The sequence below is a fragment of the Mya arenaria genome, chromosome 6 (assembly GCF_026914265.1).
Source record: "Mya arenaria isolate MELC-2E11 chromosome 6, ASM2691426v1".
NCBI classification, from domain to species: domain Eukaryota; kingdom Metazoa; phylum Mollusca; class Bivalvia; order Myida; family Myidae; genus Mya; species Mya arenaria.
Genome location: NC_069127.1, coordinates 20,567,706 through 20,639,794, shown reverse-complemented (window position 1 = coordinate 20,639,794; position 72,089 = coordinate 20,567,706). Strand labels below are relative to the sequence as shown.

The following is a 72,089-nucleotide window of genomic DNA, read 5'->3' as shown; positions in this document are numbered from 1 at the left end:
CCTTACACACTGTTTCACATTTTGTGAGCGTGGCCGTCATTATTCCATTGGTTATTCTTTGAGTTATGATGATGTAATAAAATTGAAACTCAAGACTGTGTCGATAAAACCTCAATTTAATCGATAATGAAAATGTCTACTTTCCACATACTCTTCTGTGCATATATGCATGTCAATGTTAAGAAAGTATTTATAGGTTGTCATTTGATAATCCATCGAAAATTGACAAAGTTAATATTAAATAATTGTAGTTTTGAAATGAAATGCGTTGGATATCCATTCAAAGACTTATTCTTATACGATTAAAAAACATGATACTTATGCGATTATAATTTCTTTAAGATTAGAAATACATTCTAATGGTTATTTAACTTATGTATTGGTTAAACCCAAATGGTCCTAATGAAGTTTTATTAAACGGTTCTTGTTTGAAATGTTTTAGAACTACTATTTAAAATGTACCTATTAAAATGCATGTATCTGTGTTCATATCTTGATAATAGCCATCTTGACAGTCGCAGACTCCCCCGGAACAAATCGAATTATTAGCGTTGCATTCTGAAGTATTAACACAACCCTCTCCAAGCCGCTGATCTGAAACAAATTATTAAGCTAAGATGATATTTTAACTGTTCAAGGAGGTTTATCCTAAATTGATTGTACTTCACCTTTGAAACTTCTTCTCTTAGACATTTGTCAGTACAATTATAATTTTAAGGACTTGCATTGTACAGGTGATTTGTGTTCAATATCACAAAATTGAGTCAGTTGCATTAACGCTGTAGTTCGGACATAACAGAAGCGTTGTAACATAATTTGGACTATATTAAATAGGACTGGTGACTTCTACACGGCAATATATCTTTGTTTTCGAAAACAATATCTAGCACTAAATATGCACGCTTACTTTGGCAAATGAACTCCTGACGTTGGTCGCAGCTTATGTCATACATTAAGTATCCATCATGAATATATCTGAACATCCCAATGCACCCTTCTCCTGTATATAATGGGTAAATGTAAAGTAAGTCATAAATTCCACCTTGTGCAACGGATCCATCCTCCCATCTGTAAACGCCATCAGTAAGATTGGCACCGATCCAAATACCCGTTGTGCATGTTCCTCCTACTTTTATATAATGTACATTGTGTATATATTTCAATAAAAATGTGGTTGCGATTATATCCTTAAAAGATTATTAAAATTAAAATAAAACGTGTTTCGCAAGACAAAACTTCCAATTACCTTTGTCCGTGTAAATATTTTCTGATATAGTTTGTGCTAAGTTCAAGTCATCTGCATTTGCGATTTTAAAAAGTCTTCCGTTGTTCGACTTGCAAGTTTGTCTTGCATCTTCCCACGTCTTACAAGTTGTGAACGCTCGATAACATCTACCAGCGGTTCCAACTTGGTATCCATTTGAACATTTCACTACGAATAAATTGTACTTAGTATAAAGTTAGTTATGTTGATACTTCAATGAATGTTATGTAATACCTACTTAATATCTAAATTTCGTCAACAGTTCTTAAATCCTTACGCATGGATATGGTTTATTTATAAACATACAAACATGCGTACTGGTTGAGAAGCAGTTTCCGACAGTTTTTATACGTTTTTTATTGAATTAATTATACGTGTTTAAGTACCTACTAAAATTGCTCACATTTAAGAAAACTACAGCTCAAGCTGCTATTGTCGATATATTTTTCACATGTGTGACGTCACATATATTGTATCTAATAGGGGCGCAAAGAGGGTACTTACTGTGTTCTGATTAGCTTGTGATGAGAAGCAGTTTCCGACAAATCGAATGTGGGGCAGATTTAAGGTGCCTATTGTTAGTTTTTATTATCTGTTTATTTAATATACTAAATATAAGACTGTAATAAGATAAATATTTTTATTATTTTTTCAGCATTTACGAAAAATTTAAACCCTAAAATTTACGACAGTCAATTTATACTCGAAATCAGGCAGACACTGAATATCAATGATATTTTGATTCATTTCTGATAGAAACTTGTGTTTGTATACATTTAAATGAATGTGGGTGCGAAATAAGCATGACACCAGTGTTCACAAATATGTATACAATGAGCATCATTTGTATAAGTCAATTTAGGAAAACCTTGTAGCTATTCAAAGATATGCAAATTAGGTTCACACGCATGCGCAATACGCTGCGCGTGCCGATCCCCCACGTGCAAGTTTGTGTACAAAATGAAAAATAAACATTAAACAATAAATAATAATAAAAGTTACTTACGTGTCTCGAAAATAATTTCAACTTTTGATTGCCTAGTTAGGATATAGTTGAATTGCAGTACATTTTTTATGAAGATCTAAAGAAAGTAGGCGAAAAAGCGATTTATCTGAAACTGCTTTCCGTCGGAAACTGCTTCTCAACCAGTATGGTAAAACAACATATGTAAAGGCATGAGTTTAAGCATAATCAAACAGCTTTTACAGAAGAGCAATATATAGTTATTATGGATACAATGAATAATAATAAATAGATTCGTATTTGTGCGTATTATATAAACTTTGACTGGCTTTTCAGATATAATTTGACATTAAATTAAAAACATATTTAAATGATCATACAACGTCAATCGTTGTATTATTTTATTTAGAGGTCGTATGTCTAATGCAGTCGGTCATTTTGACGATTGAATAATCCTTATTTTTGTTTTGTCTGCATTCAGACGCAGTCCGTTAACTTCGATTGTAAAGTTTTAAGACCACTCGCAAAAACTATTGCGTCATCAGCGAATGATAGTTAATATATGTTCGAGTCATCAACTTCTACTATATCATTAACATTGTTATTTATATTTTCAAAAAAAAAATGTTTAAGAAGTAAAGACATACAGTGCCCATAGCCGACTACTAAATGCAACTCTAAACTCAACTTTTTATTTGTATTTTGTTATATTAAAATATTATAATTTAATTGATTTTTATTATTTTTCATTATAAAATAATTACATTAATTATAATAATTAGAAGTAGTAGTTATAGTAGTAGAAGAAGTAATAGTAGCAGAAGCAGTGGTAGCAGCAGCAGCAGCAGCAGCAGAAGCAGCAGCAGAAGCAGCAGCAGCAGTAGTAGTAGCAGCAGCAGTAGTAGCAGTAGTAGTAGTAGTAGTAGTAGTAGTAGTAGTAGTAGCAGTAGTAGTAGAAGAAGTAGAAGTAGTAAAAATAACAGAAGCTGCTGCTGCTTGAAGTAACAGTTATAGTAGTAGTAGTAGTAGTAGTAGTATTAATACACTTTATTTTCCAGGAACACGATCCATTATTGGCATTTTTTAACGGTTTAACCTTGCTGCATCTTATATATCTTTTCGTTTTATAGTCCGAATCCATGGCTTGATGCTTCGCACAAAAACGACATAATCACTTATGTTTATGTTTGAATGTCGTTTTTTGATTCCGTATAATGCTAGGACAGTGCGTAGGTTAGGAACTACTTTTGCGGCGCTAAAAATAGCGGGACAAAAATAACTCGTAAAACCTGTCTTATTTATGATACTCAACATTACTTTATTCCATCCATGAGTAGCATGTAAATATTCAGGAACATGGTGTTCAAAGATTCATGAGAATTGGCATGAAGCTGAGAACACTTCCAGCGTCTTGGCAACTAGTTGTCTGCCAATTCGAAGATCATGAATTTAAACATTCCTGATAGTGATCTGAATTGACCTACGAACTTCGCACATTTCTGCATATATAAATTAAAATACAAAAGAACATTCCCGTTTAATAAAATGGCCGCGTTACGTCAACATGGAATGATAATTTATGAACGCTCATAAAACATATTTCCATTTATGCTTGTGTTTGTTTGTGATGTGACATTAAGTAATTGTTTACGTATAAGCAATTTGTTTATTTTGCTTACATCTAAATCATTTTTGATGGTTTGCTCAATAAAGTGAATTCTATAACTTCTGACTCGTTTCGCTGTAAAAACCCTCACTAGACTTTAATACACAAATGTACGTAACATATTGATACGCGCCAGCCATTTAATAAATGCAAATTTAACAGAGTAATCAATTTTAAAGCTACAGTTGTTTGGCAGAAATTGATGTTCTGCCATTGGGTATAAGACGTCGCACCTTTAGAAAAAAGAGTTCGGTGTCACAAAAGTAAGTTAGTCTATCACAAAAACAACAACAAAGGATAACTACGTGAATACAAAACATTATCAAACCTGTAGAACAGATATTCAGGTCATAATTCGCTGTAAAGTCAGGTAGACATGAACAGATGTAGTCAACACATTCACTGTTCTCAACCCCACAGCTCTCCGTTGCGTTGAATTGGGCGCCTAATACACTCCGCTCTAATACAAGTTTATAAACTTTCAATCAATAATGACATTGTTTAGTAAGAAGTTAATTGTATAGGTAAGTATTAAGTACTTTTATGATAATTGATATAAGATTCATGTTAAACTAATAGCATTATCGATCTTACAGTACTTTAAAAGCAACTTAAGCTCATTAATACGAAATAGAAATACATGGACATTGTACACAAATTACAGGGACAAGTTCAGTAAAGATATAATAATTACAGTTGATATTTAAACGAATTAAAATGTGATATGAATATGGTTTTGTTAATAAGCTACAAGCAAATACCATCAACACAAAGTGGATCACTTCCAGTCCATCCTCGGTCAACTGTACAAAACCGTAACTTGTTTCCCCGGAGAATGTAACCGTTATCACAACGATAAATTGCATGATCTCGTTCAATCGGAAGCCAATAACCAATAACAGCACCATTTAAAGGCGGTATCAGATATGGGCAGACTGAAAAATATCAAATGTACAAAGTTTCAAATCATCTGATAAGTTTGCATCGTAATTTCTATTCGAAATTGCAGCACGCAGCAAATGTATAAAGGTGACACGAAATGCAACTCGTGCACAATACCTTATAATAATCAGACTGTATTGCTCCAGACCGATCTATTTTCGTGTCAATCATTTAAAACTTTGATTTTGTTAATATTATAATAACTGAAATTGAGACAAATTATCATTACCACATACGACACTTGAAATGTCCCATTCCGATAGCAGAGCGTTACACTGAATGGTGTCATCTCCCTGTAACACCAAGCCTGTGTTGCATGCATATACGACATGGCTGATATTCTGTGAAATGATCTCTCCTCCAATAAAACTTGGAGGTGTTCCGCAATCTGAAAAAAAATGATGACAATTAACATTCAATTTAAATTTTGATTATTCTTATCATTACAAATCTACCAACAAATGATTGTTACATTAGTGCAGCATTTGACATTTGGAAAATATATTTTGATAACAACATCAAATGAGGGTCAAATTACTCCAATCTACAGTGATGGCCATCGATTTATTGCATATATCGTTTCGGCGATATAGAATTAAAAGCCTAGTTGAAGGAATGTTTGGCATGCCAATCCCCTGCTGTGCACTCCTGCAAAATGCACTGATGTCACAGTAAGAGTCGAAAACCTCCAAAGCTGCACAGCAGGATACTAAGATCGGAGATCTGATAAGAAAATAAAGGCAATTAGATTAAGATCAAAACACAGAGGTTGTTTACTATACAAGGTTTTGAAGGGGGGGGGGGGAGTACTTATAGATTTATTAAACTAGGTCTTTAACCTATATCCATGAATAAAATAAACGGTATTCTTATTGCATTAAATCAAAGTCCTGTGCTCATATACACACAGGCCAAGAAAATGAATTCTTTAATTATTTAAAACATTTAAAATGTAACTAAATAAATTTCGACAAAACATAAAACAAAAGCCTGACTGTGTAACAGAAACAGCAATTTTATCGTCTCTGTATGCAGTTGTAGGATCTTGCTACGATATAAGAAGGGCGATTAGACATTTACATTCTATGAATATCGATGATGAAAAATACGATGAAAATAGTCTTATAACTAAACGTAAAATACAACAACTGAAATATGCTCAAAATATCCTTACCCGGAGATGCGACTTGTGCATAAACCACCAACCTCCCGACAATGGCTAACACACACAAAATGACCATAACACTTTTCCCATGCACAAACATGTTAACTTCGACTATCAGCCCGTGCGCAAATGGCGCTGTGGAAAAACCGCGATGAAGTTCAGTCCAGAAAGTGCACTGACTTTGCGATTTTGTTTTTAAATTACATTTTAATTCCCAAAACGGTTGTTGTATAATACGGTCTCATAAAAAGTTTTTTTTAATCTGTGTGACAATATGTAGACGGTGATTTAAAAAAAACAACAATTCACAGTATACCTTTTTTCTTTAAAACAACACTGATTCACTATACAATTCCGTTCACTACTAAGAAATATTTAATTAATAAGATCGCATTTCTGTTTAAAGGTCCGCAATCATACATTTCCGCGCTAAATATTTGATCATTTTTAAAAAAGCGCAATATTCGTAATCTTTAGCGCTATTTATTAAACTTTGCTTTCAAGATAACGCTAAGCAATCGATCACTTCCTCATTGCCAACAAGTTGATAGTTCAAATTAGGCTAAAACATATTTGAAATATTGCAGTTCAGATCGATTTAGATAACTGAAAACATATTGCGAACTGAACTGAATGATTTGATCAATAAGGATGTATGACATGAGTTTAATGATCATACTTGAGACTTAAAATGGGTTGTCAATCGCTGTGTACTTAAGCTTATAGATAATTAAGTATTGCATGCAGGTAATACATATCTTTAGAAGTACCTTTTTTACTTTATATACCAATTTATATTTCGAGGTCGAATTGGTATCAAATGTAAAGAAACAGTGGTAGTGATGACTCCGAATCTCGATAATCCCAAGATCGTTGGATAGCCATCTTACCCGGTGAGGAATATTACCTGTGTGGCAGTCCCAACTATAGAATCATCCGCTATCAAATGTCGCCCTTAACCTCTCATCGATTCTTGTCTTCTGCAATACAGACATGGTATACTAACCGACTAACGAACCGACCGACTATCGGACCTACCGACATTTGTAAACCTAAACTGGGCATGAATACCAGGTTATGGACAAAATTAGTTTGCCTTATTCGATAACATTTGTAATATAAACAATCTTAAAAATTGAACAATCATTACACGAAAACATTTGCAATGTATAATAATCAGATGTGCATTGGATATTGAAATTGCTTCTATTATCGCCCGTCAGTCGTTGCCATCAATTGTATAAATGTATATTTAGCAAGAATCAGGTGGTGGGCGATTCGAAACGCACTCTCAACATAGATTAAAATCATTTGTTAGAAAGTGAATCGGAATTCATTATGCAAATGCGTTGTGGTTGGTAGGAGTTTCTTAGACCATTAGCAAAATGATTGCATCCTTCTTATTCAATAATATTATTTGAAAACAATTCGAAATATAATTACAATAGCGTAAACCTCTTGGAATAAGCTTTTCGATGTAAAGTAGTTCAGCTCTAAACTGACATGTGAATCGAACGTTAAATAGCAATTTTATTTTGTAAATATTGTTCAGTGATAAACTCTTTTAAATCTTCATCGACCGCTTAATGTTTGTATTCCTATCTATGCACATTAAAACCGCTTTCGAATGATACCAACTACATATAGGTCAACTGGTATCTATTGATGGATATAAGATAGCATTTTCAACTTTTGGGCCAGTTTCGAAACGTTTACACGGTTCGATTCTGCAGGCGATTGTTTAAACATGACTTGCATTATTCAACGTCCAGTTTAAACATTGGCCCGTCAGTAGAAACTATAGAAATGATGGATACGTATACCGTTCAGACTGTGATTTGATCATCAGTTCGTGTCGATTTGTTTTTGTCGAGTTTACGATTTGTCAAGATTGTGTCGTCTTACTAAAGTAGTCACTAATTATCCGAATTTGTCTACTAAACTTTTGTCGACACATTAGGTTGAACTCGTTTGTCAATCGAACTCATGTCGATAAAATGTGTATATTGTAGGGTTGTCCCAAACTACAATATACGTTCAAAAGAAATTGAAATAAAAAAAAACTATAAATAATATGAAAATGCATTATAGCATATATATTTTCTTTAAAACATACATTTTAATAATTTTACTTCATTTTCATTAAAAACTAGCTGTGCCATATAAAACTTTCCGATCACATATCAATCATAATTGTTTTATGTATGTCCATATAAGTATAACGCCCAAATGTTTTAAATATTTCGATTTGACGGAAATCGTTATAAATTCATGTCGACTTGTTTACATATTAACGATACATGTCTATTTCTTTTGTTTGGCGAAATTGATTAAACGTAATTTACCGATTTCATTCTTTTCGACAAAACCATAGAGTCAATTTTCAGCGTGTGCGCTTGTTTCTTTTTAGTTTATGTTGGACTTCACTCAAGAATATTTGAGTTATTGCTCTTTGCTGATACTTTTTAATAATGCTGATCAATTTAGTGCTATGCGGTTAGATGCAACACTGGAATGCAGGAGCTAATACCGTACAGCATTATGTGTATATAAGTCCAGACTATCGTAAGACAATTGACCTTAGGTCATGTAATTTTTTTATTATATTCTGATCGTTGGCCATTTCGTAATATTGATGCTTTAACCTAAAAAATACTTTTAACGACACTTCAGAAAGAAGGCAAAAATTAAGCAATTTAGTGTGGAACGGCATCCCTACACATATGCCGAAAACTCTTAATTTTATGTTCATTGTACAAAGTAATGCCAAGATCGAGTTAATTCCGTTTTGGGTAAAAAAGAGATTCCAAAACTTAAAATTCCTAAGGTTATTGTTTTTTTTCAAAATTAAGACATACATAGAACCGAATGTAGTTTATATATATGTATGTGACAGTACTTCTCCCGCGATGCCACTAGCCTTAGCCTAGTGTGAGATATAACAACACAGTATAACTAACATTAGCCTACTGTCTAATATTAACACACACAATGGAACTAGCTCAAGCCTCATTAGTTCTAACATCACACACAATGGCACTCACCCTGATCTCGTTAATTTTAAAATCGCACACAATAGCATTTACCCAGGCCTCGTTGGTTTTAACATCGCACACAATGGCACTTAACCAGACCTGATAAGTACTAACACCACACACAATAGCATTTACCTAGGCCTCGTTAGTTTTAACATCACACACACTGGCACTTACCCAGCCCTGGTGAGTACTAACACCATACACAATAGCATTTACCCAGGCCTCGTTAGTTTTAACATCGCACACAAAGGCACTTACCCAGAACTGGTGAGTACTAACACCATACACAATAGCACTTTTCCAGGCCTCGTTAGTTTTAACTTCGCACACAATGGCACTAACTCAGATCTGGTGAGTACTAACACCATACACAATGGCCCATACCCAGGCCTGGTGAGTTCTAACACCACACACAATGGAACTAACCCAGACCTGGTGAGTACTAACACCATATAAAATGGCACTTACCCAGACCTGGTGAGTACTAACACCATACACAATGGCACTTACCCAGACCTGGTGAGTACTAACACCATACACAATTGCACTTACCCAGACCTGGTGAGTACTAACACCATACACAATGGCACTTACCCAGACCTGGTAAGTACTAACAGTACACACAATGGCACTAACCCAGACCTGATAGGTTCTACCACCAGACACAATGGCACCTACCTAGGCCAGGGAACTTTTAACACCACATACAATTGCACCTACCTAGGCCAGGGAACTTTTAACACCACATACAATGGCACTTAACCAAGCCGGGTGAGTTCTTACACCACAAACGTCACTTATTCAGGCTTGGTGAGTTTAAACAACACACAATGGCACTAAACTAGACATGGTGAGTTCCAACACAATACACAATATCACTGACCCAGGCCCGGTGATTTCTAATACCACACACATTGGTAGATACCAAGGACTGGTGTCTTCTAACACCACATACGATGGCACTTACCACGGGCTTGTGAGTTCTTATACCACACAATGCCACTAACCTAGGCCTGTAGAGTTCCAACACCATACACAATGGCACCTATCGAGGTCTGGTTAATAAAAAAACCCACACACAATGGCAATAACCCAGGCCTGATGAGTTCTAACACCACACGTAATGTCTCTTACCCAGGCCTTGTCAGTTCTAACACCACACACAATGTCACTAACCCAGGCCTGGTGAGTTCTAACTACTCACATTTGGCACTTAACAAGGCCTGATGAGTTTTAACACCACACACAATGGCACTTACCAAAACCTGGTGTTATATAACACAACACACAATGGCACTTACCCAGGCCTCGTTAGTTCTATCATCAAACACAATGACACTTACCCAGTACTTGTGAGTTCTTACACGACACACAATATCACTTATCCAGGCCTGATGAGTTATAACATCACACACAATGACACTAAACCAGGCTTGGTGAGTTCAAACACCATACACAATGGAACTTACCCAGATATGGAGAGTTCATACACCACAAACAGATGGCACTTATCCAGGCCTGGTGAGTTCTAACATCATACACAATGGCTTTTATCCAGGTCTTGTGGGTTCAAACACCATACACAATGGAACTTACCCAGATATGGTGAGTTCATTCACCTGACACAATCCAACTAACCCAAGCCTGGTGAGCACTAACACCACACATTGGCACTTACGCAGGACTGGTGAGTTCTAACACCACACATAATGTCACTTACTCAGGCCTGGTGAGTTCTTATACCACACATTGGCACTTACGCAGGTCTGGTGAGTTCTAACACCACAAACAATGGCACTTACCCAGGCCTGGTGTGTTCTAACACCACACACAATAGCACTAACCCAGGCCTTGTGTGTTCTAACACGACTCACAACACCACTTAACCAGGCCTGGGTAGTTCTAACACCACACAATGTCACTAACCCAAACCGCGTGAGTTCTAACACCACACACTCTGTCACTAACCCAAGTCTGGTGAGTTCCAACACCAGGCGTGATCTAACACCACATATAATGGCAGTTAACAAGGCCTGTAAAGTTTCAACAACATACACAATGGCACTAACGCAGACCTGGTAAGTTCCAACACCAGAAACAATGGCACTAACATAGGCCTGGTGAGTTCTAACACTACACATAATTGCAGTTACCAAGGCCTGGTGAGTTCAAACACCACACATAATTGCAGTTACAAAGGTCTGGGGAGTACTAACGCCACACATAATGTGACTTACCCAGGCCATACATAACTGCACTTACCAGAACTTCCAGCATTTGCGCTCGCTCCTGGACGAAAAAAGGATTCAAGCCAAAAACAAAGCCAATTCTTTATAAAGTGGTGACTTATAATAACTTGCAAATATTGGGGTTTAATGAAACTAATAATGCATGTGTATCTGTCAGACATTTTGAAGTTTCGGTTCAATAAAAGAATAGGTTCAGTTGGTGTTTTAACCTTTACATTTGAAATCGAGTGGAAGGTTTGTTCTCACCTACGGATCCGCTAGGAATACCACCACCGAGTTAAAACGCTTACATCTATTATTATTTGATGAAGCAAAACTATCTACAGTATGTGGACCCAATATGCTGTATATGTAACAAAGCCAACTTTCTGAAATAAACCAATCATAACTATCGTCGCATTAACTCAAAATATCGGCGTGCTCATTTTGCGTACGTGGAATCCATTCTGGAACTAAAGTTATTTTATTTTATTCCACAGAACTCATACAAATCTGAAGCAATAATCTAAATATCACACTTTTTACTTCCATTTAACAAAATTGATTTTAAATTTGTTTAGGCAGAATACACTTTAACTGTATGATTTTGCAATATATGGCCATTGCTTTGAACAAACCGACTTACCGCTTCTGTTTCCCTCCAAGTGTAACTCCTAGTTCCTTCATTTACAGACCATGTACCAACTACTTGTTCTTCTGATCTTACTAAAAAAACAACGTATTATTTATATTTGTAATATAACACTTATTTCTTTCTTTAGGTTTTCACTTTCACTCAAACTCGCTTCAGATAATCTACTCCTGCTAACATTTGAAAACTCACTAATGCTAATTTCTTGAAGCGAACAAGAACTCAAATCAGAGAGTTTACCTTTGCTTAATTCTGTAAACCTACTTCTGCTCACGCCAGGAAGCCTATTATCGCTCACTTCCGCGAGCTTACTACCGCTCACTTCCGGGAGCCTTTTCCGCTCACTTCCGGGAGCCTTTTCCGCTCACTTCCGGGAGCTCTTTATCGCTCACTTCCTGGAGTTTAGCACAGCTCAAATCCGGGAGCTTACCACGGCTGTCTTCCGGGAGCCTACTTTCCTACATCCGAGGGTATATCACCGCTTACTTCTAAGAGCTCACTACTAATTACTTCCGGGAAGCTGTTATATTTCAATATCGAGAGTCTTCTACTGCTCTCTTCCGGAAGCCTTATACCGCTCACTTCCGAACTCTTAATATCACTCACATCCGGGAGCCTACTACTGCTCGCTTCAAGCAACCTACTATCGCTCATTTCCGGGAGCCTATTATCTCTCAAAGTTTTCAAAGTCAACATACTTTTACCAGCATTGTTACACTTCCGAACATTTTTCTGTCAACATTTCATTTCTCGTATAGCCTTATTCGATACCATGACTGGGGAATTCAAACTTGCTCGAGTAAGTATACAATTGTACATACACCTGGTTTGCATACGGACTGTGTTGCCAATCACAAACTGTAGAGAAAATATTTGTTCAACTATTGACGACAAATATCTTGCTGGAAGTAGATTAAATTTATCCAACCTTACCTTGTTCAATGCCTCTTCAAGAACCCTCTCAAGTCTGCAAATTCTGCCTTCCTTTATGTAAAAACAGTTTCTATTAAAATCATTCACGTACCCTAGCTATTCGGTTACGTTGCTAGGTACCCACTTGTATTTCTCAGACCCTAAGAGAAATCAAAAACTTAATGTATTTTTTACCTCTTGACTTGATTTTAGATCCTCAGTATAATTGATATTACCTCCTATACTGTCATCTAGATACATTACAATATTATGTCCCTTTGTACGGAGATATTTAACTACAACGCGAATTGTCTTAGTAGAAATATGCCCTGCCGTTTTGATTCCGAATAGAAAAGAGCATATACAAAATACTTTTTCTACCCTTCGACTTCTCATGAAAATCCCAGAAAAAATATATATGAGGTTCAAATGTATATCATATCGATAATTTTGAACCTCATGGACAATTTTGGGTTTTTCATGGGCATTTTAAGAAACAATAAAAAGTGGTACTATCGTGGTACTTATTTGGAAGTTATATCCCAATAAAAATACGTTTTTCACTTCAAAGCTCTCATGGACACTGACTAGGGAAACACAAGCAAAACAGGTGACAAAATTCATTACAAATATATTAAGATATCAAAAACACTTTGGTTATACACACCCGAAAGACGCTTTTAAATTGTATGATTCAATTGTACAACAAATTTTGTGTTATTGTGTTATAGATATATGGGGATACCGTTATTTTGCATGTAAGGAGAAAGCCCATATTGACTTCTGTAAACGGATTTGTGGTTTAAACAAGGCTGTTACATTTTTGAATTAATTGAGTGTGGAAGAAACCCTATATCCTCACAATACACGTTACATTTAGTATCAGTCTGGTTAAAACTGATCCACATGCCAAAAAACCGTTATCCACGATAGAGTTATCTTATGCTGAAATAACTGCATCAGGTCGTACAGCATGGGCAAGAAGTGTGATGAAATTATTATTGGAGAACGGCTTCGGTTATGCGTGGATTTCACGAGAGATTGGAAACGAAGAACATTTCTTAACGCTATTTATTGAAAGACTTATAGGTTTTGCTGTGCAACAACTGAATTCATATAAAGGCTTCACCTAAGGCAGAACATTATAAATATTTCAAAACTGCTCTTGATCCTGAACGATATTTATCATGTGATCTATCATATATATTGACAAAAGACACTTGTCCATCTCTAGGTGCTCAAGTCACACCCTGATGATTGAAAAAGGTTGACACTTGAATATTAAGCGAGATATTATATTAGATTATGCACATATTATTTGTGCAAACATATATATGTCATTGAAGACGATTTCCAAATGTTCATGATTGTCCGTTGTATGCAAATTTGCGAAAACATATTTCAAACCTATCTGGATTTTGTCTTTTCCCACGCAAGCAGTTTTCTACAACATTATGTCAGAAGTGTCAAAAAATAGAATTGTACTGATTTCAAAATATATTCACAACGCTTTTATAACAAGAGAAAGATTTCTTAAACGCAAAAAAGCTCGTTATAGTGTCATTCACCTGTGCTTTATGATTTTATATCATCTTATTCTTATACCGGATGCTTATGAACGCAATATTGATGTACAAGCATGTTGATTCTTTTCATTTTTAAACATTTGTTTAAAAGAAGTTTGCAAGATTATTATTGATATTTCATTGCTTTAAAATATGTCTTGTTTATCATTGTATTATATCTATGTTGTTAAAAGTATATGTATGAATATATGTATTATGGGCCGGAGGCCTTAGATAACAATAAACTATATGTTTTTGGGTTCTTCGCAAGGTACACAGGTAAGAAACACATTTTGTTTGTCGTTTTCGAAACAGTTCGCCCGGTTCCATCCCGAGGGCGACAATATTCAATTACACGCCACGCGTCTTAAAAGTTATTGATACCCCTTGACAAGATCAAGGTCGTACGGAATGATGGCCATAAAGTTGGGGACAGTTTAGCTACCTTCAGTGTCAGTTCGCATGTGTCATCCTTGTTTTACTCCATTGGTCATTGTAAAGGGTACACATTTTGTGTTTATAAAATAAATCTTAGATTAACTCGATTGCTTTCAAGCACTTTGTAACGTATTCATAAACATACCCTTGATTCTAAAATACGTTTAAGGTTTACTTTTTAGCGAGCATGATTCGTTCATCTTCATCAAACGTAAGTGTTAAGGTTTGTTTCAAAGAACAACAACGACCCTTGTAAATAATATAGTCAAAAAATGTATGCATCATTGAAGTACTTAACGAGTAGGAATGGTCTAAGGTATCCAAATAGTTCACACTATCAAAACAGCAATGCCTTTAAACTTTTTGCATTTGCTTACAAGGAAAAAAGGAATAATTCACTTTTAAAATATCTACTTTTTAAAAAAGATGTAATGTATAGCAAGACTATGTTTATTATATCGTCTGAAGTATTTTGGCACTAACAAATATTGTTGAAGACATTTGCGTGTAGATGCCATCAAAGGTTTAACAAAACACTTATACAGTAATCCTTCATTCAATTAGCTTAACTCCTCTATACACAAAAATATATAAAAGGGATTTCCATTTTACAGCAAAATACGTTTTCTTTAATGGAAATAATTTTTCAAAAGTTTACAGAAAAAATTACGACCCAACCTGTAATTTTGTTGTTGAAGAGATTAAACTTTTTCTTTTCATTTATCTAGTTACGACATGTATATTAGGACATATTACTGAAATAGATAATATCAGCCACACGTTATAATTGTCTTTGGATAAATTGGTAACATAAACGTTCTTGCAAGATGTAAAACTCTTACCCATTGTCGGGTAAAGAAACAAAATATAACATTGCTCTCCCCTGAACAATGCACACTGTTTTCCTTTTGATTTTGTTTTCTTTTTTATTCAGTTCTATGAACAGAGTTTCATTATGTTTTGCAATCTAAGATCCATTACACCTTAAAGTTTAATTTTATTTTCTTAAAAGAGGAAAACGTATGCATTTTAGTTTGTATAAAACAGGTCATTGGATAAAGCTCAATTCATGTGAAGTATGCTGTTTGACGTTATCTGCAGGATCTACAAACTATAATAACCATAATTAAACTATTACTCAAACGAAATGGAGGTCGTATTCTATTTCACGAACTATCTAAGAACATATATGTAGAGGGCGATGTTACAGTTTTGCTGAATGATAACAACGCTGCCATGCTGTAAATATTTCCATGTTGAGATTAAAATTCATATGTAAAATAAAGGCAATAAACTATGATAAATGGTCACATTATCAACACTTTGGGAATAAACTTCATGGCCATTGTTTTGTACTTAGTCGGCTAACCACAAAACAAAGTAAAAATGAAAGTATTGAACAGTGAAGCAATGAAGTTATTTTAAACATGAATTTGCGACTTAATATGATTTTCCGTTTAAATTAAACCTACAATAAAATGACACCCAAATTAATTGAATTAACATGGCTTAAATTAAAAAAAAATCATGGCATTGTTTTTTCATTGTTTTTTAATCAATATTAATAAATACCTAATAATTAAAATAAGAAACTTTTATGCATCAGGTACCTCTAAGCATTCTCACAATCTTTAAGCCAGAGAGGCTGTGTGCAAGAGCCCACAAAGGGCAGCAATGTTTAACATGTCCTCCTTGTCGTAACGGTAGAGTCGAGAGAGTTTGACATATTGTTGTGATTATCTTAAAGTCATGGCAAAATGTAGATTTTGAATCTAAAATCAATTTTAAGGTCATGAATTGAAACATATTACTAGTAAAATAAAACAAAATCTGTTTTTCGAATGTTTCATTTGAGAGTGCTGCTTCTATAAAACAATATTCTATATAAAATTAAATTCATTAAAAATTCATGCTTATTCCTTAAAACATTCAGCCCACCAGGTTGAAGGCAGAGTCCAAAATATTTGATTACAATTGCCATCAAAAGTCAAGCTTTTACAATAAACGCAATCACCCAGTACATTTTTTAAACGTTCCTTCTCATGAACTTCTTGAGGGCGTTGGAGAAAGTGCAAAACTAATTCAGGGACAGCCTTAAACGATTCCACTAAGAAATGGTGTATTACATTAGAATGGCATTTTGAATGACATGGATGACGTGCTTGAACGCCTGACCTTCATCAGCCACTTACCCTTAACGGTTGTGTTAGCCAGTGTCGGTCCGGCAGACTTTACGCTCATGGGAAGTAGTAAATACAGTGTAGCGTCGTAGGTTTTTAACGTATGAAAACACTATGATAGATTTTACGAAGTGTAAAGCGAGATATGAAATCAAGACCGTTGTTTGGTGTTAGGTCTATTTTAATGGCAATATTTCAGTCAAGTTAAATGGACAATTGGCAGGTATACATAAACGAGCTTCGTCTTTCGTATTTTGGGAAAAGAAACACACTTTCAAGATTTCGTTTAAAAGACATTACAGTCTCGCTAGTTTATGTCGAGTTTGTAAAAAAGTCAACCAAACTTACTATCTGTATTTCAATAATTTGATCATGAATGTTTCAGTCATGATAGCATAAGTTGTTTTGGCCTAAAGGACTGAACGACGTAACTCAACCGCAAGCCTACACAATTCATCTCCATCTCACGGAAAACGGACAACCATATATCTTGACCGACTGGTATGTATCAGCTCATATTAGGTTTTGCGCAATTGTTTATCGTGAAAGGTATTCTTCAGCAATATGAAGGTCATTTAAAATAACTAATTACACTATTCTATGTTTACTTTATACAATTTTAGACCCGTGAAACACTAGCAGTTATTTCATCGGAGATCACAGAATACATGCGGGGGCAGGATATCATACCAAACAAGCCCAAATTAACCAGGTTACCACCGTCAAACGTTATTGCTTCGTTGAACAATACAAGCCAGACAGAGGGTCAGAGGACTTAGTAGAAGGTCGGCTTCTAGGACCGGCTTAATAAGTCGGAACTCTGTGAGTAACGCCACGGATTCCAAATGTCTTACCTGTGGCTCACTCCTTGACGATAGTTGTTCGTGATTTTCTATACAATCATCGGCATATGCTATACTTTAAGGGTAACTATGCTGACACCGATATCGAATAATATTCATATTAAAGTGGTATTCATATAAACGTCGAATGCATATCTATCTTTACTCCTATTGCTAAGGATATAAATTAAACATTATTTATGTTTGTTGTGACAAACATTTATAATGGCGCGAGTTTTACATACCCTGCATGTTATGATTATTTTGGGCTGAATGCCATATACTATACACTAAAGGAATATCATTATGTTACATTTTAGTAAAATAAAAAATATAAAAAAACATGTCCACATGATCACTTTATAATACAATTTACAAATGATAGCGTACGCTGTTGTTTTTTTGCTAGTAATTGTCTAATAGTATAGTTCAAAGGGTTTGAGTACATATTAAATGTTGTCTCTTTTTCTGTTTTGAATGTCACTCAGAACGTTTCGCTTTCACACCTCGAGGAAGTTAGTAGAATAAGATATTAAGGACATCAAATAATCAATGATTATCATTAATGCACACATTGCTATTGGTAAAGTTTCATTTCTGTTTCCCAAAGGATAAATTTGAGTATTTTTAAAGTTATCACGAGAGCTTTAATTATGAAGAAGTTATGTTTTTAAATAACAAGTAATAAAATTATGTCTACATTATCATTGTCAAGTTCGAATTCATTAAATGTATCACCAAAATAGAAGCGTCATTATGGTGTTTTTCAAAATGTTATCTACGAAAAGTATAAATGGTTAATTAATATAAGAAAAACATAGAAATAATGTCGATGTTAATATCGCTAATACACATACTTGCATCCTAATGATAAATGGCTTTACTTAAGTGTGTACTTGACAGCTTTAAGAGCATGTAAAACATATCAATTTATAAATAGGGCGTTTACTTCCCTGATCATATCTTGGTTTCGTCTTGCTTGTCGTAGTGTCTTATTCTTCTATTGTTTGAAATCAATGATTATTAAAATATTTAAAAACAGCATGTGTCCTTGTACCGTACTTTTGGTTTCAGAAATGAGTTTCCTTATAACAGTTTTTAAAATAACATTTTTTATTCATTCTAAACCGAATACGTATACGTATTTTAAGAGAAACCCAAAACCAATACCCTTATCTTTAAAAATATAGGGGTTCTAAAGTTAAGGGTTAATCCTTAATATAATAATCTGAATTTTAAACTTCTGACTACTGTACAGTTGTTAACTTTGTTGTTTGGCTCTGACAATTGCATCAGAACAATTTGAAATGAATTTAATCCCCCTTTTTTCATCTTTTGGCAGACCGATTAATTGTCATGATAAATATCAGCTGTTATAACCTATGTGAAAGCAAACATAATTGTCAATAGGGCTAATAAACGAGAACGAACTACAAAGCAGAATCACAGTTTATATCAAAAACAATAAATTCACTGTAATTTACAAACAGAACATTGAAATGTATTCATCAATTAGAATAATTTACATTTTTATGATTTTCTAAATGGTGTTGCCATTATGTACAATAACAATTAGCATATGAGCAGATAAGTACAACATCGAGGAAAAGAAAAATTCCATTTTCAAATTATATATTTTTTTCTGCTGACTGTGGGTTCCGCATGTGACGTTATATGGTCATACTCTCCCGCATTTGTTCCAAGCTGTACGTGATTACATGTGTATACTCTAGATATGTTTGGTTGAAGTGTTCCCCTCCCACTGGTGGTTGTCACGTCATATTCCGTATTCTCTGTAGGGCATTTGATATTGCGTCTCTCATGAGCATGATATGTATTGCTTGGCTCATTCAATATAATGTCTTCGCTTACGGAGTAAATGTTTTGTCCCCGTGTAGGACGATCGTTAACAGCGAAAGTGGTTGCATAGTTATAGATACAAGTATTGACATGCTCCTGTCCGAGAGTTTCAGGGTTCATATTTTGCATACATATATCTGCTGATTTGCGAGTGCGTTTCATATACTTGAATCGAACAAGGAAGAATATCGCCAAAACAAGCAACGACGCCGATGCAACAAGTATTGCTATTAGCACGACCGAATCGTTATTCTTATTAAGTCCAGTACGCTCTCTTGAAATACTCGAATACTGACATCGAAATCTGTTAACATTTTGACATCGGTCAGGTTCAAGAATAATTGTACATCCACGCTTGTAAAGAGATACGCAAGTCAGTGTTGAATTGACAAATGTAAATTGGGCATTGTCTACAATTCTGAATGTTCTCACGCTGCTCAAATAGAAACTTTCAGAGAAAGCTAAATACCTATCCATGCCTGAGTAAATTCTAGGTGGCATTTTCATAGAATATGCTGTGCATTTCTGGTAAATATCGTCTTTGAACATTCTGTTGACAATGCAAACGTTTCGTCCAATAGAAGCGAACGCGTCCTTATAATACAAACATTTTCGCTGTACTGCTTCAAAACTATGCATTTTATCACTAGTGCACACTCCTTGGTGTTTTTCGGAACATTTTGCAGCGTCATAAATCCACGAATTATTCAGTAGGAATGATGTTATACATGCATATGCTTCCCTCTGCACATCTATATCAATTAGTTCATAGACAAATGCAACAGTAGCACTATTGAAGTTTGATTCGTTTTGGCATTTCGTAATTGTAAACGATCCTCGATCTGCCATACAATAGCAATCTCCATTCTGTATCCCTATATATTTTAACTTAGGTTGTTTTCTTGAACACAACTTGGTGCATCTTAAAAGCATGTTAGTACTGTTGAGGCTTTCTTTAAAGGAATTAGGTAGTGTCTTAGCACAGCCAAATGGAGCAATATAAGCTCCGAATTCCGCTCTGTAATGTGTCCATAGTGATTCGCCATCATCAAGCTCCAAGCTTTTAGCAACAGAACAATTTTCAACTTGATGATGACCAAACGGCAATGAATTGATAATATCCCGAGGAGCAAATCCACCAGACTTTCTACATGTTTCAACGGCATGGGGAAAGTTCCCATAGGTTGCATTCTGAGTTTCTTCAGTATAAATGCAATTAATGAGTAACTTAACTATAAGCAAGATGGTAAGATTCATGACTTGATATATGTTGTTTAAACATGTACTCAAAACAATGCTGTCCTACGTTCTCCTTGAATAGATGTGAACTTATATATTCATACGTTGGTTTTTGGTTGCATTCATTTTAAATCTATAATCATCCAATTCCATTAAAAAATTAAACTGATTGTAAAATGTTATATTGAATAACAATAGCATTGCCGCAATGATTAAACCGGGATATAAATTCCTTGTCTCAATATCCCACAACCACTTCAGTTATATCGCAACTGTGAACATGATTAATTTCCTGTATGTAATGGAAACGGATAGGAACTGAATACTACTTAATTCAAATTGTTATTTGAATTTGTGATTATCTGTACTCTAAATTAAAAATTATTGTTTGATTTCCTTATTACGCCTTCAAATATGTATCAAACAATGTCCAATTTATTATTTTTGAATTATGATTCAAGTACACATTTTGCTCTAAGATTAATCATCTTAAAGAATTTCGAGCATTCTTGTTAATGCATATCATACATGGATAACTTGTAAAGCACGTATAACATATATAATTTTCAATTGAGTCATGCTTTTATTTGAACAAAAAATGAGTTTTCATTAAGAACGAGAATTACACAAGTATTTAATTGATAATAGGGCATGCAATCTGAACATAAGATATTTGTTGTGAGTATCTAAATAAAAAGTGGCCTTCATCTTTATCTAACCGACCCCAATTCTAGTTTTATGAGCTTCCGATATTAAATCACTGCACATTACAAAATAAGTTTACATTTTCTATAAAACGAAAATGACACTGACGTTGAAATAACTTTTAAATATTTTCAGCAACAACGATACGTACACATCTTACCCCTTATATGATCTGAACTGAGGTCATAATATTGTTGCACTAAGTAACACAAATACCTTTTATAGGTGATTCCTGATTCAAGATACTAGCATCGATTTATCAATTTTATATAATTCTGAAACTGGTTTCCTTGACCAATTGTGAGGGTTATCTTTAAATGAGCTGGCTATATTAAAATATTAATAGCTACCTTAGTCCTACCCAGTGTCTCCTAAATTTAATTATATGGTACATATTAAAAGTAGCCTTTTCCGTTCCAGTAACAGCGTCATTGACCTTTACTATCGAATCAGATTAGCTTCATACGCAACAAGTTATATCAGTAAATTCGGTAAATAGTATTTTCTATCGACTAAAATTAATCGGAAACAATGTTTCTGAGTTTAGTTAAACAAACAACATCGACCATTACCTTTCCAACCCTTATATCCATCATAAACATTTCTTCACTTAAGCCACCTACACACCATATGTTATCACGTTTCATCATCTCGGATGAGTAATGGAGCAGACGTCACCTGTTCGGCTTCATGCCGAAAGCTTCCGGCCAACAAATCGAATAACAATATCTGTTTTAAGCTCAACTATTCCAAGATGTAGCTAATACTAAGGGCACTTTGTGTCAAGTTCAAGTTTTAGGGCAAATTAGGATTTACACTAATAATTTATAACTAATAACCTTCATTCAATCGACTAATTACTTTATACACAATTAATGACGACCATTTTACAATAAGGTAACATAACTCCATATTTACTTAGCCTCAATTTAAGTTATATAAGAATGATGTACGTCGTCGTTTGGACGGGCCGGCATGAGGGCGAAGTCAAACTCACCTATAGTATAGAATAATTTTAGTAAGGTTGGACAAATGGTGACCAAACTTGGTATAAATGGAGATTTAGGTAATACCTTTCATGGAATTGCGTTTGTAGCTCATACGGTCAAAGTCAAGTTACTAAAATAGAATGTGGTTTATACTGAATAACTAATTGCATCCAAGTTTGGTATCCAGGAGACCTTTCATGGGAATTTGTATGGGCTCCGAGAGTCATGGTCAATATCAAGTTCACTTTTACTTCAAATAGAAAAATGTTTAGTACTAAATAACTTTAGTTAGGAATGACCTGTGACCAAATTTGGTAAATGAGACCCTTTGATGAGATTGCGTTTGGGGCCCTTAGGGTCAAGGGTCAAGGTCACTATTTCTAAAAACAAACAAAAATCATTTGGCAATTAATTACTCTTTGTTTTAGATGACATAATACGATCAAACTTGTTGTATAGAGTTTATTGGGATTTTTTTAGATTGCGTTTGGGGCCTCTTAAATCAAGGTCAAGGTCACTGTTACTGAAAATAATACCGTTTGGTATTGAGTAAATTTAGGTAATGTTGACATATTGTGACCAAACTTGGTATGTAGGAAGTATTTAAAGAGGACGTCCATTGGGTTGCCTTTGAGGCTCCTTGGGTCACTGTTAATACAAATTGTAAAACAGTCAGAACTGAATGAAGTTCTTCTGTCAATGATTGAAAACCTGGTTACTTTTTAATTTGTCTTTAATCTAAAGTTTAAGAGGTAAACAATGCATTGCATTAATGTACTTTAGTCAACAAATATGACAATTTCATATCAATTAAAGGGAGTGGAAGTAGACAATCGTGAACTGGTGCAGTTTATTTGATAATCATGTACGCATGATAAAAGAAATATCTGTGAAAAAACATAAGATACGTAGATGTAATGAAATTTCGGTATGATCAAAAACATTAAGAAAAACAGCTTACCGATTAAACAAAATACACTTATTATGTACGGTATGTTTTCTTAAGTATTAATTACCGTGTAAAATGGCACCCAATTAGAATTAATTTAGAAATAATGTATTGGTGTGCATCAATCGTAACCGTCGAGTCCCAGAAAACATGTGTAGTCCAATTCATTTTTCGAAGTCAACTCAACTGAACCCAACTAAAACAAAAAATACGCTTAATTTGCATACGATTGCAAAAACACAGACTGAAAAACTATGATAATGGTAACCAAGGAAGGAAATGCGTAATGCAAACATGCTTTATTTTAATCCATGATATTGGAACTAATCATTACATTTGTTGGTACACAATCTTACAAAGATATTTTGTTCAGTATCTGTTTATTGGCATTTTGTTTCAATCGGTTCTTGGTAAAGAACTGATAAAGTATTCAAGACACACCATTTTGGTACCTTTTTACTTAAAACTTGAACTAATCAAAACGTTGTCTTTTCTTTGCATACAAACACGGCGTTTGATTTGAAAATCTTGATTAGTCAAACATACTATGTAAAGCTAAACTACAGCTACGCCGAAAGAATTGAACATGTACTTAAAAGTAGTTAAATAGTATAAGGTATTTAGAAACCAGGCAAGTTGCTTCTCCCGGCTACTTGCTTTGCATGACATCATCGCAAATATATCAATATCATGTTCACCTTGTCATAGTTGTCTGGTTCAGGTTTAAGTATGCAACCTTGCTTTGTGATAGACAAGCATGCTAGAACATTTTCCGGCACGGACTAACCTCCATCAGTTTGTGGATCAAACGTACGGTACGTGTCCCGGATGTACACCCTGCGTCAATATAATGGTTGATACCTAGATGTTGGTATGGTGCTGTTTTAGTGACAACATTTTTCATCCATTTCTCATTTGGCGTATATTTCTCGTTAACGCAAATATCTCGTCATATCTCAGAAGATGTATTGTGTTGAGTCATATATTTACTTTCAATATATGATTATGGACTGCGATCAACAAAACTTCCTCGATATTTGTCAGAACATTTACTGCTCGTGTAACTTGATTGGCCACTATTCAGTTCTGTAACGATGAATTTGTGTTTCCTTCTTTTATATCAAACGGGAATTTACGGATTACGACAGCAAAACTTGGCCCCGAACATTCTAAGTCCGAATGGTCATCAGACATGCAATAACTTTTGGCATTAAAAAAACTAAAGTAATTCATGTATCCTCGAGGCAAGCACTCCTTCGTACATTGAAAATATAAATGCTTTCCTTTTAAATTCAGAACTAAACCCTGTGATTATGTTGTTGCACACCGTGATTTGTAATATAAGTTCCTAGTTCACCAGTTCTCCCGTGCGGGGAAAATTTTGTGCTGGCAAAGTAAAAGTAACATTTCTACTGTTCTTGGCGATACCTGGCATCAAAAAGGTAATTACTTGAAATGTATACATAGGTAACGTATTGCTCTCAAACGCCACGTAAGGCAACATTCCGATCCCATTTGTTTGCCTTGAGGCAAACAACAAAAAATAAAAATAAAAACTGCTACACTATATTCGACAAACATATATGACTGAATGCAGAAATGGAAATACAATTCCATTTCCGGCCGCCATTGTGTTGGCTTTTTGACCCGTCTGCCGTTACACCACTGCAGAGTCAATTATATTGATACGCAAGTGAAATCAATGCATGCCTATAACGTATCACACCATTGAAATGATTACTTCTTAGTTTAGAACTCGAACGGTTTGTGATTAAAAACACTTTCTGTACATTCTAGATTTTCCCGATCTACTGGTTTTTCATTATTATAACATCTACGAGTGATTGCGTTACTGTATCGAAAGCGTAGTGGTTACCTTCAACCAGTTATACACGAGTTATTTCATATATTACACTAGACATTAGTATTTGTATGCGTATAAATCAGTCGATTCTTAACATAGTATCATCTGTATAACTTGTATCCAGCCATTTAGGCAGTAATGTTTACAAATGAACTTTATAACATACTTTTTTCAGGCATCCGCCTCAAACAGAGATTTACTCAAATGTAATATGTGAGTGGAAAGTGCTTTTAAACAGGATACAACTCTGGCTGACTGATTCGTCGTGAAGACAGAATGTAGATTTCAAGCTCTTCAGTGATGATATCCAGCCAGTTATTGATCGGTTTGTTTTCATGATATTGATCGTCATTAAGTCCATTGAAAGCAGTGCTGCTCTTTTCCTCAAGTCATTTTGCAATTCATTTTTCCCCTTCATTTTATTGTAAGTCAGTCATATAGTGAGTAATCGTTTCTCTGACTCTATAAAAGCAGTTTTCACTTTGTTTCAGATTTAGCTTTGATTTATAGTCTTTGTGGTAACTGAACCCTAGACAGAGCTTTAAAATTATGTTTCACAATTGTTTGTCAGAGTAATTAAGGTGATACGGTCAAGCTACGTTTGGCTTCAATAAATTGAACCAGCACCATCACTAGATAGGTCCCAACGTGTTAGCCATTTTCTTCAATAATGTTCCACTGCTCGTTGAACATCATTGAGAGTTATTATCATTTACAACTTGAGCAGTTTCCAGACTAACTTCGTTTGCTAATTTTTCTACAACCTTATTGCATGGCCAATTCCTTTCTCTGACAATCAGTATGGATGCGTAGTTTTGTTGGAACATGCCATGGGTGTTTTGCCAAACACAAAACAAAAAAGTGTTCTCCGAATGGCTTTAATCTATACAATAAGGATAGTATTATTATATAAAATATGTAAAACATATGGCTATTAAAGTATTTACAAAACATTACGAAGTCCCTAAACTGAATGTTTGATGGTCTGTCTATATTAATTTAATTCTTTTCCACTGGCTTCCACTACTAGAACCACCAGTGTCTGTCCTTTTGCTGTTTACTATTCTGTTTTTCAACTTCACCAACTTCGCAATTCTACTGGCTTTCTCCAATTTCAGCATTTGAATAGAGGTATTCAAATATATTAATTTCTTAACTACTGAAGTCATTTCATTGCAGAAAAGGTGTTCATAGTTAAAGATGTGGTTTATGCCATATGCAAATCTTTGAGAAGCCACCGTGTTAACGCTGTTCTGAATTTCGTATTTTAAACTGAGCTAAAATAACAATTTAAATGTGTGCTTAAATATTTTCGTATGTATGGAATGAAGCGCCGCCTGCAGATATGGCAACGTAATTTCTTTAAATTCCGCTAAATACACAAGACACAATTGGTGGATATCATCTGCAGCATGACATGTGGCGCCAAGTGCTTCCGCTTAGTGTCATAAATAAAAATGAATAAAATAAAGTATAACATCAATTATATCACATGTCCATACTACATTCTTTTATTTTAGATAAGCATATGCATTGCGATATTTTACGATCTTTTACTTTATAGAAGTTGAGTTAAATTTAAAAATATCCAATATGCAAACTTTACACCACTGCATAAAATTGATTTATGTCCTATTTCATTTTGTTCTTATAAACATTTCTTAACCAAACAAATCACTGGACTCACTGTTCTACTCCTTTTACAAAAACAAATCTCCGATTAAATGTGTTAAATCAATAAACCATACTATATGGCAAAATACAAATAACAAAGCATTATACAATACAATGTATTGGAAACCATGCGAGTTGCTGCTCCCGTCTGCTTGTTGCGTATGTCCGCATTGCATAGATATCTATTCACCTTGTCACAATTGTCTGTTTCCAGTATCAGCGTGCAACCTTGCTTTGTGATTGACAAGCATGCTAGAAAAGTTTCGGGCATGGAATACTCTCCAGGAGTTTGTGGATCAAACGTTAGAAAACTGTCCTGAAAGTACAATCCGTCATCCAGGTGATGGCTAATACCTTGATATATGTGCGGGGTCAATTTACCATTGTACTTTGAACATTTTTCCTTCATTTCATCTTTGATGTGTGTTCCAATTGGAACACAAAAATCTCGTCCGATCTCAGAAGATGTATGGTAATACTTCGTACAGTTACGTTGGAGCTTTGACTGCGCACTGTGATCCACACACACTACTGAATGTTTATCAGAACATTTAGTGCTTGTGTATCCAAACTGCCTGTTATTCAGTTTTGCAACAATGCATCTGTGTTTTATTTCTTCTACATCAGACTGAAATTTGCGGTAAACGGCAGCATGACCTGATCCCGAACAATCCAAGACCGTATGGTCATCAGCCATGCAATAACATTGGGCATTATGGAAACTTACGTAATTCATTGATCCACGCGCCAAGCACTCTTTAGTACATTGAAACAAGGAAGGTTTTGCTGTTAAATTCAAAGTGAAATCCTTGGGTAATGATTTGGCACAACCGTGGTATGTGATATAATTTCCCAATTCAGCTTGAAGATGTATCCACAATGATTCACCATCGTTAAGTCCTAAACTGTTCGCGAGACTACAGTCGTTCACTTTGTAATCCGTAAGTAGAGTAGTTGTCACAATATATTTATACGCCAGTTCTCCGTGCTGGGAACAGGTTTTGCTTGCAAAGTAAAAGGTACCATGTGAACTGTTGTTTGCACTTATGGGTATCACCAAAGTTATGATGATAGCTTGCAGTGTAATTGCTCTCAAAAGCAAGGTAAAATCAGTTGAACTCAGGTAAGACAGCATTCCGATCTCATTCGTATTCCTGGAAGCAAACAACAAACTACAGATTAGAGCTTTTACACTATACTATACTGTATGACTCACTGCATATAACGAGAAATACTTGAACAGCATCAGAAACACTTACATGTTTACTAATATATCAGAGTTGGACTTTTCTTAACAAAGTGAAAATGAAGAACCTAAAATTGCATGTAGAGACCACCTACAAATAAGGATAATATGAACTAAGGCATCGCCTTTACAGGCTTGAAGTATTACTGCCGGACAAGTTGTAGTAACAGTTTACTTACTGACTTATTTAAACATACTAGGAGTGAAAGGGAAACGTTTTTTATATATGTTAATGCAACTTTGACGTATTTCAACTCATTTTAAATAACAAGCAATTTTGCTGCTGTTGACAATTAATTTAATATATACACAAACATCTACAATAATAATTTAAACATAATACATCATACATTATATTATCTATCAAAATTTGAGTTGTTCTACTTATTTCAACTTAAATAGAGCTACTATGTATTTGAGATAAAGTACAAAACACATTAGAAGAATATATAACAAACATAAAATAAATAAAAATTATCACATAACAATAATGATTGTAAAGAAAATTTATTACAATCAGGAGAAATTGTATTTTTTACTTGAATTAAATGGGTAATAATCTATTTTTAAATATGATGTTAAATCATGACCAAACATTTACTCATTAACTAATAATAATGAAACCAAAGGTCGTGGAAAATTTTACATTTAATAAACAAGTCTTTCATTAGCATTCGTGCCTTTTTACTGGTTGAAAATAATACTATGGTGTATATTTCTCGAGTCATTGTATAGACTGCATTGTTATAACATTGATTGAACGATCAAAAACTAAACAACATCATTAATTATGAAGTTTCTTCTTTTATTTGCCTGTAACAAGAATTTACATCAATTTACAGTAATTGGTTTGTTATTACTACTAACTAGTTGAGAAAATGTCAACATGCTGCATTTTACATAAATTATATACTTTTTTAACAAAACTTGATCGTAGGTCATCGAAACAACTACATCTTATAAAAACATGAATTTCATCCTCAATTTCCTGTCTATGACATATGTAGTGTAGGGCAATCTTTATCATCGCCACTACTCAATGGTTTGTCATTCCACATTCGGTTGGTTGTATTATTTCTATGACGCCAAAGCTATCAATATCATCCAACGAGGGTAGAGTCAATGCTTCTTATTATTTCCTGATATCTCGATAAATATATTTTGACCTTTTTCGAAGGTCAATATTTTACTGGAGTTTGGTTAGTTATATGGTTATGCACTCTTACTCCCAAATAAGATGAACCTTAAGTAATACAATTATTTTAAGTTACCAAAAATGATGAATAAATATCAAAACAATGGTTCTTATGTAGGATACCAAGTTTAATTTGAAAGACAAGTACAGAAAACATTGTATGAGACGATAGTTGATTACTGTAAATCTTTTAGGACCTAACAGTCATTTATATATGTGCGTTTTCATCTATTAAAACACAGATACAATTTTGTTATCAGTAATTGATATTTGCAAGAAATGCATTATTTAGTAAGTAGTTAAAGGTTTATCACTCAACATTTATGCTTGTTATACAGCTGTATGTATTGATTTTAAATTCGAGTGTCACTTTATCTTTCTTAAATGGTGATCTTGTTATTGAATGTAATCGTTTCTTGGCTGCTGACTTCCTTTTACTAGGGAACGTACATTGAACGGGTTTGGCTGAAGTGTATTTTGCCCTCAGTTTTATTGTATTTATTACTTCATCAATTGAATGTATCCACCATTTCTTAACATTTCGTGAAACCTAAAGAAGGGCAATGGGGACGTCTTCCCATGGCGGCCTACCTCGAACATAAATTTAACATTTTAAAATCGATCAAATGGATATAAATTCATTGCATGAAAAACAGATCAAGGATAGTTTTATGTTGTATGGATTATTGTAAAAGTTGAGAGAGTAATTCAAAATATAACCTAAAATAAAATAATCATGTTACGATATATCTGTAAAGCATACCGATTAGATATAGTTTGCTTTATTTAGCTTAGAAAGATTCATGTTAACATCAGCATATATACAATTTCGGTTAACAACAGCATTTCTTGTAAATTTCGATATTCATTGCTAAAACTAAAAGACAATTTACAAACAATTCGCTTTATGGAAGTCATGAACAAATCTAACTTTTTAACGCATGTCTGACTTCTTAAACTGTACTCATTACTAAGAAATGCTTTCAAAAAAAAAGAATCACGGAACACACAGCGTTGCATCGTTCTACAATATTCCGTCAAATTGAAATTTTGGCAAAGGATTGCATCGTTAAAATACGAGCAAATCTAAAATATTTCACACGAGTAGAAGCAGAAAAATAGCATATATCTTTCATATATTGTCTGTCAAAAAAGTTGTTCAGACATTAACGTTATTAACTTGTATGTTTACATCGGTTTTGATCCGTGGTGACCCATGTGAGAATCCCGGTGAAGTCACATGAGTCCTCATCCTGGTTTAACATAACGAAATTTTCAAAATCAGAGATAAACGATATTATTGGCAACATCCAAATATGATTAAGTTTACTTAAGTATTCAATACACGTAATACAAGAGCAATTGTTAATATGTCAAAGTATTCGAGATATTTTATGAATTAAGTTACGTTCTAATGTAAAGACATTATATTCATACCTTTCGAACATATTCATAACACATCTGTTGTGCCGTCTACAGGTAACCCGTAAATAATTCAATATAGCGTCCCACAAACCTGCGCGTGCATATATCACACGATAATCATTAACATTGAGATCGAAAGTGTTCGTGGTACGCCTGGAACAAGATTGAAAGAACAATAGGCGGATGCGAGCGTTGCTGATGGGCGGGAAATGCGAATGCTTGCTGCTTAAATGCGAGTATACCATCGCATCTCCTTGGTCACTATCCAACAAATATTACCTCAGAAATAATACGGGTCTTACAAAAAGTCCATCATGGCGAGGCCCATATATATGACGTGTTCTGTGTGTGTTTAACCGTCATAATTCAGACACGAATCATTATCATTAATTTCAGTACATTGTGTACGTTATCGAATGCGTCTACACAGCCTAATGATAACTGAGTTAACCGCCGGCAGTTAACCGATCATATTCTTGTATAATTTGAAGCCTTTTTACGAGGTGTATCCCGAAGCTTGTCCGATACGGTCAAGTTGTTATGATTGACCATTATATTAAGAGGGGAGTGCGGATGACGAAACGGCGACCGAGGAAAATATTGCCTAGGGGCGTGCTGCGTATACTTATGTTAATAATCAGAAAATCATGTTCAGCTGGGTGTACGCGGATGCAGACATATGATAAATGTATCATTATGAATCTATTGGTTGATAAGAAACATGGAGTAATTTCATATATGATTATTTTACTTCATCCATCACGCATTTGACTGTGTTAGATCAAAGCATGATAACGTAATTCGTAATAGCGGAAGATAACGATACAATTTGATAGTCTCGGGTATTAACAAGCATATATGCACTAATTTTAAAGAGTATTCCGTACTTTATGTGATATCCAGTGTTTATTAATATATTAAGGATATTACTATCTCGAGATACAACTCAATAAGCTGTTTCATAATATAACATTACAACATGTGTTCTGACATTGAGTAGTCTAAATACGATTGTTTGATGCCAAACTGTGATGATGTTTGTTAAAGGGTAGTCTCTACTAGAGTTGCACATGGGTTTGGGTCTAAACCGACTATATGGCTGCATGTGGGAGGTCTATTCGGCACTGAGTAGTCTAAAATAAAAGTTGTAAATGTTTTTTGCTTAAAATGGGCCTTTTGATGTGGTCGTTTCGGCCCTGAAAAGTCGAAATAAGATTTCAACATGAGTTTGTTTGGAACTAAATTGGTTTTATGGTTGCCAACATGTGGTTGGCTTAATTGGCGCAGCTCATGCATGTTTTTGTCTCTTAATGGGCTTTTTGATTGCCAAATTGTACATTTTTTGTACTGAGTCTGCTTAAATACAGCTGCACATTTCTCCTGGTACATGGTCGGGTGTTGCAGAGCCCTTCAGATGTATGTTTGATACTAAAAGAATAACATTGGAGGTACAATCGGATTTGCTAGAACTCACTTAAACTGGATATGACTGATTTAGGATTTGTTTGACACTAAATAGTCTACAATTTAGCCAAAATGTGACGTTTGCGACACTGTATTGGCTTCATAAGCCAATTTATTGGTGCCATATGATGACACGAGTAACAGAATGTTTACTGATTACAAAGTAGAATTAAATAAAGCCAGTCTTTGGAAACTTCTTGGTGGATTAAGGCTGATACAAAACAAATGTGGTTGAATAAGCTCCGGGTTGGCTCTGGAGATTTTTTGATAAAAAATAAAAAATTCAATAATGAAGAAACATACGGGTTTCGTCAAATATTCTTATGAAAAACTACAGAAACAAGTGTAGTAGTCGAAAGTTTAAACATAATTGCATTTATGGTGAAACACCTAGCTTTATAACTACAGTGAGTGTCCTCAACTTGCGTCTTATCAACAGAGATGTCTACTTGGTGTCCATAGTCATTTGCGCGCTGACTTCCATAAATATCCGATGTTATATCAATAATTCGTCTTAAAGGTTATATATGGTATCCGAAGTCGTTCGATTAAATATGATAAATTAAAGGTGTATTCTGATGATGCAAACAAAGCTTACATTAAGCATAATGAATAAAATTGTTTAATGGATTAATGTAATTGTATATTAGTAATCCGAACCGGATTGAAACTAGTTTGAACGATTTGGGGGTATATTTTTGACAAAAAAATGTGTATGTTCATTTCCTGTTGCACTTGTTATGTTAAAGTCGTATATATTTTACGGTTAGGTTGGTTGTGTATGTGTTTGTATGAAAACCTTTTTTTGTATTTGCGGATCATTTAACTACTTTAAAACAAAATAATGAAAACCATACACAACAATTTACTCAACGTTATTGCAAGGTATTCAAAACGTTGTTGGAATGTTGTCCAAACATTATTGAAAATAGTCTGACAACATTGTTGTGCTAGATGTTATACAAGGTTTAAAATGCCTTTATAAGTCATTGCAAAACTCTTCAGATGTTTCGTAAAACGAAATAAAATTCGTTTTGATGCTTAAGTAAAATAAAAGTAAAATGTGTGGCAAGCCTTCAACCTAGACAATAGACATGTTTTGAATTACGGATCTCACTTTTCTTTTAACAATTGGATAAGTTCTTTTTTACCAAAAGGATAAGTTCTTTGTCGTGTATCCGTTTCTTAGTTTGAATCTTCTTTAGTAGTTTGCAAGGTCAAGTTACAGTTGTTTTCATTTATCGAAAACATTTATTGTTAGCATAGTTGAATGATAATGATGTGTGTATTTCTGTGTCCCTTTTACAGGATCATTATTTAGCTATTTTGGCTAACATTTACGTCCTTGTTCAAGTAAATATAACAATGAAAATTAAACTTCGAATACAAGTCTTTTGTGTAAATCGTTGTATTTCGGACAGTTTTAAGTATTTGAATATTTTGCATAATTAGGCCCTTTTATGAGACGGACTATTGAATTGTTAAGTAAGCATAAAACTACATTTGTTTAGAGCTAATACTTTGGAATACCAAGGTTAAGGAAATACAGTTATGGCCGCAACCATGTGAAATTTCCAAACATTAAATTCTTCAATTACGCAAATCTTATTACAGCAAGGACATCGGGATGCAATGTATAGGTGTTTACGGTCATCAGGGGGCAGGACGTAAATTAGTTTGATTCAAGAGGCAATGTTTATAAATGAACTTGTTGATTTTATCCACAATTATATTTTCGCGGCAAATATGACATTTTTGCGCATGTTGTAAGCAAAACAAGAGGCCCATGTGTGTATGCTTTACATACATGGCTCTTCTTAAGCAGATAAGTTGGGTAAACTTTTTTTAATATGTGTCAGTGACAGTATTTCATATCCAAAGCATGTACATACAAGAAACAGGCAATATACCAAGCCAACGTTTCAACGTTCACTATATGTTTCAAAAGTCAAAGGGAGGCAAACAGTACAATAATACACTTTCTGTACAAGTTGTATACTTAAGGGTATAGTGATTCACCCTGGTTTTCAAAAGGGACCGAATTTTGATTGATATCGAACTGCTGTATATATTTGAAAGAAATACAATAACACCGGTTCATGATGGCTCTAAATCGCTCACTTGAGTGAAAGTTTCAAACATTTGTTACCACTAGACATGTTACACATCATATTTTATAGACAAAAGCTTTCCGGTTTCAGACAAAACAAATCTAAGTTTGTTTTCCTTTATGTCCCTGTGTAGCACATGTAACCCTCGGGATGGGACCAATATTTATCCCAGGGGCATAACTGAAACAATCAGGGTAGAAGACCATTAGAAAATGCTTACACCAAATACCTTAGCTTTTTAATCTGTTCTCAAATATGAAAACATAGTTTGTTTCTGTAGCTTCGAGTCTAAGAAAGTAGGTCAAAAGGTAACCTGTTAATGGCATTATTGATATTGTTTTTCAAAACTTTTCAAATGTCATTGCAGTAGCTTCAAATATTAAAATGAATGTAAAAGTGTCACAATTAATGTCACCAAAGGACATAAATGATATTTGTTTTCAAAACAGAGCACATGGTTCAAAATTCAGTGGTGTAGCTTCAACAATAAGAAAGTAGGTCAAAGGGGTGAGGCCAGCTTTGACACCAGGGGACTGCTTTGAACTTGGTAGAGGTACATTCTATGATGCTACATAACATATATCAAAGGTCTGAGCGATGTAGCTTCAGATTTTGAGTTTTTCTTTAATATGTCTCTATTAAACTTGTGACCTTCGAGGCAGGGCCAGTTTTGACCCCCGGAGCATAATTTGAACAATCTTGGTAGAGAACCACTACATGATGCTACAGCTAAAATATCAAGGGCCTATGTACGTCTATAGGAAACTTGTGAACCCCGGGCTGTGGCCAGTTTTGACCCCAGAGACAGAATTTGTACAAATGTTCACAGGCAATTGTGTACAGATGGACGCACGAAAGACAAACACTGTTCAATCTCATATGTTCTCCTGGCCTTTGGCCATTAGAGCTAAGAATAAACGACCGTCTTAAACATAATGTTCACCTCTGTAACAAAGGCAATGTAGAGTTACAAAAAACAACTACTCTAAAATCAGGTTGTCTCTCTTCGACAATAGTTTGTGACTTTACGACAATAGCAAATTTGAATGGCCTTTATGAAGTCATCGGATCTGGATGGTGTTCGAACGAACTCCTATGCATATCTAACAGCTGCATAAGTTTGATGGAGAACTAGAAGCTCTTTCACGTTTACAAGCAATTGCTAACAGACGCACGGACGGACAACGGACACCAGGCCATCGCATAAGCTCTTTCGGCCAGTATAGCTAAAAACTGTTTAATCAACCCATTTCAAAAAGTAACCCCATTTATGAAACACCTTCACGTACATGTGTTATCATTTCCAAGGAAAAAAGTTATTTTTCTAAAATTTAATACTTTAGATGTCTTCCAAATAACTACCCTCACAGCAAAATTGTGTATTTGAGTAAATATGTGATTATTATTAAAAATCTGCACATTTTTACACATCACCTTGAAGCTTCTGTTTGGCCCGTATTCAAATATAAAATTATACAAATTTTAACAATGTCATTAGATGACCCGATTTTACAATTAATTATGCAAGTTTCGGCAAATGTCACCCCCATTGTCAATACCGAACATTTTAAAATCCACGAATGTTCATATATCTACACAAGACACGGGTTTAAATGTCACAAACTTACTGTTGGGGTGACAAAATGGTAAGATGTCATTAAATTGGGTAGGTGTAGAATACTTTAGATAAAACAAATACTCAAACTTTGAACTAAAGCACAGTTAATTTCTCAAGTAATCTAATTGCAATAGCTCAGTAGCAAATTTCTTATTCCTTTGAATCTATATTAATCAACGAGATATTCATGTATATTTCTTTTCGTAATGGTCAAGAAAAAATAAGTTTAAACAAACTTCTTCTAGCTTAGTAAGACATTTGTTTCTAAGATCACTATCAATACGTTGTGTACATATGCCAAATAACGAGGACGCGCATTTAGTGTTAAAGTTGGTTGTCCACGATCCTAAAACAAAGCAGCAAGGCAGTTGCAATTTGCTGATTTTTATTGAACATTAAACCGGCGGTTTCTGATAAATCTGAAAATGATTATTCCCCTGTGCATGTTCATGAAATCATGATCGAGACATTCCACTTTATGCGCAAAACTAAATTAATCATACATGCAGAATCACGAATCTTTGTAAATCCTAGATATCCAATGTGATGACAGATTACGCTGCACTCGTAAACGATGTTGAAATAAAATGTCATGTTCTTGCAAACAGTGGTTTATCCCGGTTGATAAACTTCATTCAAGTATGGAGAGTTAGATACGGTCCAATTTTAGCCTGCCCTTCTACCCTTTAATAACCCCCGTCCTTAAACACACCTTTGTTTACACCAAGCGCACGTGTAATGTTGATTAATTCGCTGAATTTATACAATTTCAAGGAAATAAGACCTCCGAGATTATGTCAGCTCACTTTTGCGTTTGTGTAGTTGCTTGAATATGCTTTGTCTCCTTTAGTAAAAATGACTAAACACACAATTAAATACGCATTTTACTTGACTTACCGAACGTTACAATGTTGATCTACACGAACAATAAGAGAAATACTCGTTCTCGGTCGGGTTTCCTTTTTATGGATTTATGGCGGCAAATAACAGTTATACTCATTTTGGCAAAGTGCAGAGCATAATTCAAACTCGACAAGAAACCTCAGTTATAAAGACCACAAATAAAGGCATTGCATGCATGCAATGCTTAAGGCATTTTATTTTTCTATACATCACAACATGTAATTAACACTCCCCGCATGCCAAAATACTAACTGGATAGAACAATTAAAGCAATTAAATTGAACATGCTTCACTGAGGTAGACAATATTGCCAATATTGATTAAGACACAAGAGGACGGTTGGAAAATATTGGTACTGGTGGTAACTTCTTGATTACCCTTTATATTTTTTTATTTAAAATCATGGTTATGGTTTGGCTTGTATGACAAAGATATGGACCGGACACGAACTATCATAAGAAAGGCTTAAATAAGAAAACATACTTAGTTTAGAAGGTTGTTGTAACCGTGACTTGAATGACAAAAGGCGAATGTAACGTATGCCATATTATCTCGAAATTCAAACAGGACATGGAACAGACACAAACTCACATTATTAAGGATTGTAAAGCAAAACTGTCAGTGGGTTGCTGTAACCACGACCTTGAATGTAGGCCCACACTTATGCGCGACACATCCTCATGCATTGCTGGTAACGTCTGACAATGTATTTTAAAGTCAAACCAGGAGTGGCCGATATATTGACTAGACATGAAGTATCATCAGAAAGGCTTGTATAGCAAAACATACATATTTCCAGTAGGTTGCTGTAACCTTGACCTAGAAGAAAGGGACACTGGTCTAACGGGCTACACGTCTCAATACTATGGTGGTCACTTCTGCCAAATTATTCGAAAAATCGACGGTGAATGAAAAAGATATGGACCGGACACAAATAATTGTCAGTAAAGCTTATATAGCAAAACATACAAAGTTGAGAAGTTTGCTGTGACCTTGACCTCAAAGGTAGGAATACGATTATTGCTTGCGACGCGTTTTCATGCATTAGTCGTCACTTCTGTCCAGTAATTACAAAATCTTAACATGAATAACAAAGATATGGACATTTCAAAAACGAAAAAGACCGACGAACGAACGTGACGCCGCTCGTGATTTAAATTTAGAAGTTCCAATATTAATGTTAAATCAAACGAAATAATTAAGCCTAAATAAATAAAACAAGTGCTTGAAGATTATCATAAAAATACAACTAGATAGATAAAATCTATAAATGAACCATCGGCTCTTCTTGTTTTTCATTTTACATACTGTTATTGTAAAATATTTTAAAAAATAAAGTCTATATCTTTTTTAAAAAATATAATCTACATTCTCCCATAATCGCTTGGTGCCAATTTTTGCCATTTTTGAAAAAGCTGGAAAATCTTTATATCAATTGGAAGGCCAATTTATAATTGGGAAAGTTGACTTTTATACAAAAAATAACATTAAAAATATTAAAAGCAACACATGCATGCCTGGATTTAAATCAATGGCCACTGACAATGTAAAAATGTACTCAGTAAGGTGGGTTAACCTTAACCTGAATGTCTAAGTCGAATAATAAAGAGCTCTAGGTTGTAAACTATGCAATAAAGAGTTATGTAATTATCTTATCTTAGTAAGTTGGATAGTTGGGGACCAGGTTAAAATTAAATGCAGTACATGACGAATTTGCTGAGATATCGACCTAGATGTGGCTACATGCAAAGCCTTATCCAGAATTTAAGACAAATAATAAAGGGCCATTATTTTCATTATATGCAAACTAGAGTTATCTAACTTGGTTATAAATGTAGGATGGGTGGCTGAGTAATATTGTATACGGTTACGATGCAATACATCAAGTTGTTGCTAAGATATTAACTCAATTGCGGTGACACGGCAAATATTGACCAGAATGTTTAACGCGAATAAGAAACGGCAATTATTTACATTATATGCAAAAATAGTTATCTAACGCGATTAATTAAGTAGATTGAATTGTTGATTACTGTTGTTTAATGTCTCAATATAATACATTAAGTAGTTGTTGTGATGTTTTACGTACGTGTCCTACATGTAAAACCTTAACCAGATTTTCTGAATAATGAACGGTCATAATTTGCATATGCAAAATATTAAAGTTATCTTACTTCATTTTAATATTTAGTAGGTTGAGTAGTTGGAACAGGTATCTAAAGTTTCAATGCCATATATGTTGTTCTTTTGCTGAGATAATGACTTACATGCCAAACCTTGTTTCCGACGCTAGGGTGAGTAGTTTACATTGAAGCTCTCAATATTCTTAAGATTAGTAAAGCTAAAAATGCTTCATATCCAAGACAAACAAGCTATTTTAAATGTTATTACAAAGGAACATATTGGCTACATGCTTAAATAACATTTCTTATCAAAGTTTGATGCAGCTGAAATGTGCCCGTTCCACTCCGGGTTTGTCGTATGTACACTGGTCAGCCTTTAAAGACTTGCATAACCATTTTAGATCCAACTACTGCACTTAATTAAGCTGATGGCCAGAAAGTACAGAACAATGTACAACTGTACAGAACAAACTTTAACATAGAAGCATTAGACACAAATATCATCATTTTAGATGCATATACAGTTATTTTTGTTAACAGAACTGCATAGCAAACTATACGTACTTAAAATGGTGTATTTTACCCCTCAAATATCTCCATTTACCCCAAATTTTGTAGATTATTGTGTTTGAATGACTAATACGACTGCTGTTTAATAACTGTGAATAAATGCACTGGCTCATATAATTATAAATTTATTACAAACAAAACTAAAGAAATAAAGCAAAAATGTCCCAACTGGTCAATTTCATAACTGTATCAAATCAAATCTATGTCCTATGGTTTTTAGACTGTCGGCTGCAAGCCGACAGTCTTTAGAGAGCGGTATTTCAGAAACGCGACTAGTCGCCTGACACGACATATTGAACATGAATATATTAATACACACCACCTGCGTAGCAACAGAACTACATACGTGAATGCGGGGCGTCAAGTACTTGCTTATGTGTATTTAATGCGTTATTGCCTTTTTTATGACAAACATTGCGTGTTACTCTTAGTATAGTTGTACTTGCAATTTGGTGAGTTTTATTGAACAAAGTAATGAAAAATAATGAAAGTATAGCATTTACATACGAAGTCATTTTACCCTACAACCAATAGTAAGCTAACACATGTTTGCACCCCGTGTGACGTCACACATATCCCGGCATTCAAGACTGACCAGCAGAGCGTTCAGTAAGGCGAGCGTTTACAAAACGCTCGCAAACGTTTTGTTTTGTATCTCTGTTGCAACGCAGCGCATACACGTTAAGCGGGAAACCAAACAGCAAACGTTCGCCGCAAACATCTCTACTGAACGCGTTGCAGGCAAAGAACATATTTTATGAATGAAAGCTATTAAGAAATAAATCATACGCGGTTAAAGAGTTCATATCATGTAATATTTTGTTAAATAGCTTTTATGTTTCAAATGATTTATTTTCAGCAGCAATCGAACTATTGTATTTGTTTGAGTAAGTTATTTGGATTATAACTATCACAGTGTTTCAACGTTATGCCTATTGTTATTCTGTACTATAGGGTGTAGTTTTTAAAGTCATACACAATATGGCGGCGATTATGCGGAAATGAAATTGAATCTTACTTCGAACACGTTCCTTTACAAAATAACCGACCTGTATTTAGTGTTATTGCTTCAACATCAATCAAAAAAAAATGGCATCAATGTATGCGTCTAAAAATGTTAAATGTAGATGGAGACAATCCAGAAATGAGCTGCCAGGAAGTGATCGATTTCGGACACGAAGGTACATGTACATTAGTCTGAAATAATAGACGTGTTATACGGGATTCTTCCAATCCCTTACGTCTAAACGGGATTGTGCAAAAAGCGGGAGTGTTTGGAAAATATTGAAATTGTATTAAATGAAGTATTTTATGGTTGAAATAGATAATTAAGGTTTATATTCATATTTTACCATGGAAGTGCAAAGCTATTTTGCAAAAAAAAGCATTTAATGCATTAAAACACAGTTTTTACCTTTCCATTGAAAGGAAAGTTGACTGACACAGACAACAATTATGCTAAGCGGAACAACTTGACCCAATCGTAATAACTCGGCCAACTCCGACAAGCTTCGAGATAATACAATCATTTGATACAGTTATGAAATTGACCAGTAACAACTCGGCCATGGCCGAACGATGGGAACACCTAGGCCAGTATCCAACAGGAATTGACTATCTCGAAGCGTACAGAAGATGGCGGAGTTGTTACAATTGATGGCCGAAATGTTCCGATTGTTGTAAAATTGTGAACTGCAGCCTTGCAGGTGCCCTTCATGTATGTATTGTTATGTTTTGACAGAATGAAATGGAGAAAAAACCATCAAACTCATAATTATTTGCTGGATATTACTCTTTTGTTACAGAATTTATATAAAATAACATTATCTGGTAATATTTCTTGTTTTTATGAAATGTTATAGACGCAATATGCTTTAACTCCGGAATCCCGATCGCAATAACTACCCACTTGTCGTACAAAACAATTTGTACGTGAAGGATTTGTTGTGTCAAAAATCGTTAAAAAAATCTGTCAACGTACAATTATTTGGCCTAGAAGGTACATCTAGCTGATCCACATCTCTAAATATTTGTACATTGACGGACTCTTTTTACGATTTAAAAAAAAAAAATATACATATATTTACAAATTATATAAATATGGCAAATCCTTCATTACAACATCTTTATGTTACTTTCAATTCAGAGTTGATTATTCATTAAAATTATTTTGCATTTTTAATTGTTGTTTAACCTGAAACATCTCAACCATCAAAAAAGAACATATGTGCTTCAATAGTCTAAAAAAATAGACGTGTTATATGGGATTCTTACAATCCCTTACGTCTAATCGGGTTTGTGCAAAACAGGTGTGGGGGGGGGGGTGAAAGATATTGAAATCGTAGTTTGATAAGTATTATATGTTTGAACTAGATATTAAAGGTTTATATTCGTATTTTAGTTATAACCATGTAAGTGCAAATATTTTTTTCACAAAACAAGCATTTAATGCATTTTAACGCAACCATTTTACCTAGCATAGCAACTGGATCATCTCAGGTTAACTTCGAGATAGACAAGTCACCTTTTGTATATATAATTTTAACAACTTGACCATGGCCAAAAGTCTCCGATTGTTGTAAATCTATGTACCGCAGCCTTGCAGGTGCTCTTCATGTATAACAGTTTATATCATTATGTTTTGACAGTATGAAATGAAGGAAAACACTCATCAAACTCATAATAATTCGTCGCATTTTATTTTTTGTGTACATAACTCATATTTTAGATAATTATCTGACCGGAATCCCAATCGGAATAGCTACCCACTTTTGGTACAACAAAAAATGTATGTAAAGGATATGCCATTTCAAAATTTGTAAAAAGATCAGTCAAGTTACTATTATTTGGACTAGTGCTTCAAGTGTTTGATTTATTTTCTTTATAATGTATAATGCACCTGTTAATTGTAGAGCCAAGCTGAGAACTGCCTAAAAATCAGTTACCCGGTTAGCTCAGTTTGACAGATCTCCATGCAAGTGTTCACATGGTCGTGGGTTCAAGCACCATACCAGTAGCATCTTTTCTCACAGGTTTACTTTAGAACCCATCATCCAGGGGTTGACGATTATAATTTTTTTATTAAATATTACAGGCCATGTTCTTTTGTAAACTTTCAGATTGAGAAGTGCCTGGATACAAGGCTAGTATTGTTAACATCATCTGATACAATCAACTGGAACAAAGCTGAAATGGCTGCCTGACCTGACTTAAAAATCGGATGGCAATACATCAGACTAGAAGATTATTAGTATTGAGATGGACAAAATGAAACATGAGCCTACCAAAGCTGACAGATTGCACAAGAAACACATAAATGCAGGTATTTGCTGAGATATTGTAATTATTTTTTGAAACTTCTCATTCATTTAGGAAGTTCAGTTGAAACAGAGTTGGCAAAAAATGGATGTGAATAGGTATATTAAAGTTCAAAATGTTTTATGCATTTTTCTTAAATCGTTAGTAACGCTTTAAGCCATAAAACCTTAGATTTTGACCTGAAATATGGAGGTCTGCAATGTAATATTTTGTCAGTAGTCTTATATCACTGGTTTGCAGATATTTACGCAAAAAATAGGTCATTCCAAGACAAAAAATACAAAAGTTGTAAAAACAGTGAATCTGTCAGAGTGCAGCTTTAAATGACTAAATGTTTTGATTTGGCTCAATTCTCACCTAAAATCTTATAGTTTTGTTGCACCTAAATGGTTTGTTTTTAACAACATTACACTTGCATATGTATAAATTTGTTCTTAAATTTGTAATTTAGATTGGAGGATTCATTCTCTGGAAAATAGAAAAGGGCATGTTACATACTGTTATCATTGCCATGACAGAAACCATATTGAGGAGCTGGTCCACCTGTAGGAAGAGTTGCGCTATTGGTTGGAGCAGCACTATTCCCCAGCCATACACCAGCACTTAGTTTGTCATAGGGAGCATTTCTGAGCAGTTATGGAGACCACTAACTATGCAGGTATGTCATAATCAAAATCTTGGTTTATATAAAAAAAATTATAATTAAGCATATGTTGAGAAGAAATTTATTTCTAGATTGAAGGCACACACTATAATTTGATGCCCAAAAATATATTTTTTATTTTAATGCGTTATCATGTCTAACTCATTTGACTTAAATGACCAAAGCAAAAGAAATGCAATTGATTAATCTGCAGATATGCAAATGTAAACTTTTTAACTGGGGAAATTGTTGCCACTTGTCTATTTATTAAAGAACATATTTATAATTAATAATGTTTAATCTGTACACAAATCATATGCCTTCTTTGTTTTAACCATCAATGTCAAAGAGTCCAGCATGATAATGGATTAAATTGAGAAAAAAAATGCATTAATTTATATGAACCCTTTAAAACAAAGACATTTCCTAAATCCAATAAAATATAATTGAATATTGATGCAGAGTTCAGTTAGAATATAATATAACTTTTTTTGCAGTTGTTGCAGTGAAACTTGCACCAGTGTGTTTTCTGTGGAAATAAAGAGATAGTGTCCAGCAATGAAGACCCAACTCAAGATCTGACCAATATGTAATAACTGTGTGGAAAAATGGGAAAAACCTGCAGTCAGGAATGCACGGAAATCATCAAAAGAACAGTGTTAAATTAATCTTGAATAACTTGACATTTATTTTGTTTGACATATTTATTCATGGTGCAGTGAAAACATGTTTTTTTTCCTCATGGTTATTTAAATTTAGAATTGATAGGAGGGAACATCATTATGAAGTTTCATGTTCATAGTCAGATCAAAACCCATGTACATGTATAAATGAGCATTCGAAAATATCAAAATGGAACATGTTGTATGTAGTGTTAGTTAATTAACATGATAAACAAAAATATTTAATAAATTTCAATTTATTATGCCCCCTTTAAAGAAGAGGAGTATATTGCTTTGCACATGTTGGCTGCTATGTCCGTCTGTCTGACAGTAGACCAAAGCTTTTCCTGGTTGATAACTACAATTCCTAGACCTAAACTTGACATGAAAGTTTGGTTTAACCAGTAGATGACGACTTTTGATTTTAGGGGTAATATGGTCAAAGGTCACTGTGACCTTGAACAGGAAGGTGTCAAAGAATGTCTGACTGATAAGTTGACAATGCCTGCACCTATGGCCCTGAAACTCAACATGGAGGCTTAGCCTGACTATTAGATGATCCTATTGATTTAAGGGGTCATTGGGTCAAAAGATAAGGTCACAGTGACCTTGAATGCTTAAAGGTTGTACTAATAATGACTGGACAAAGCCTGCACCCATGGCCCTTCAACAACTTGACTTTGGGGTTTGGCCTGACCAGTAGGTGAGCCCTATTTATTTGTCACAGAGACATTGAACGCAAAAAGCTTGCTTGTGTGACAACTCGACAAAGTCTGCATCCATGGCCTTCAAACTTGAAATTTAGGTTTGGGGTGACCAGCAGATGACCCCTTTGAATTCGGAGGTCAAGGTCACAACCCCAATATTGGTCATTAAAACTATGTCATTTACTTATTCCCTGCTGCTAAGAGGATTCATGTTTATCAGCAAATATCAGCCATCATCTGAATATGATTGAAAACTTTACCAACTACCCTCATACTTTGAATAGCATAATCTTAAAACTGCCTCTAAGGCATCTTTTGTTAATGAAAAACCAGCTGTCATTTCGGTCCATGCATTTTTCATTCAATTGTCCAGACATTCTTGACAGCATGGCGCTAATTAATGCTGCAGGTTTAAAATTTAAGACATTAGTTTTTTTTCTTCAGCTCCATGCAGATTTATTAACACTTTTATAATAAAAACAAACTAGAAACATATTTTAAAGATATTGTTTTTAGCTCTACTGGCCAAAGGCCAGAAGAGCTTATGCGATGGTAATGTGTACGTAGTATGTGCATCCGTGCGGTCGTGCATTCGTGCGTCTGTAAACAATTGCTTGTGAACACGATACAGTCTTCAGTTTTGATTGTATCTCGATGAAACTTGTACAGTATATAGATATCCATTAGAGCTCGGTACCTTTCGAAAACCAGCCAGATCCGTCCATAAATGCCTAGATTATGGGACATGAAAGTTTTAAAGAAATGCTTTCTATTTTTAGCCAGGTCTGCATGAGCGAATTCTATTTTTAGCCAAGTTTACATGTACATGTAAATTCAAGTCTAGAGTTAAGGGAGACAATTTGCAAGTCTAGGATTTTGAGAGACAATTTGCTTTTTGCTTCTGCAGTTGATTTTGTGAATTACTCTGCCTTGTTCTTGTTGAAAGCCCCAAGGCCATTTTTTAGCTTCAAGTTCTGTAGTTTGCACATTCATCTTAACAAAATTGGTTGTTAATGTTTAAGTTATGCACCTGGTGTCATTACTGGCCACACCCAGGGTTCACAGGTTTGGTAAACATAAATCTGGAAAGGTTTGAAAATCTTTTTGTGTGTTCGTGCATCCATCTCAGCACAACTGATTGTGAATGTTTGTTCAAATTGATCAATGTTGTCCTAGGATGCCCTTGACTTTGACCAACTTTTTTTTTAACTTTTAAAACTACAGAAATTTTTACTATGATTACTTATTATAATCACATTTATCCTTCTTCATCTTCCTTAAAGAGTGTTCATCATTTGTATAAAATCATTTGATCACGTTTCATTTGAAAGAACTTTGCGGTAGTGTTTGCTTGCGTCAGTTATATCACCGACAGTCTTGCAGCGCTTTCAGCACTTTGATTTTTGTAAAGCGTCCAAATCAAAACTGTATACATTCCAACGCATGTCCAATATGTCGTTTTGTAAAGCGCGTAAGTTCATAACTGTATAAAGTCCAATGTATGTCCATTTTTTTAAAGCGTAGGAGTCATAACTGTATTTATTCCAATGTATGCCCTATGGATCCTCCATAAAGAGGCCAATTCATAACTGCATAGATTCCAACTATCTAGTGTCCAATATTTGTCCAACCGGTCGTCTGGATAACTTTTAAGTGATATATGTTTCGAGTCCATCTACATGTATTTATCCTGTCACTTGCATACAAATCGGTCCAATAACAAGGTGCTGTGTAAATTTTAGCTAATAAGGATAGTTGACCACGTGATCTTTATCTACAGTCAGTTGGTCATGTGACCGCGAAAATTGACTTCTTTTCTCTTCTGAATTGTGATGGGAAAAGCACAAACAATGCTCCAAAGTCTTATCAATAGTCTGCCAAACACCGACCTCAACAATCACTCGCCCATATAGTTCCATCACACTGCACGATAATGACACTGGCAACAAAAATCGGCCAGAAAATTTACATGTACACTTACCCAACCCACCAATGCTGAAAATGTGCAACATTAAACGACAGTTAATACCATATCTGTGTTGAATGACAACATCTCACTTAAACAGATATAAATTATAGCTTTGCCGGTGCAGTTCTGAACACCAACACTTTTTCTTATATTAATATGAATTAAACCGAGGATCTACTCCCAGATTAAATCCATTTAACATGTGGCAGTTGTTCGTTAACACACTCGTGATCTTGAACAATGACCTGTGACTTGCGAAAGAATTGTTTCCTGAGAAGATACTTGTCTGTGACTTGTCCACTTTTATGCACTTATGAAAGCTTTTCTGTTTTGTATTGGTATTGAGTTTATAAAATGCAATTACATTGACAATTAATGTATTGAATAAACTTGAACCAGCTTTGAGAACTATTTTTGGCACATTTGAACACTGCATTGGAACAGTGCCGATGTCATTGGAAAAACGGTTCTGTTTTTTTTTAAATGTGCGTGTTAATTTAAAGGTAATTTATGGTGTGTTTTATTACAAACAAAGGAACAAACGTACGCTCCCCCGATAAATTCGTCCCCTTGCCAGATAAACAATCTACAGCACTTACCTAGTACTCCCTATATATTTTGTAATGTAATCTTTTACTCATTAACCCCCTTTTTAATATACTTAGAATACCAAAACAAAAGAAAATTACGTTGAAATGAAGAGCTGTAAAACTACTCTGACCTTGTATAGATGCGCACATAAACAAAAGCTTTAAACCTACTCTGACCTTGTATAAATGCACATATAAACAAGACTTTAAACCTACTCTGACCTTGTATAAATGCACACATAAACAAGAGCTTTAAACCTACTCTGACCTTGTATAAAGGCACACATAAACAAGAGCTTTAATCCTACTCTTACCTTGTATAAATGCACACATAAACAAGAGCTTTAAACCTACTCTGACCTTGTATAAATGCACCTTGTATAAATGCACACAAAAAAGGAGCTTTAATCCAACCCTGACATTGTATAAATGCACACATAAACAAGAGCTTTAATCGTACATTGGCCTGGTATAAAATGCACACATAAACAAGAGCTTTAATTCTACTCTGGCCTTGTATAAATGCACACATAAACAAGAGTTTTAATCCTACTCTGGCCTTGTATAAATGCACACATAAACAAGGGCTTTAATCCTACTCTGACCTTGTATAAATGCACACATAAACAAGATATTTAAACCTGACCTTTTATAATTGCACAATTAAAGAACAGCCGTAAACATATTATGATCTTGTATAAGGGCACATTTGAACGAAACCTTCTATAACCTAGTATAAAGACGCACATGAACAATAGACCTTAAACTAGTATGATCTTATTTGAAAGCACACATAAACGATATATATAATACTCTTACCTATGTTTTAGTGCATAAATCGACAAATAAATTCTAAAACAAATGGCCGTGTCATTACCGATTGTTTTATATTATTATCGTTTAACATATATATTACAAAAAAACTTCCACTAACCCAAAATGTTTCTAGTCAGCATATAAGTATGTTTGGAATGACGGTTTTCATACAAATAGTGGTTTTATTTTGCTATCCAAAAAAAGTCAAAGCAGAAAAAATCAAACAATGTCTGTACTTAAATTTATTTAGATTATTAAAACATGTAAAATATTATTGCTTAACTGCTATCCAAAATATTGTATCAAACAACTAAGGTGTATTGTATTTGAATGTGGAAATAATTTTGAATTTGACAAACGTGTCTCCAAATGCACTCTTGCAAATAATCTAATCTCTATTATTGCATTTGAGTGTCGCAACCTTGTGTAAACACGCGTTTCACCCCCCCCCCCCCCCCCCCCCAACCATCACCTAAAATCATGACTCCACATTTTCCTTCCAGGGTTCAAATATGCAAATGTTTCTTGAAATAAAATCATTATGATGTTCATAGCAGTAAACTTTGGACAGTTTCAAGCAGTTTTAGATTTTAAAATCTGGAGTGAAGAATAATTTATGTCACTAGTGTAGGGTATATTATTTGGTGTTCCATTTGCATGATATTGCCAATCAATTGCCAAACTCTTTCTTTGTGTATATACCCATTGGTAACGCCCTGATTGTTTCAAGGATTTGACAGGCGATAGTTCTTAAAATAAGTGTGCACCTTTTTACTGTCGGAAATGTGAAAATGTTAATACTGCTTAAAAGGTTCACTGCCATAACTACATTAATCACCTCTACAAAACACGTAGACATTTATTGTTTACATTTGGATTTGCTTCGTATTGAGTCATCGTTCAAATTACTAAGAGGTTATACTGAAGTATAATTTAACCTTGAAAGGTGGTTAAAGGTAGATATACACATGATCTTTAATCATAAAAAAAATATTGATTATGATCACGGAAGTTTTATCATTTTAAATTATGCGTACTCACACGGAAGGGAAATTACCAATATGGCTGACATCAGCTACAAGAATATGGCCGACAGTATTAAAATACCACATGCAAAGTAGTAGGTCATGGCCAATGAGTCACTTTATTGTAAATTCAGTACGTAGTGCAGCGGATTCTGTTATCCAATAATGTGCTTGTGAAGAAGAACCTATATTTGAATTTACAATGATGATTTTATGAAAAATGCAGATTGGCTGGATATATAGATTGCATCTGTACCTGGTTCATTGTTAATAAGAATAATCGTATTCGTTTATTGAAGAATAAAGGTTTATACGTAATTGATACGTAGAAAAAACCTATGTTATAGAACCTAGGTGCGGGAAATTGCAAATCTTAAGAAAAATAAACATAATGTTTTTGTGAGGTATTTTAAGTAAAAACATAAAGTACTTAGATGAATATTTGTTAAGATGAGTTTAAATCGATTCCGAAAATTTTATTAGTTATATTGGTGAGTGTTTCAATGGGGCGAAATCGTGTCTTTTAATGTGTATCGAAAGTTGGATAATCCGCTACTTAAAGCATTAACGAGGTGAAAAATTATATCAAATTATTAAATTCCGACATTCAACTTGAAGTGATAGTATATTAAATCAATATCTTATTTATATTTGAGATATATAAGCTGCTCGCGAGTGTGATGTATTTGACTGTATTTTGAATTATGTTATCCAGATAAATGATCAAAGACAAAACTCTACCATTGCATAAAAATGTTGAAATGATAGCGGTTTTGCTTTAGTTGGTTGTTTTTCGAAACTGCTTAACACCGTATTGATTAAACGCATTGAATCTATATATGATAACAATAATACTATTTTGGAAACCCAATCCCGATCATACGATCGAGCAGGGTGCGTTGTTTTGACACAACTCTTTGACCACGCCCCTCCCTCCCCCCTCCCAAAGATTTTTTTAACAGAATGTCAAAAGATGCATAAAGTCTTCTTCATCGTTTTCTGGTCATTTAAAGCAGCATTCTCACAGATTTATCGATTTGACAACTTTTTTTATTTTTTGTCTTGAAAAGAGCAATTTTTTGCGTAAACATCTGCAAACCAATGATAAAAGATTGCTGAAAAAATATCAGATCGCAGATTTACATATTTCCGTTCGAAAATTAATGTGTTTAAGGCTTAAACCGTTACTAACGGAAACATGCATAAAACCTTCTTTTTTTTAAATCTGCAATCAATTTTTGTCAGCAGTCTTATATCACTGGTTTCCTTGAATTTTTGCAAAAATTGGCTCATTCCAAGACAAAAAAAGTTGTCAAAACGTTCAATCTGTGAGCGTGCAGCTTTAAGCTATGCTATTGGCCTACGCAAACGGGAAGTATTGTCTCAAGTTTTGCTGTTTATTGAAGACCTTGATCTTTTTACAAATGTGACGTAACAGCCACAGAACTCTCAGTGTTCACTTAAACTGTTGGAAGTCTTTAAGTTATTAAACAACAACCGTTCGAATGTCAGTTATTTATTGTTCCACGTTCTTTCTAAGTATAATAATAAGTTCTAAATACAGCATGACATTTAAGGTAATCCCGCATCCTAACTGCCGTCCATTAAGGACCCAAGGCCGCTTTCCTTGCCTTGCCTAACCCCTCTCTTAAGTACTACTTTTTTGTATAAATATGACAGCTTTACAACCTAAGGAATACACGTTTTTGTAATTAACATGACCATTTTGTACATTTGTACCAGGTCGGCTGTCAACCACTTCCATATTCAAATGACAATCAAATATGCCCTACATTACTAAACATACAGTATGTAGACACATATCCATTTAATTAAATCTTAATTATATCTCAAATATAACGTATTACGTCACACAAACAGCGTTAATTCTAACCTCAACATAGACAATGGGGTATTGATTATATTACTGTCTGATTATGATATATAGGCATATTAAGAAAATCGGCTATTGTGGTTCAACACCATTCGGATATGCTTTATTTATAAACTTTTATACATTGGGCCTTTAGGTTAATACTGTAAATCATAGGCAGCAGTTACGTTGACAGGACCGACCCTATGGTCACCCCCTTCTAAAAAAAAAATAGTAACAAAAAAAATTCAAGACCAAAAATGATTGGAACATGATCATTTATCATAAAAACATAAATATCAATAAAAAATTCCACTATTTTTTCCCCCCAATATTTACTATTATAATAATAGTAAATATTGGGGGAAAATTTTTTAGTGGAATTTTTGGTTGATATTTATGTTTTTATTATAAATGATGTTCCAATCATTTTTGGTCTTGAATTTTTTTTTTTTACTAATTTTTTTTTAGAGGGGGGTGGCCATAGGGTGGGTCCTGTCAACGTAACTGCTGCCTGTGCTGCAAATGCCAATAATAACAACATCACGTCATGTAGTAAATGTGTACCGAGTTTGGACATCTTAGAATAAATATCATATTAATGATATCAAACATTGTATCAAAAACAAATGGTTAATAAATATGTAGCAAGGTATTGTTTTATTAAGAAAGATAACTCTGGTTAGAAGAGTTGCTTGGTTTAACAGGCAAAATCTCCCTTTGATAATGATTGTGGCAGACCAATGATTTTGCGGGGAAAAAGTCATGTGATCACTCATTGATTTACATTGTGTGCAGAAATGGAATCAGCGAGACAGACTTCTTTTACTTGTTTTGAGGTTTTTAAGTGATAATTCATACACAAGGGTCAGTATATGTTTGCATTTGCTGTCTTTTGAATTTGTCATGGTTTTGCAATATTTTGAAATTATTAATAAGTTCATTTAGCTGTCTTTATTTAGTTTTGTTACATAATTTCGGGTCCCTAGACTTACCGAAATACGATTATTTACCGAAAGACGGATAAAATTACCGAAATACGCATGAAAGTTACCGAAAGACGCCTTCTAATGCATTTTATTTTTAATAATCTTGTATATATAATGATTATACGCATTGTAGCCAAAAAATGTAAAAAAATATTTAGAAATAATGACTTTATTGACAAAAGAATTTCCCTTTTTTAGTCAAATACAGTTATCTCCCGTCGTCAACCGAAACACGTTTTATGGTTATGGTTAAACTGGAGTAAACATGATAGAAATTTACCGAAAGACGCTTGCTATTGTATTTATTTTTAATATTCATATATATTTGATGATTTTACACATTGTAGCCAATAATTATAAAATAATATCTAGAAATAATGAGTTTTTTGACAAAAGAATTTCCTGTATTTAGCCAATAAGAGTATTCTCCTGTTCTCAACCGAAATACGATTTATTGATATGTTTTTGGTGAAGTAAGAACATGACAAATATATACAGTTAACTAAATTTTTATTTTATTTTTCATAATTTCTCTACATACATGACATATACATTTGATTAACATCGAACATGGAAGGCTGCATAAAACATAATTCATACACATAATAAAATTACATGAAATATTGAACGCTGCAAATACAAAATAAAATGATTAACTTACACTATGTATTTAAACTATTGACAAAGACCTATACATGTTAATGACAAAAGCTATGGTAAATGTACATTGAAAATTCACCTTGTGTTACAAACAAATGTGTCAGACATACAAACAATAAAATTGAGATAGAGTTATAAGAACCCAATTCCTACAACTTGAACAATGTATGCATTGATCACTACTACAGTCAACAGCACATATAGCACAAGGAAACTCATCCATCATTAATGATCTCAGAGTGTAAAGTTCTATTAATTTGGACTTCTTTAATACTTACAGCAATAACTTACCTTTTTACTCGCAATTGTTATTTATGAATCTTCAAATGAAGCCGTCAATTTGTGTGAAAATCACCCGCAATTATAAATGTACACGTAATGCGGTCCTTTAATGCATAATTATTATGGTATTTACTCAACACGTGTCACCGAGCCGAAAAGGGTTTACCCAAATTAACACACTTTCAATAATACCAAACTGTCCCCCAAAAATCGTGCCGCTACTTTGTGGGGTGTCATATACCGGGTGATAATTATGTTGTTTTAAACATCGCCTGATTTTGTGTATTTGGTGTGGTCTGGTTAATATTGTCCATAAGTAGGCTAATTTATCTGATGATGAGAACTTCGCTGTTTAAAAACTTCTTTTTTCAAATTTCGTATAAACAAAAATTAAAATTTGAAAGCCCTGAATTATATTGTAGATCTAAGATCTAAGTTAGTTTAAAAGAAAATGATTTTAGCGACATTTTCGACCTATTTCAAAGGCAATCTTTCAAATATATCCCAAAATACTTTCAAATGCTGTATATTGATCTAACATTTCCATAAGAATATAAATGCTATTATTTGAATCCAAATTCATAATCATTTTCATAATACAGCAACTAATAAGTTATTTTTACCTGCGTTAAATCGTCTTTCGGTTGGCGAAGGGAGACAACTATTTCACTGACATATTGTCTTTATTCAATTGAACAATTAGTAAATATTTTCATGAACTTTTTCATTTTTATGAGTGTGTTTTAGTTATATGAATATTATGAGATCATCATTAATTGGAATAATTGATTATTTTGGAAGCTTTTATCTGTCTTTCGGTTGGCGAGTCGGCACGCGGAATTCGATCTCGAACACTGAAATTTCAACTGCCTATTACATCATTATATTTTAATATTTTTCTCTAAAATTTGGTTTGGTAAAGTATTTGTATAACATTAATATAAAAACAATAAAATAAATGCATTAGAAGGCGTCTTTCGGTAACTTTCATGCGTATTTCGGTAATTTTATCCGTCTTTCGGTAAATAATCGTATTATCTATTTCGGTAAGTCTAGGGACCGCATAATTTCGTGACAGGTGTACATTTGTATTGAAAAAAACGAAATGACAGTTCTGATGTGCTCGTTTTTCTCTATTTCCATAACTAACACATGTGGGTTTGGTTTACAGTAGTCCACCTAAATGGCCGTCAATGAGTCTTTTAACATTGTTTTTCTCTGGCAGACTCGTGACAGGGATACTAAAGAATTGTCAAAATAATATTAATAACATTTATAAGTATCTCTGATCGCTCATTTTTGTAGCTAGGTTTACAGTTGATTATCAGCATGGAAATAATACGCACACCGTGAGAGAGTGAATTGGGTTTAAGAGCGTTCAATTCCTTATTTTGATCTTTTCATAAGTTCATTGTTGATTAGTCCAAGTAATTGTACGTTGACAGATCTTTTTTACAATTTTTGATAATGCCTGGGACTGGGAATATTAAATGCAAATCCTTCACATATAGGCCAAATAATTGTACATTGACGGATATTTTTACGATTTTTTGTATGGCAAATCCTTTACATACAAATTGTTTTGTGTGTAGTGGGTAGTTATTCCGATCGGGATTCTGCACCAGTACATAATTATCTCTCTTATACCGTTAAGCATATTATGACAGGGTTTTTTTCCGGCAATTTTTATAGCCGGTATTCGGTCATGTTCCCAATGGCAAAAAGTATCTTTTTTTCCTAATTTCCGAATAAAAATTCCCAATCTGGAGTTCCAAAAAAAGACGAAAGAAAAAAAGAGAAAATTGACGATGAAAATATAAACAAAACAGTTATTTCCCCTACATGCAAGCGTCTATTCACAGAGACATACAATGATCAGTGGTGAAAGGTGGATTTTCATTGGTTGAACTTCATTTTCCATCCAATCAGAGAGCATGTAACAAATTAAAGAGTTCTTCACAATGTGTTAAAATCATGTGTTATTGTAAACATACGGATTAATAATTTTAAGTTGACAGTAGATTATTCGGTGCAGAAGAGAATTAAAATTACTAAAAGACAATGCTGTTCTTTGTCATGCCTCACATACATGACCTTGACCTTCATTGCCAATATCGGAAAATAACAGAACTGAGAAGTGAAACTGAAAGTAGACAACTCGGTGAAATGAACAAGTCTTTATTTATTTGTAATGATGGTGTATTTAATTTTTGATAAATGACAAAAGGAAACAAGTTGATGAAATTTTACAAAAAATATTCATTGCTTTTTATCAATTGCATTAAAAGTCTGACTATTTTTAATAGATAGCAGATTTTGTATCCAAGTTAAGCCCATCAAATTGTCTTTGTATTAAAAATAATTTTCTTTGAAGTACTTTTATTATGCAATATGACAGTGTCTCATAGAAATATTATTAAAGGGGGCAAGTAATTTGACTATTTCAAAGAGTTAAAACAAGTGCTTTTATCCTTTGTAATTATTTATGAAGAATTTCCCAATTTTGGCAAAATTGATGCGAAAATTTCCAATCTCACGGGTATAGGTCATATTCCCAAAATACCGAAAAAAAACCCTGTATGATGAAAACACTAGTTGCTTCCCCTGTTTTGTATTTCACCATGCCTGTTTTCTAAAGTTGTTACAGTTATTTAAAGGTTAATCTTCGACTATTTGCCTCGTGAGGTTCCTTACTGGCGCTTGGTTAAAGCATATTGTGTCTATGAAATATCATAAAAACAAGAAATATCCAATCATTGAAATTAAACTTTAGGTGGACAAGCCCGAATTCCCACACTAGTGCTTTGCATCATCATTCTTAACAAGCCCTGCTTTATAAAAACCAAAATTTGAGAAAGCCCGGAAAGCAGCTTTCCAGTGCAGGGCACGCGGGCTTGTGCTAATTTCGACCACTGAATATCACCAGATAATGTTATTTTATATTAGTTCGGTACACAAAAAATAAATATCCAACGAATAATGATGAGTTTGATGGAATTTTCTTCATTTCATTCTGTCAAAACCTAATGATATATACATGAAGGGCACCTGCAAGGCTGCAGTTCACAGTTTTACAACAATCGGAACTCTTCGGACATGGCCGAATTGCTACGATTGTATTTACGAGGTCTATTTTGAAGCTTTCGAAGTTTTGTTTTATTGGAAAGGTAAATCATGTGTTTGAATGCAATTATCATAAATTTCAAACATAAAATAATTCTCTAAAAACAAAAATTTCAATATTTTTCAAAAACCCCTGTTATTGCACAGACCTGTTTAGACATTAGGGATTGGAAAAATCCTGTATAAACGTCTTTTTTTTTTAGACTAATTGTTGATGTGATGTTTTGTGTGATGTACAATGTTTTTGTGATCATTTGTCATATATGTACAGTATGTTTTAGCTATTAATTTAACCTGCCACTGCATACGATTAAATTATATAGTATAATACTGTATACTGTATAAATTAAACTATTTACGATGTTAAGATAGTTTAACTTAATTTAATGAAATAGATTATTATTCATATATGCTTAGGCCTAAAAAAAGGTTTGGTTAGGGTTTCATTTATTTTGTTTATTGGGCTTTATACAAGAATGTCATTTTCATCATTGGATAATGGTGTTGAAGTATTCAAGGATTTAAAGCTGCACTCTCACAGATTTACCGTTTTTACAACTTTATTTTTTGTCTCGGAAAGAGCAAATTTTTGCGGAAATATCTGCAAACTAATGATAAAAGATTGCTGACAAAAGATCAGATCGCAGATTTTCATATTTTCGTTCGAAAATTAATGTTTTATGGCTTAAACGGTTTAAGAAAAATGCATAAAACATTATTTTTTTTATCTTAAATATAAAAATCTGCAATCTATTTTTGGTCAGCAGTCTTATATCACTGGTTTCCATTGATCTTTGCAAAAATCCAAGATAAATAATAAAAAAATTGTCACAACGTTCAATCTGTGAGAATGCAGCTTTAACTACATATTGAAAAGCAATAAAAAAATGAATATTAATTACAGAGAATGACTCAAAGATCAAGCATTACAGAGACTCTATACAAAGGCAGACTTGTGCCAAATTGGAGGAAGAAATTAAAAACAACACAATAGGTGACATGTTTACAAACACATTCAAATAACTTCTGCTTCTTTGAATCAGACATTGATTGAACTCTATTAGCTCATTTAACTGCATCATAATAGGGAGGGGTCCACTAGTGACAAACACTTCACTGTAATCTCTATATAACTAGCAGTAAATACATAATGCTAGTCTTGCCTGCTTGCAAGTAAGGTGCTCTATCAGCTGGCCCACTGCTCACTGACAAATATGCCAACTGCTTGACAATGGCTCCGTAATTTTGTGCACATTATCCACACCAAATTCTTAACCACTTAGTTTTTATATCTTTTCAGTGTGCAAGACTGGTCATGCCAAAATCATTGTGGGTTTTGACCTGTTGAGCTGCTATGTGAGACACGCGGCCGAGGTACAACATGAGTGATGACTTTAACAGAAGGTGCTCTGTACTGCAGCTACAGAAATGTCATGCAACAGCAGCTTATCAGGTGTGGATTGTTAAGTTTGCTAGCAGTTAATGTTATTGTATGTTCTAGTACTTAAACAATTGTAAGTGCCAATGACATTTATTTTCTATTTTCTATAGATGTGTTTTGTTCTCTACTTCTTTACTCTTCTGAATTAGAAGTTCTGTCATGGATTTATTTTTTATTTTCTATCACTTCTAGATATTTTGTTTACTTAAGATCAAAATTGATAGACGTAGTGACGTTTAATTATAAACAAATTATGATGCTAACATATTTTTTACTTTCTATATGTTGTCAGGTTCTATAGGTGGAAATTGTTTTACTCACATTTACATTGCAAATAGATAATTTCAGTAAATTCAGAGATTATAAGTATCTTCCATGGCCGAGAGTGTAAGATAGGTTCATTCCGACCCGAGCGTAGGGTGTTTTGCGGAAACGAGGTTTAATAATTGCGTATGGATATGCGTTAGCACGTGGTTGTCATGGATATGCGCGCAGTGATCCAGTTAATGTTAATAGTCAAATCGGTCTTTTTAAATAGTTCTAAGGAGAATGAAGCATTATTTCTTGAATGGTGCGTGAAAACTGTTTTATAGTGACATTTGAAGCGAGAAGTAATTAATTAGCGTTCTAAATATTACCATAAGACAAGATTTCCTTGATGCTACTGACGACAGTCTTCAACAAGGGAGGTAATTACAATGAGGCGACCATTAGAAAGGAGTTCAATACAGGCATTTTATCTTCGCCCGTGGGCAAGATAAGAATATCTAGCATGGTTAAATTATTGGATCTACTTATCTCAGGTGGGAGAAAACTCAATTCATATGTCATTTCTTTTACAGAGAGAATTCCATCCTTAACTTAGGTTTATGCTGTGTGGATTCTGGTAGGAGAGGGTACCCTACAAAAGAAGGCTCTCATATTGCAATACGTAAGTCCAGTATGACAACTAGATTTAACTTGAATTGTCTTATTATTGTTAAGCTTTTCTTTCTTTTGGAGAAAAGAAAGTCTACCGGTATTATACCCTTCATGTTGCCAGCACTTTATTTTAACCATGGCCAATATTAACCCAAGAGCCACCCAAGATATTGACATGAAGCTTAGTACACATGTCAGCAGCGACAATATGAACATGTTGGCAATCTTTTCTTTAATCTTTTAATGAAGTTTTAAAGCTGCACTCTCACAGATTTACCGTTTTGACAACTTTTTGATTTTTTGTCTTGGAATGAACCAATTTTTGCGTAAATATCTGCAAACTAGTGGTATATGACTGCTAACAAAAGATCAGATGCAGATTTTTATATTTCTGTTCGTAAATTAATGTTTTATGTCTTAAACCCTTACTAACGGTTTAAGAAAAATGCATAAAACAATTTTTTAACTTAAATATGAAAATCTGTGATCTGAATTTTTGTCAGCAGTCTTATATTACTGGTTTCCATGCATTTTCAAATAAATTGGCTCGTTTCAAGGCAAAAATTTAAAAAGTTGTCAGAACGTTCAATCTGTGAGAGTGCAGCTTTAAGAAAAGAAGATGTGACAGGAAAAAACGTTGGTGCTGTTGAAACAAAGAGATTTGTTCCACGTTAGGCTGAAAGAAATTAAAAAGATATTTTTACACTTAAAGTATAAATTATTTAAGTCAGAGCAATATGTTTGTCAGGCTTAATTGTTCGAGTCGGTCATAGGAAGAGAAACCTTAACTATTTTATTTTTGGCCTTAACTAAAGTTACTTGATCCTTTTTTTACAGGAAGATCCTTGGTTGGACGTTTGCAATGCCAAGCTGTTGCAAGCTAATTCCACAAAGAACAAAGTTGCAAGAAAAAACTGGGCTCTACCGATGCTTGCAACTAAAAAAAACTTTAAATGATGTTGTGTTATCAGGTAATGTTAATATGCAAGTACAGGACGACAGCATGAAAATAGTCTTTAGTCTGAGCTTTTTTCTGCTGAATGCAGAATTTTTAAAAGGTTGTAAGATAAGAATAATGACATTGTGTTGTGAATGAACTTGGTATACATATATAGCATTCTCAAATAAATAGGAATTTCGGTTGGTTATGCACCAGTCAATTGTAACCACGGCCCCCCCAGGTCCGGGGAATAGCCAGGACTTTGACTTTTGGTCCAGCAAACCCCGGTTAATATCCCCGCCCTGCGGGGACGAACTGATGGTTAAACCCTGACCAAATGCCACCGCACCCCAGAGACTCTATATAAGGCCCAATCTCCGCTAAATTTGGCGCTATGACAAAACCACCGCGGTCACCCGGCCCTGCGGGGCACATGGAAAGTAAAAACACCGCCCTTTTCCCCGGCTATCCCCGGTATACCCCGGGGCCTGGGGGAGGGGGCGTGGTTACAATTGACTGGTGCATTAGAATGGAGTAATTAATTAAAATGTATCAAAACTTGAAATTTCACAAGTGAAAAATTCTTGCTTTATGCATTGCAGCATTTCTAGTTTCAAAGATTTGAACATATCCATATTGGGAAAAATAAATATTGTATGGAACTGGGAATCATGTTATCTAAATGCACCCTCCCCCTCCTCAAAATAGACCTGTCTACACTCCTTTCACGTGTGTATATGTATTCAGTTTGCGGTGGTCTTGTTGGGCTGTATAAGTCTGTGTCAAAGAGTATATTTCTATTGTAGACACAATGCCATGTATTTTATGGACTATATTGTTGACAAGAATGTTTTATAACTTCAGATTGAACAAGAGCTTGAGGTTTTACCAGAAAGGACATGTTTTTGACAAACTGCCATCAAGAGCTTCAAAGGGAAACATCCCTACATGTACCAGGTAAATATTGGCAGTCAATGTATTTTTTACAGTATAATTGAAGGTGCAGGTTAATTTATTGTCAGGTTTATTTTGGGATTGGTGTCAGTTGTGCAGGTACAAGATCAAATCTTAATACTAGGGATGGCAACGAGTACCCAAGTACTCGAATGAACGTCCGAGTACTCGAGTACCAAATCACTACTCGAGTACTCGGAAAAAAATCTATAAAAATCACCAAATACACGATTAACAGACAAAATATCAGATCTGGTTAGTTGCCAAAAGGACAATTTACGGTCCCTCTAATCCCCGCTGTGTATACAATTGACCTCAATCAATTAGTTGACAGTTGTTGTGAAAGTTGCAAACTGTCAACAAAGGACCCCTATTTCAAATTAGCACTGATGTCAATTAGCGAAGTTTTGATAGCGGTACTTTCACCTACACAATTCTATTGTATACCAATTAGTTTAAACATTATATATTTTACAAAGATTGTGGAGAAAGCTATGATATCTTGTACTGAGTCACTCTTGTTGGCACGATATTGCGCGAGAGTGTGGCCTTGTGTTTTGGGGGAAACCGGAGGACCGGGAGAAAACCCACTTGTCCGGCTTGGTGACCACTAACCAAACTCACATGCCCCAGGCCGGGAATCGTACCCGGGTTGCCTTGGTGAGAAGCTAGTGCGCTAACCACTGTGCTAACCGGACAACCAAATACCAATTAGAGACCTTTCACCAAACAATGGACGCAAACGAGCGAAAGAGTATCGACCGTTACGAGAATTGATTTCTTAATGGGCGTATTTTAATTATTTTTGCAATGATATTCACAATTGATTGGTTGATATTTTAATCAAGAATTATGAATATTAATGAGGTAAACAACAATAACACAGTACGAAAAACTATCATTTTAAAAAAATAATTTGTAGAGTAAACAACTAAAAAACTGAACTTCGTATTGAATTTCGTTCACATTTTTATGTATGCTATTAATTTTCGTTCATTGAAATTCTGATTGTTGTTCATTTCTGCAGTGCATACTTGTATAAAATGAAATGAATAAAACAAATTAAAAGCCTGAAACAACATTTGTTTTCTTTTTATATCATTTTTTGTTAAAATACATAATGAAAGTTTACTTTAAAGGTGAAAATGACCAATAATAACGACCAACGCACAATATACACCATTAACGATACATGTATACACAATCTTGTCTTCCCGAACACATATTCAATTTTTCCAGTAAATCGAGTACCCGACTACTCGATCGAACGATCGTCCGAGTACTCAAGTATTATTTTTACTACTCGTTGCCATCCCTACTTAATACACATTATAAAATTCTAAATAGTTTTAAGGTTGATAACAAGAAAGTAAGAGATGTAAATTTTATATTGTATGACAGTGCTTTTTTCGTACCAATTTAAGAAATTGACTTAAAAAAAGAAAATGAGTTGAAGAAATATTTTAGTGAAAAAGATTGGACCAACAAAAACTTGTCGAAGATTAATGAGCATTTTAATAAACCAATCTCAGTCATTTTCTTATAACATTCAATTTTGTTTTTATTATGCCCCTGAAGGTGGGCATATTAAAATCGCACCGTCTGTCCGTCCGTCCGTCCGTCCGACTCAATTACTCAGAATGTTATGGACAGATTTTAAAATAACTTGCCACATGTGTTTGGCATACCAAGACGACGTGTCGGTTGCAAGAACCGTGTCCCTACCTCTAAGGTCAAGGTCACACTTAGGTGTTTATTCACAATGGAATGCTGCATATAAGGACAAAGAGTATAGGTTGTCGTGTCCGGGCTGTAACTTTCCCTTGTATGGACAGATTTTAAAATAACTTGCCACATGTGTTCGGCATACCAAGACGACGTGTCGCGTGCAAGACCCATGTCCCTACCTCTTAGGTCAAGGTCACACTTAGGTGTTTATTCACAATGGAATGCTGCATATAAGGACATAGGTTGTTGTGTCCGGGCTGTAACTTTCCCTTGTATGGACAGATTTAAAAATAACTTGCCACATGTGTTCGGCATACCAAGACGACGTGTCACGTGCAAGAACCGTGTCCCTACCTCTAAGGTCAAGGTCACACTTAGGTGTTTATTCACAATGGAATGCTGCATATAAGGACATAGAGTATAGGTTGTCGTGTCCGGGCTGTAACTTTCCTTTGTATGGACAGATTTTAAAATAACTTGCCACATGTGTTTGGCATACTAAGATGACGTGTCGCGTGCAAGAACCGTGTCCCTACCTCTAAGGTCAAGGTCACACTTAAGTGTTTATTCACAATGGAATGCTGCATATAAGGACATAGAGTATAGGTTGTCGTGTCCGGGCTGTAACTTTCCTTTGTATGGACAGATTTTAAAATAACTTGCCACATGTGTTCGGCACATCAAGAAGACGTGTCGTGTGCAAAACTTGTGTCCCTACCTCTTAGGTCAAGGTCACACTTAGTGTTTATTCACAATGGAATGCTGCATATAAGGACATAGAGTATAGGTTGTTGTGTCCGGGCTGTAATTTTCCCTTGTATGGACAGATTATAAAATAACTTGGCACATATGTTTGAATTACCAAGACGATGTGTCGGTTGCAAGACCCGTGTCACTACCTCTTAGGTCAAGGTCACACTTAGTGTTTATTCACAATGGAATGCTGCATATAAGGACATAGAGTATAAGTTGTTGTGTCCGGGCTGTAACTTTCCCTTGTATGGACAGATTTTAAAATAACTTGCCACATGTGTTCAACATACCAAGACTCAATAACTCAGAATATTATGGACAGATTTTAAATAACTTGCCACATGTGTTCGGCATACCAAGACAACGTGTCGCGTGCAAGAACCGTGTCCCTACCTCTAAGGTTAAGGTCACACTTAGGTGTTTATTCACAATGAAGTGCTGCATATAAGGATACAGAGTATTGGTTGTTATGTCCGGGCTGTAACTTTTTATTGTATGGGCAGATTTTAAAATTACTTGCCACATGTGTTCGACATACCAAGTCGATGTGTCCCTACCTCTAAGGTGAAAGATACACTTAGTGTTTATTCACAATGGAATGCTGAATATAAGGACATAAGAATGTAGGTTGTCATGTATGGGTGGTATTTTTTATGTTCAGAGGCAATTTAAAATAACTTGCCATATGTATTTGTTTGATCTTTAACTTTTCATGTACTGACCTTGTTCATAGGTCAATGTCACATTCGGGGGCATTCATTACATACTGTGACAGCTCTTGTTAAGTTCTTGAGTGAACTGATTTATTAGAAATTGCTCATTGCCTTATCAGAAAGGCCCTTCCCACATTAGTGTAGAAAAACACTATGTAATAAAATCATAATTGAAGATATACGGTATAGGTGATAATTTGAATGAAGTATGTTGTTGTTTGCTGGGGCGGGCGGACAGAAGGGCGGTGTCACGGATGGTATGGAATAATTTCAGTTAGGTTTCACAAATAGTGACCAAACTTTGTAGGAAAAGTTTATAGAGACCTTTCATAAGATTACATTTGGGACCCTTTGGGTAAAGTTCCAAGGTCACTGTTCCTAAAAGAAAGAAAACAACTGAATTACTTTAGTTAGGGTTGACATATTGCAACCAAACTTGGTATATAGATGAGATTATAGAGATCTTTGATATGATTGTGTCTGGAGCCCCAAGGGTCAAGGTCAAGTTCACTCTTACCAGAAAAAGAAAACCGGTTGGTACTGAATAACTTAAGTTAGGGTTGAAATATTACACCAAATTTAGTACATAGGAAGAGTTGATGGAGACCCCAAGGGTAAAGGTAAATGTCGCTGTTTTTAGAAGTAGAAAAATGGTTGGTTCTGAACAACTTTAGTAAGGGTTTACAATTACATATTGTTACCAAACTTGGTATATAGGAAGTGTTTATGGAGACCTTTCATGGAAGTGCGCCTCGGGCAAAGAGGGTAAAAGTTAAGTCCACTGTTATTGAAAATAGTAAACCGGTTGAAACTGAATAACTTGTTTGCATTGACCTATTGTGACAAAATTAAGTATGTACAATGTTGGAAAAGTTTATGGAGAAATTTTATGGGACTGCATTTGGGGCCCCAATTGTCAAAGTCAAGGTTACTAAAATGAGAAAAAAAAAACATTTGAAACTGAATCTCACAAAGAAGGCCGAAGTTCTTCTATCACTCATTTAAAACCTGATTTCTTCGCATAGCATTTTTTGTGTACCTTTTGTTTATTTTTAACTCTTGTTATATTATATGTTCATTATCAAGAACTTTATGACTGTAAGCACTTACCAATTCATGCATACATGTAAAGGTGAGGACGTACATGTATATGTGTATACAAATACATTTACAAATTATGTTTTTTTACTTTCCATTGGTGAAAAAACAATAAAGCAATGTCTGATATTTTGTTTTATTTTATGATTCTACATGTTTCTTTCATTAAATATTTAAAAAACAGTTTCAAGGTTATTCAGTTATACGGAATTTACATAAATGTGAAACGATGAAAAATTACCCAAATTAGTAATTAATCATGTGTTATTTCAGTGTTGATGGTGTTTATGGGGACGGTGCTAGCTTCCCATCTGTGAATGCCACAATGCTTGGAAGAAGTCGCGCTTCTTCTGCCCATCACGTAACAACAGCACTCACATCATCTCCTGGAGGACAACAACAACAATGATGAATTCTGATTTGTGATCTATAGATGATTTAATACCTATAAGGCTATTTATATTTCATGTTTGTTTTTTGTTGTTTCATACATGAAGGCAAAGAAGTTGTTAGCATGTTTGTTTTTCGAAATGTTGTTGGCATCAGTGAAGGTGTTTGCTCTTGAAAGGTTTAATAAGCCCAGATATCCTGCAATGAAATCTTTGGTGACGGTTTTCCTGACCATCTTTAGTGGGCCGCTTGTAGAGGCCAGTTTTAATATAATGGACGACAATGTGGAGAAGGAAAGGCCCAGTCTCACAGTGGAGAACTATTAGAATGTTGTTATCATAAAATTCACATTGAGGAAAAAGAAATTAAAAAGCCATAAAATGAAAGTTAGTGTATGATGAAGAGATCCTGCATGAATACTTACAGCACTTACAGAGCTCTTCAGAAGAAAAAGGAGCTGAAACAACAGCAAATGGAGGAAAAATAAGTGCATCAGTGCTTCAACTGAAGGCTGAGATAGCCAAAAGAGTACTAAAACCTAATTGTGTCTGATATCTGTTTTATGTATGTTGGATATCTGTGTGTCGAATGCCTGCCTGTGTCTGATATCTGTCTGTCTGATGTCTATCTGCCTGATAATGTCTGATATCTATTTTATGTATGTTGGATATCTATCTGTCAGATGCCTGCTTGTGTCTGGTAGCTGTCTTCCTGATGTATGTCTGCCTGTCTGCCTAATTGTATCTGATATCTGTTTTATGTATGTTAGATATCTGTGTGTTGGATGACTGTCTGTGTCTGATATCTGTCTGTCTGATGTATGTCTGCCTGATTGTGTCTGATATCTGATTTATGTATGTTGGATATCTGTCTGACTGCCTGCCTGTGTCTGGAAGCTGTTTGTCCGATGTCTGCCTGTCTGTTTGAAGTACTTCTAATTGATTATATTTGTTGATGATGTTATCAATAATGCATTATGTCTGAAAGCAAATATGTTTCTTTTAACTATTTTACCAAATTATTACTGAAACTTCTAAAAATTAATTAAATAAAGGATTGTTCTTGTCTCTCTAATGATGTTTTTTTTTTTAAAGAAATCTGAAATGGGAGGTTAATTAAAGTTTGAATAAAATTGTTTTTTGACTGTTAAGTTCTTTTATATTTTGGTATTGAATCCAGTGCATGATTCACATTAAGAAATTATCAAGCTGGTTATACTTTGGGTCTTGCTTCATTAAGTTATCTCCCTTTAACCATTTTTCATGATTGGTCATGTTCGGACTGTATCTTGGAAATTAATGAAAGGATTAAAATGAAACTTCAAACATAGATAGATGGCAAGGAGAGAAAGTGCAGTGCGCAAGAACCATAACCATGCCCTGCAAATTTATTAGTGACCTCCCTTTTCCTGATTTGAATTTTTAGCTCGACTATTCCAGGGGGAGAATCGAACTTAACCTTAGCATTCAAACAAGATGGCGGCGCCCATGTAAAAGGTGAGTTTTTCGGCGATTTAAAATTTTGGAAGCCAGTTTAGACACTGGCATATTGTGAAAAACCTGCTAGAGAAAATTCCACACCCATTGGTACTTGGATCTCCATGAAACATGCTGAAGTTTTGTCAAACATTCGGACATCGGCATCGACTCGAGAGGAATACGAACTAAAAGGCACGGCTAAGGTTAGGATCCCTCGATAATATTGGCCTGTTTTGACGATTAGCAACACTATTCATGATTGTTGTGTCAAGTTGGTGCAATACAAATGTATATTGATCAAAAGTTATCCGTCTAGAAACCCGTAATGACGTATTTGCTTCAAAATTAGTATGTATGCACAATGCTAAGGAGCAGTGCACGCAAATAAGTGGCTAAGGTTAGGTGCCATTTATTGAGAGAGGCGTTCATTACCTACGGTAATTTCGTTTCGTGTTTGTATCTGTTCTTTCTGAGAGATTAAAGGTTTCCGTAACACTGTGCGACATCATCATTATCCAGATGAGGTATTTTGAAACTGCCAAATCTGATTTCGCTGTGTTTTCATCTAGATACAGTTGAGAAAAAACTACAGTGACGCGATGTTGTGGATGAAAATCGTCTGTTTTGTAGTTTTTGGTGTACCTGTTTAAATTTGAGGATGCATTTAAACAAGTAATAAAGAAATATTCACATTCATATTTAATCAATCGTTACCAGAAGCGAAACTTTAATTAGTACTTAAATTGTCAACGGTAGATCGGTCTTGTCAAAAATGTTGACAAAAGATTGTAATGATGATAAAGGTTTAAAGTAGATGAATGATGTTTCCTGTATACTCGTATTTGAAAATAATGTCTGGCTCGATCAAACATAGTTTAAACGGTTGCAGGCATAGAACGAATACTTTACAGGTTGTTAAATAGGGCCGATCTAGAACTGTTATGTTTGTTGTGTCACTAAACCCTAGTTTCTCCTGACATGATAATACTCTATTGTTTAGATCTTCATTTGTGAATTAAGAGTCTTGCTGTACGTAAACGCAAACATGGCTAACGCTTTTTAGCAACCCGAGACAAATTTACCGTACACACAGCTGTCATTAGGTCTAGAAAATGACACAGCAGGATCCAGATAATAAGATTCTGAACTTGTCTCGGAGGCAGAATCGGTAAATGCCACAAGTCGAGGGAGTGAACTGAATCTCCTTAGACCGAGCCTGGTTTGGTAATTTGTTGTTGTTGTTTATCAATTGCACTTTTTTCTGTATAAAGTGCAATGGCATTTCCCATCGATATCGCGTGCGTTTGTTCGATACTTCTGTCCTGTCATTGGGCGCACTAATATCAAGGGGCGGGGCATATTTACTACGGAACTATTTTTTTTAATGAAATCGTAGTAAAATTATTGGCAACATGCATAACTGTAATCTGCAGTAAAGCAGTTAAAACAAAATAAGCAACGATAATTTGATTGATTTTAATGTAGATAATTACATGATGGATGGAACAGTTGATGAAACGTTTGTGTTTAAAAATGCTGCTAAATGTCACGAAAATGCAAAGGACAGTTAGTTCAAGATAACCTCTATAACGGGTGCTTGTATGACGTCATGAGTGATGTCATTGAAAAAGTTTTACATTAAGCTCGATTCGGGCCGCAACATAACTCGTCAGCTGCATTTTGTTTCGACGCCATTTTTGCAGTGTTCATTCGTTTTTAGCTCACCTGTCACGTAGTGACAAGGTGAGCTTTTGTGATCACTCTTCGTCCGTCGTCCGTCCGTCCGCCCGTCCGTCCGTTCACAATTGCTTGTGAACACAATAGAGGTCACAATTTTGACCTAATCTTAATGAAACTTGGTCAGACTGATCATCTCTATAAAATCTAGGTCAAGTTCGATATTGGGTCATCTGGGGTCAAAAACTAGGTCACTAGGTCAATTAGTAGAAAAACCTTGTGAACACTAGAGGTCACAATTTTAGCCTAATCTCAATGCAACTTGGTCAGAATGGTCATCTCTATAAAATCTAGGTCAAGTTCGATATTGGGTCATCCGCGGTCAATAATTAGGTCACTAGGTCAATTAGTAGAAAAACCTTGTGAACACAATAGAGGTCACAATTTTAGCCTAATCTCAATGCAACTTGGTCAGAATGATCATCTCTATAAAATGTAGGTCAAGTTCGATATTGGGTCATCCGCGGTCAACAACTAGGTCACTAGGTCAATTAGTACAAAAACCTTGTGAACACAATAGAGGTCACAATTTTAGCCTAATCTCAATGCAACTTGGTCAGAATAATCATCTCTATAAAATCTAGGTCATGTTCGATATTGGGTCATCCGCAGTCAATAACTAGGTCACTAGGTCAATTATTAGAAAAACCTTGTGAACACAACAGAGGTCACAATTTTGACCTAATCTTTATGAAACTTGGTCAGACTGATCATCTCTATGAAATCTAGGTCAAGTTCGATATTGGGTCATCTGGGGTCAAAAACTAGGTCAGTAGGTCAATTAGTAGAAATACCTTGTGAACACATTAGAGGTCACAATTTTAGCCTAATCTTAATGCAACTTGGTCAGAATGATCATCTCTATAAAATCTAGGTCAAGTTCGATATTGGGTCATCCGCGGTCAATAACTAGGTCACTAGGTCAATTAGTAGAAAAACCTTGTGAACACAATAGAGGTCACAATTTTAGCCTAATCTCAATGCAAATTGGTCAGAATGATCATCGCTGTAAAATGTAGGTCAAGTTTGATATTGGGTCATTCACGGTCAATAACTAGGTCACTAGGTCAATTAGTACAAAAACCTTGTGAACACAATAGAGGTCACAATTTTAGCCTAATCTCAATGCAACTTGGTCAGAATGATCATCTCTATAAAATCTAGGTCAAGTTCGATATTGGGTCATCCGCGGTCAATAACTAGGTCACTAGGTCAATTAGTACAAAAACCTTGTGAACACAATAGAGGTCACAATTTTAGGCTAATCTTAATGCAACTTGGTCAGAATGATCATCTCTATAAAATCTGGGTCAAGTTCGATATTGGGTCATATCATTCCCTTGAACCCATCTTTTCCATCATACTTTTCAAGGTTTGTTCCCACAACTTTTTGATGCATTCTGTTGATTTTGAAGATGTTTGTTTTTATAGAAAATTTGGCACAAGTAAATGTTTAATAAACACATTAATAAAACCCTTTGAAGATGTTGTTTGTATTTTGTTTGCTCATTAATATACTATGACAACTTCCATTCATTCATGATTGTTAACAACAAAGTAAACTTGTCGCCTGGTGGCATCCATTAATTACTAACAATTGAGGAAGAACCAGTAACTCAAAATATTGATGCATTGCAATCCTGAAAGTCCCAATAGTATGGATCGATGGCAGGTAAGCGATACAGGGCCACCATGGCCCTATGGTTAGCTCACCTGTCACGCAGTGACATAATGAGCTTTTGTGACCGCTTGATGTACGTCGTTCGTCAACATTTTGCTTCGAACAACATCTCCTTAACCCCTTGGCCAATCATGATGAAACTTGGCAGGGATGTTCCTTGCATGAAGCTCTACCAAAGTTGTTCAAAGACATGGATTCCATGCGAAACTCTGGTTGCCATGGTAACCGATAAGAAAAACTTAAAAAAAATTCTCCTCCAAAACCACAAGGCCTAGAGCTTTGATATTTGATATGTAGCATCACCTAATGGACCTCTACCAAGATTGTTCAAATTATGCCCCTGGGGTCAAAAATGACCCCGCCCCGGGTCACGTGGTTTACATAGACTTAGATATGGAAAACTTAACAAATCTTCTCCAAAACTAGAAGTCCTAGGGCTTTGATATTTGGCATGTATAATTACTTTATGGACATCTACCAAGATTGTTCTAATTATGCCTCTGGAGTGATAAGAGGCCCTGCCCGGGGGTCGCAAGTTTTACATAGGCTTATTTAGTGAAAACTTAAAATCTTGTCTAAAACCACAAGGCCTAGGCATTTGATATATGGTATGTAGCTTTACCTTGTGGTTCTCTACCGAGATTATTCAACTGCTATCTACTGTAGCAAGCCCTGTTATTATCGCATTTGTAGATGTTCTTGGTACTTTGAAGCCATAGAAGATGACGGACATGATATTGCCAAGTATTCCAAACACTATGACGAACACGATATAAGCAAGGGCCCCGGCGAACTCTTCAATTTTCCTTCTACTGAATGCTTCGAGAAGATCGTTATTACTGCTGTTGTGTTCCATTTTATACTTTATTAATTTCCTGAAAGTAAATAACGATAATTTTCAATGCCTTTAATGATATCAAAAAAATTATCGATGCTATACATTTGTTAAATGTTTCCTACCTCAACGTAATTGGCAACTCCTTGGTTGTTAAGGAAACTTTTCATCTTAATATACTTTAACTTACCCTTGAATAAGGAAGTTAATAAAAAATATAAACTATAAATATTACAATAATGGCAGGAGAAAATGAGTATTTCTCATGCAAACAAGTTTTTCTTTGTTGATGATGGGAAATACTATTGGACAAATTAATTTCCGCATTCACTTTACTCATTGTCAGATCAAAGGATTGGCGCCTATATTCTTATCCTCTATTTAAATTACAATTGACAATAGACCTTTGTTTCATACTGATCTCTATTCTGCAAACAATGCTTATACTCATCAAAATATAAATTGTCAGCACTCAACACCACACTTATTTTCCGTGTTTAGTGAAGACGTGAAAAGTTTCTGAGTCACTTACAATTATATAGTGTAGCACTTGAATTTATTGATGTAAATATAAATCCTTAAGTGGCGAAATTTATATTATGAAATATCTGTTCAACTTGATACCTTATTGTACAGTACAAAATATTATAGTTCAAACTAGATTAATTAATGCACATGCATATTTTAGCGATACATCAAAATCTATTGCTACCTTTTCAATAAATAAATATTACTCTGTGTACTGGTAGAGGTCTTACCTTTGTTCGTTACTATTACAGTTATATATGCTTCAATTTTCTATTTAGTTATATTATTCTGTTAACAAACAACGATACATTTCATACTTAATACTTTATGTTGATATATAAAAATCTTGTGATGATTATTTTATTTAAGGAATGAATTGCGAGATTGATGTCATTATCGGGCTATGAACGCAGTTGGGCTGGTTAAAATGTATGGAGTCCGAAG

At 34.5% G+C, this 72,089-nt stretch overlaps 1 protein-coding gene and 2 long non-coding RNA genes across 5 annotated transcripts; 2 read left to right on the top strand and 1 right to left on the bottom strand.

Annotated features, from left to right (window-relative positions):
• Positions 1–27,177: 27,177 nt before the first annotated feature.
• On the bottom strand, positions 27,178–49,624 carry LOC128238187 (uncharacterized). 2 transcript variants are annotated; one of them, XM_052953810.1, is made up of 2 exons: positions 49,538–49,624; positions 27,178–28,290 (listed from the first exon to the last, which is right to left on the bottom strand). In XM_052953810.1, the coding sequence occupies exons 1-2, from the start codon at positions 49,606–49,608 to the stop codon at positions 27,210–27,212; spliced, it is 1,152 nt and encodes a 383-aa protein (XP_052809770.1). In that variant the 5' UTR covers positions 49,609–49,624; the 3' UTR covers positions 27,178–27,209. The 2 variants fall into 2 exon arrangements, with proteins under 2 accessions (XP_052809770.1, XP_052809771.1); XM_052953811.1 differs by lacking the exon at positions 49,538–49,624 and adding an exon at positions 31,015–31,141.
• Positions 42,730–44,517, top strand: LOC128238188 (uncharacterized). The gene is made up of 3 exons (XR_008261646.1): positions 42,730–43,113; positions 43,561–43,767; positions 44,250–44,517. It is a non-coding gene; the product is annotated as an uncharacterized LOC128238188 (long non-coding RNA).
• Positions 49,625–52,189: 2,565 nt separating the features above from the next.
• Positions 52,190–66,443, top strand: LOC128238186 (uncharacterized). 2 transcript variants are annotated; one of them, XR_008261644.1, is made up of 6 exons: positions 52,190–52,261; positions 57,749–57,901; positions 58,732–58,820; positions 59,648–59,781; positions 60,615–60,707; positions 65,270–66,443. It is a non-coding gene; the product is annotated as an uncharacterized LOC128238186 (long non-coding RNA). The 2 variants fall into 2 exon arrangements; XR_008261643.1 differs by lacking the exon at positions 52,190–52,261 and adding an exon at positions 57,253–57,442.
• Positions 66,444–72,089: the final 5,646 nt, after the last annotated feature.

Bases quoted from the DNA above. Each gene is read 5' to 3' on its own strand.
- LOC128238187 (XM_052953810.1), bottom strand. From the start codon at position 49,608: ATGTGGTATTTTAATACTGTCGGCCATATTCTTGTAGCTGATGTCAGC. The intron at 28,291-49,537 runs GTGAGTACGCAT...GTTTGCTTCCAG, and splicing joins ATTGGTAATTTCCCTTCCGT to GAATACGAATGAGATCGGAA.